Source organism: Sminthopsis crassicaudata, chromosome 3, assembly GCF_048593235.1.
Source record: "Sminthopsis crassicaudata isolate SCR6 chromosome 3, ASM4859323v1, whole genome shotgun sequence".
Lineage (NCBI taxonomy): Eukaryota > Metazoa > Chordata > Mammalia > Dasyuromorphia > Dasyuridae > Sminthopsis > Sminthopsis crassicaudata.
This window is the reverse complement of record NC_133619.1, coordinates 342903967-342976055: the sequence shown is the minus strand read 5'-3', so window position 1 is coordinate 342976055 and position 72089 is coordinate 342903967. Positions and strand designations below refer to the sequence as shown.

Genomic DNA, 72089 nt, shown 5'->3' with positions numbered 1-72089 from the left:
AGATTGATTTTGAAAACATCTGAAATAGAATATTAAAAAGATGATTAATTTCCAATCAGAAAAGGAAGCAATAATTACAAAGAACAAGGGACTTTGTTAAGAACAAGTCATGCCCAGCTAGGTGGTGCAGTGGATAGAGCACCAGCCCTGAATTCAGGAGGACCCGAGTTCAAATCTGGTCTCAGACACTTAACACTTCCTAGCTGTGTGAGCCTGGGCAAGTCGCTTAACTCCAGCCTCAAAAAAAAAAAAAAAAAAAAAAAAAAAAAAGAACAAGCCATGCCTTATTTTGGGGGGTGGGAGGAGGCACTTGACAAAGTTACTAACCTAGTAGATCAAGGAGATGCCATGGTTGTAGTTTGCTGAGACTTTATCAAGGTGTTTGATAAACTCTTTCAGACTACTCTTGGTGGGGGGGAGGGTAAATAAAGATCCATGATCTAATCAATAGTATCATATTCAAATAGAAATAGTTTCCTTTGGGCTGCAATGTTAACTTAGAAAACAAAAAAAAGTTTACATTGTACATATATTAATTTTTATTTATTTTGTTAATTATCTCCCAATTACATTTTAATCTGATTTCCTGCAAAGGAGTTTTCCAGATACTATGTTCCACACCCAGAAGTTCAACATCTCTGGGCTAGATGATAATTGGATCCAGTACTAGTTAAATGGATCCAGTACTAGTCAGATGTTTAAAGGTTTAACATCAATTTAGTAGATGCTCTTTAGTCAAAGAGTTTAGACTTTTTGTCCCAAGGCAAAAGGACCTAAGAATTTGCACTTTGGTCCTGGGCTCTTTAATATTATTTCATTGTCTTGGGTAACAGTATGCATGAAATGTTCATCAAATTTTCAAAAGCAGATAAAGAGCTAATACAGTGGAGGCACAATCCTGAAAGGTTAGAACAGAGGGCTAAATCAAATAAAATGAAATTGAATGGGAATAAATGTAAATGATTCAAAAAATCAATGTCACGCGTACAAAATGGGAATGGCAATTTTGGTGGCATTTTATCTGAAAAAAATATGGGAGTTTTAGGAAAAGGCAATCTCCATACAGATCAGCATTGTGATGTAACAATTCAGAAAGTTAATGTGAGCAGCCTTAAAAGAATCAAAGATGCCAAGAAAAAGTGATGTTCCCCTCTGCTCTGGTCAGCTCATACCTGGAGCATTGTACTCTATTGGGTACCATGGTTTAAGAAAAACAATGATGAAAATATCCAGAGAGCAAAAGAAGTTGTAGAGTCACAGATCAAGAGCTACAAGGAATCTCAGAGCTCATTCACTTTATAGATGAGGAAGACCCAAGGAAGTTAAGCAACTTGCCTAAGATCATACCAAAGTGGGATTTGAAACCAGGTCCTCTGACTTCAGGATCAGTGGTCTTTTCTCTATACTGCTTCCTCTCAAACTTTGAATCCTTATCACATGAGGATCAATTGAAAGAACTAAGATGTTTTTGGGGCCACACAATAGTAGTCCCATTAAAGAGAGATTTAACTTAATATTTTGTCCAGCTATGATGACCACTGCATTAAGAAGCAAAACTGCCAGAATGAGGAGGTGCCAAAAATTTAAATATGGGTGGAACAAGATAACTATTAAAACTCTTTCCAACTCTAAAAATCTATAATTCTGTGGGAAATGTATTAAATTTTCTCTTCAATTATCTGTGTGTATAGAAAGCTTGGCTATTTGGATCCAATAATCCAAAGTCACGGTTACAAGTAAATGCAGGAAAGTAGTATGGGGCAAAGCTCAGTGACTGGAGTCAAAACACCTGGATTCACTTTTAGACAAGTCACCCACCTCATTTGACATTTTGTTGTTTATAAAATTTGAGTCTCTCTGACCTCTAGTCCTCCAGCTCTAAATTTATTTCTTTCTGTCATTGTTGTTATTGTTATTATCCTATCATCAGTCACCACCTTCAATAAGTACATAATATCCTGGAGTAAAACTGACTCAGGATGCCCATGAATTATCTATCCTTTGGATAGCTATCTGTCCAGGCAGAGCTGGAAATGCTGTCCTGTTTTACATGGCACCAAAAGTCATTTCAGGCTGCCAACTCATTTTTTCAAAAACAACCCATCTGTATAAAAATATGTTAGGGAGCTCAAGGCTTTTATTTAATATCTGTCTTGTCACAGTCTAGTTTAGCTGAAAAGTTTCTTACAGAATAGTTACTAGGCATGAGTTCTTAAGAAAACTAATACCCGTGGAAACTTGCATGTGATGGCCATCTTTCTAAGTGTGTGTGTGTGTGTGTGTGTGTGTGTGTGTGTGTGTGTATTCTAACTCATGCCCAGGATCCTAAACAATAGCTAAATTTTGATGTCTTCAGAAAAACAAATTTTCTTTGGCAAGCATCTCTTCTGTGTACAAATGAAGAAACTGGGAGATGGATCCTGAATTGATGGAAATATTATGATGTCAGAGGCCAATGAAGATACCATTCTCAAGTTGGCCTTCCTCTAGGGTTTATATCTTAAATGTTAGAATTCTGAGGAAACCCTATTTACCCCTGATGGCTACAATCAAGCAGAAAAACAACATTATTCACAATGGTTAAATCTTGCAAACTTAAATATACACATTACTATAAATGCCTTACTTCCTCAGCTGACCAACACATAAAGGGGGGAAAGCAAACAAAATGCTAAAGAATGATTTAGACAAAGCTAAAGAAAAATCCTAAGTGAAAAATCCTAATCCTAAGTATTCTGTTGCTCTCTAAAAGCTCCTTATATGCAAGACTCTGGATTAAGAATGATGGAACGGAGAAACACCTTCTACCAATTAATTCCTGAAGTATAATGCATAGCCCGGACCCATCCTGGAAGATCCTAGGCTGTTAATGAACCATGACACGGCTTTAATTTCTCCTTTGCCCCAACACTTTATTAAAACTAAGAGTGGGTTCCATCAAATATCCCTTCAAGGGAAAACAGAGGAAAAGAAATAAAGCAACATTTGTCTCAATGAAATGTGAAAGATTAGAGTTTTCTGGATAAAGAAGGAAGGGGAAAATAAAATTCATCTGAAACATATACATGTATGATTTTATATTCACATATGTGATGATTATATGAACATATATGCATATACATGTATTATCTATAAAAATATAAAATTTCCCTTTTGAAATGACCTCCTTATGCCCCATCCATCAGCCTGGGGTTGGCTTATTCTAACTAGCAGAATCTTTTATTCTGTATAACAGGCCCATCAGACACAATCTGCATGCCAATTACTGGCACAGACCCCTTGATACCGAAAAATGGAAATTAGCTGTCAGAGAAAGGCTTCAGCAGGCTGGGTCTCTCTCTTTCTCTCTATTTCCAGCTCATATACATACGTACTCTGTTCAGTGCCTGCCTGACTCTGACAAGGGAGTCCCCAATGGAAAAAGTCATCTAAAAAATACAAACATATTTTATTGTTATTAGTATTAGTTGCTGACTTTTTCCAGCACAATATGAAATTCACCAGTGGGCAAAAGCTGCTTAGGGCAGAAATGGGTGAGAGAGGTTGATTTCTGATAATTGCATTTCAGTGGGAGCAGATCAAGGCAGCCAATGAAAGGACACTCAGAGAAATGTGAGGATAAGGGCAAATAAAACAGAAAAGGAAATGGTTCCCATAACTGGGATAATAACCAGAACTTTCCCACTTAAGAATGTGGCTATGCAAAGTGGAGGGGGCAGAGGTGAGAGATGAGCTGAGTGTACATGCCGAAATCAATGTTGTGCATTCTAACCAACTCCCACAAATCCCAGTGCTCTGTCCAAACTGGAGGGCAGAGTATGTGAAATTGCAATGTATCTTTACTTTATTTGTAGTGCTCCATACGCAAACTGTGATACTTCTTTTTCACTTGGCGCACTGTCCTACTGTCACCCAGCCTTAAGACTAGACTAATTTCATTAGATACCTTCCCTCTTATTCCTAAAAGAAAGAATTCACTTAAGGATTGGATCTCCCTTCCCCTGCAAGTTCAAGATTCACGGTTAATCTCATGTGTTGGGGCACAGAGATTGAAATACAAATACTAAGACATTTGCATAATGGAAGAATATTTAAGATCATCTGATCACAGATTTGGAGCAAAGGACCATAAAAGTCAAATCTCCAAAAAGACCAATCTCCCCCACCTTACAAACAAGGAAACTGAAGCCCAGAGAGGTTAACTAATAGCATCATAGATCATAGAATCATTGGATTATAGTTGATAAGATCCTGGATTTTGAGCTGAAAGGGACCTTAGAAATAATCTAGTCAAACTCTTCTTTATAGAGAAGATGGAACAAAAGTTCAGAGAAGATGGAACAAAAGTCCGGAGAAGTTAAATATCTTGCCCAACATTACATAGCTAGTAAGAGACAAACCCAGGGGCAGCGAAGTGGCACAGTGGATGGAGCCTCAACTCTTCCTAAATTCAAATTTACCAACTGAATGATCCTGAATAAATCACTTAATCCTGTTTCTTTATCTCTAAAATGAGCTGAAAAAGGAAATGCAAACTCTAGTGTCTTTGTGAAGAAATCCCCAAATGGGATCATGGAGAGTTGGACAACTAATCAAAAACCTCTGACCCCAGCTCCAGTACCCTTTCCACTATATCTTGAGAGATCATCCAGTCCATGCCCTTGCCACAACTAGTAGTGCATATAACTCAACCAACGGCTATTATTTGCCTCAGAATCTCCAAAGGAGATTCCATAATTTTCCTTGCTAACAGCTACAAGTTTTAGTTATATCAATTCCTTATGATTAAATACAAAAAAGACAAACTCTCCTATAGTACTTTATATGTGTATACAAAATTTGGGCTTCCCCGAACTGACTAGGTCTCTTCCTTCTTTAGGGGTAAAAGGCAAAATCAGTGATCAGTAAGAGCATTATTTTCATTTCTAAGCAAGAATACAAGAAAGAATAACCATTGACCAAGGGTACAATTAATAGCCATTTAATCTGAATCCACAAATTCTTATATCTTTCTACTTCCTGAATCTTGCAGAGGTTAGGGACACAGAGCATGGAAGAACACTTGAAATACAAAAATCTGTAAGCTGTGTGTTGTCCATGTTGGTGATGTATGCCCCATAAGTTTTCTTGAGACCTAGACACACTCATGCTAGATATGATCTGAAGACCTTAATACCTCTGAGGAGGTTTGTAATAGTCAGTGCAATAGCCACAAGGAGGAATAAGCAAACTTGGAAGCACTACAGGGCTGGGTGCTCAGAGGTCTTAGCTTCAGTATCTGAGACAGACACTAAACTAAAATTATATCTGTCTGCTCCAATAAATATTGTGGGTCTTGAAATATGAAAGGTTCAAAATAAAAGGCTGTGTTCCTTATCACTATTAAGGGGGAGCATTATCCCAAGTTTTATCTACAACTTTTAACTCCTTCCCACCAAATACTGGTTATACAAAGAATTGGGGGAAATGGCCTGTGAGTAGAACTTTGAGGGAAGTTGTAGATTCCAAGAATCAGAGATGAGGGTAAAAAAAAATATTCCAAGCTTTGGGGGATAGCTCCCTCCCCAAACCAGAAAAGTCATGGAGTTGTGAGACATAATGTCATTTACAGTTAAGTCTAGCTTGTAGTCCAGCTGGGCAAAGGTGTATTTCCAAAAGGGAATAATATGAAATTGTTCTAGTCTCTGGCTAGACCTAGTCTCTGGCTTCAAGTGCCAAAAAGAGGAATTTGTATTTTATCTGGAGATAGCAGGGAACTATTGAAGCTTCTTGAATTGAAAAGAGTCACTTGACTATAGACTTATGCTTAGGAATATCTATTTGGCAAGTATATGCAGAATGGATTGGAAAGGAGAAAGAATGTAGACAAGAATACTATTAGGAGATTATTATTAGAGTTCAGGTGAGAGATGAAGGGGGCTCATATTAGTGACCATGTGAATGGTAAATAGGGAATGTATGCAAGAGATATTCAATAAAAATGTTTGCCAGAATTTGTATACATAGAATATAGAATCTTGAGTGTCAATTTGCATGTTAAATTCTGTTGTGCTAAATGGAAATCATGCCCCCATTGTGCCAATTACCTGCATTGGAGAAAAAAAAATCTTTCCCTTCTGGAGGGTCTTTCCTTCCTCGCTATATCTTGAGTGTGGACCTCACTTATCTCCTTATTTATATGTATTCTTTCCTATTTGGCTCTAGAGAAAAATGCATCTTACATAAGGTGCTACACTAGAGATAAGTTACTTTATTAATGTTCCTTGAGCTTCCTTTGTCATGGTTATTATCATTTATACATGGTACGTACATCTTTTTTTATCTGTCCACATTATATTCTTGGTTAGAAATCAAAAAGAGAGGCCACAGGACATCGTTTCTCATTTTCAGAGAGGGAAAAAAATGAACAAATTTAGCATTTGCCAGGAGAGTTTACACAGGTTGTATCCCACTGAACAAACTTGATGGATAATCAAAATTGTTATGCTATTGTTGAGTTTTGATCAGAATGGAAGCTTTTTATTATTGTGCCCCAATTTTTTTTAAAGAAAAAACAGCTTTCTCACTCCTCTGAAACATCTCAAATGACAATGGAACTTATTAACAATCCAATAGAAGGTAATGATAGTCTTCCATTTTCCCAGCAGTTTTTGCTCTAAAAACTTATAGCTTTGGATTTATCAAATATTAAATTACTATGGTCACTTACTATAATATAATGTGTACCTAATGTTTACCATCTCAGGAAAAGGAGAGGAGAAGAAAGAATAAAATTTGGAACTCAAAATTAAAAAAAAAATGCTAAAATTTTGTTTTAACATGTAATAGGGACCATCCTAAAGATCAGTTTGGAATAGTGCTCAATAATCTATTTTAAAAACCCTTGATCCAGCAGTATCTCTACTTAGTCTGTATCCCAAAGAGATCATAAAAGAAGGAAAAGAATCTATATTTGAAAAAGTGTTTGTAATAGCCATTTTGTAATGGCAAAAAAACTAGAAACTGAGTGGATGCCCAACAATTGGAGAATGGCTAAATAAATTGTTGTGTATCAATGTAATGGTATATTGCTTTTCTGTAAGAAATGATGAGCAAGATGATTTCAGAAAAGCTGGAAAAATATGAACTGATGCTAAGTGAAGAGAGAAGAACCAAAAGAACATTGTACACAGCAACAACAAGATTATACAATTATCAACTATGTTGGACTTGGATCTTTTCAGCAATGAGATGATTCAAAACAATTCCAATAGATTTGTGATGGAAGTGCTATCCACATCCAGAAAAAAACTGATATGGAAACATTGTTTTGTTGTTCTTTGTTTGCTTGTATTTTTTTCCTGTTGATCTGATTTTTTTGGTGTAGCATGATGAATATGGAAATATGTTTAGAAGGATTACACATATTTATCTTGTATTGGATTGTCCGTTGTCTTGAGAAGGGGGAGGAGAAGGAAAGGGAGAAAAATTTGGAATGCTAGGTTTTGCAAATGTGAATGATGAAAACTATCTTTGCATTTTTGGAAAAATAAAATACTATTAAAATCAAAATATTTTAAAAAACATATAATGGGGGAAAATAAAATATTTTATGTAAAAAGGAAGGTAATGGGAGACTACCCAAAAGGAATAATTATAGGGTCAAGGCAGTCACAATCTCTTTCCCAAGTCTCACTGAAATCTCAGTTGGCAAGACCACATTGCTCATAGCTCTTCATTTGAGATACCCTCATTGACTTAATCAGACTCCAGATTGACTATTTGAGGGGGTAAATATTACTATTTTAAAGTATACAAACAAATCTGAAAGCAAGTAAAAAAATCTCTATAGTAGGGGAAAGGGGAGTTGTAATGGGAAGTAAGCTGAAAGGAAGAAGTAACATATTTCATATTCTCCTTAAAATAAGAAATGAAGTATACAGGTTATGGGAACCAAGGGACAATTGAAAGTTATGATCCCTAGGAGAATAACTATACCTATGCCTATATCCTGCATGAAACATGAACCAGCATAGGGGAAAACTCAAAGGAAATAATATTACTTGGAGTTTGCAAGTATACCCAAACTATACGTCCATGTACACTGTGACAGTCTTATTCAGATAAAGAGTCAATGTAAAAATCTGCCTGCTAAAATAATATTAAAATAATGGCTTTCCATTTCCCACTGCTACTTGGGCATTTTATATAAGAAGGGGAAATACTCTTGCCCAAAAATCTTCAATGGCACTCCTACTGCTTATGAAGTAAGATTCAAACTCTTTTACCAGGAACTCATATATTACTCTGCCTTTCTTATTTTATCTCACACTACTTCTCCCAATATAAACTATATTCTAAATTGTCCTCCCAAAAAACCGTCTGGCTTCACAACCTCATGACCTTTTCCCACAATTTCTTCTCTGCCTAAAATCATTTTCTCTCCTCTTCTTTGCCTATTGAATTTCTACCTGTCCTTTAATATGTTTCCATTGTTACTTCCTCCATGAAGACTTTCATAATAGCCACTATTGATAATAAACTTTTCATCTTTACTTCTAAAGTAGTTTTGTTTTGTTCTCCTATCTCTTGTATTCATCATGGGAAAGGGGGTAAGTTACCTTGTATGTCTCATCTTATTACTAACTATAAATTACATGAGGAATCAGGCCATGACTTTTCTTGGCTTTAAAACCTCCAACATCTAGCCCAGGTGCTCTACATACCCTAGGTAGAACTTAAAAAAAAAAAGTCATATGCTTGGGTCCTTCATCAATGGGAAACTATGGAAACTATTACAAAGGAAGATCATTTTGCTGAATGCAAATAAGAATTATTTTATTTATTCACTATAAATGTTCTATAAAAAAGTAAGTAGACAAGGTAAATGGTCACTTCAAAAACCTGGGGAACAAAAATACAAATGAACAAGTTAAGGAAATTACAATTGGGCTCATCTCTAACAACCAGAGACTAGTGTATGCACTGAAATGTAAATAAGCTGATACCTGAAGAATGAATGAGAAGGAGCTGACTCTTAATCAATCTAAATATGCTCACAGTAAACACTAAGGGAACTTACTCCCCAGTGGAAAAATTGGTCACACCAATTGCTCAATCAGAAAATCATTACTCTAGCAAAAGGATCTAGAGTTAGAGACAGATGAGATGAAATGGAAATAGCATTAAAGTCAAGAAATCTTGATTCTGGTCCTAGTTTTGACAGAAATTCACTATGTAATCTTGGGAAATTTTCTGAACCTTTTGAGTCCACAGTTTTCTATTCAGTAAAAGAAACCATCTGGCAAAAGTATATATTTTATAGTTTGACACTTGGGATGAGCTTCCCAAAACATGGTAGGGACAAGCAGGATGAAAAGTACTTTCAAATCAGCTTAAAGGATCTTAAGTGTTATTGATTCCCTCTAAATTTAAGAATCCTAAGCAAAACCCTAATTACTTACTTCTTGATTTGACTTTATGAGATGGTCATGTGATGACCTAGAAAGAGTTCCCTTTCATTTCTAATTTTTTTTTATTCTATCCATATGTGATGGCAGATGGGAGATTAACAAGTACTTACTTTATAGATAAATTTTCCTTTGTTTCACTATTATCATTCTATGTATATGTAATGAGCCTTACCTATCTTGGAGCTTGTCATTCAGAGAAAAAGAAGTTTGGACACAATCATGAACCCCAAAATTTAGGAAAGCAGATTTTTTTAACGTCAGAGACAGGATAAGAATTATCACATAATTAGAAATTCCATTTTCATGTCAAGCAAAACAATATTCAAATTTGAAAAGAAAGAAGAAACATTAAGAAAAAGAAACTAAAGCCCCAGAGAGAAGGAGCTTTTTCCATAAAGGGGCTCAAGTCTCCAATGCCAGATGAAAGCAAATTTGACTCTAATTGGATAGAAAGTTCTCAAAAATGCAACCACTATACAATCATCATTAATTGACATGATGATAAAAAAAAAGAAGAGGTATATTTCTTTCAAAAATCCAAAGTATTTGGATAAAAATGAGATCAGAAAAACATGAATATAAACCAGGAAAGATAAAAAAATGATACTGTTCCTAGAAGAATAGTGTCAGAAAAGTTGAATTTCAAAGCAAAGGCTTGCCCTCAAAAATGTTTTTTAAAAAACAACCAAAATATTTTATGTTAAAAGCAAAAGGAAAAACAAGGAAGGGATCTATTCTCTGCTTTATACAGATAAAGAGAAAAGAGGAAGAAAAATAAGAAGGGAAAGAAGAAGAGGAAGAGGAGGAAGAAAAAGAAGAAGAGGAAGAGGAGGAGGAGGAGAAACAGGTGAAGAACAAGAATTTATAAAGCACTTTAAGAATATTTTCTAATTTTGTCCTCACAACAACTTTGAAAGGTCCATTTTACAGATGAGGCAACTGAGGCACTCAGAAGTTAAGTGACATGCCCATGGTCACACAACTAATAAATTTATGAAGTCAAATTTGAACTCAGATATTTCCGACTCAAGTTCTAGCACTTTATCCATAGCACCACCATTAAGTAGATAGAAAAGAAAATAACAATTCCTAATTTGTTTCCAGTTTCATCATTCAAGAAAAAAAAATCTTTAACCTGAAAAATGTAGAAGAAACACTATAAAAAAGAATCTTAATTTCAAGAAATAAGAAGAAATAGTAAAAAAGTGTCTAACCCCTATAAATGTGTCCACCTATATTCCCAGATGAATTACATGTTAAGATGCTACAAGACCTTGGAGAGCCAATTATAGAAGCACTGTAGGTAATGTCTAAGATAATCTAGATGAGTGAATGTTGTTCCAGTTTTCAGAGTAGGAGAAAAATAAGTGGTTTCTAGGACCTGCTATAAGTTTTGAAGTACAACCCTCAAAAAATTCATCAGGGAACTTCAAGGTAATCATTTTATATATAAGGAAACCAAGGCCCCTAAGCATTATGGCTTGCCCAAAAACACATAGCTAATGAGTAGAAAAGACATGATTAAAATCCACTCTCCATCTGTAGATTCATCATTTTTCATGCTGTTCTAGGTTTTTTGTTTGAACAGATGAATTGTGTACCCTTTAAAAAGGAAGAACCAACATTGGTGCACTAAAAATAAATTATATGAAATTAACCTAGTTTACAGTATTATCTGATAGGATGCATGGTGTACCCAAGTCCCATGTCAGTACTTTCTGTTAAGCTTTGATATTCCAGCACAGCATTTAACACATTGTGTGCTCTCAAAGAGTACAAAAGGATGGTGTCACCACTAAAGCGGCAGGAAAAACAGAAATGAAACAGTGTAATAAGCAACTTAACCTTGATGAATGAAGCTTTCATTAAGGGAACACAAAACTATGAAGTAGGGCATGGCAATCTGAATAATTAATTGATTGATTAAATTCAGCAAAATGGCATCCTACCCATGATGCTTTTGCAATGCATGATAATGCCCAACATCTATAAACAGTGGCCAGAGAACTAGACTTGAAGTTAAGAAGATCTGAGGGTTCAAATTAAAAAACTGAAGCTGTGTGACTCTGTAACAAATCACTTAAATTCTCTTAGTCTCGGTTAGTTTGCTAATCTGTAAACTAAGAGAGTTGGCTTCAGTGACCTGATAAGGTCCCATTCAGTTCTGCATCTACAATCCTATGATTCTCTGAGTACTGGTTAATGTTCTCAACAAGAATCTGTAGTTCGAGAAATAGGTTTTCCCAAAATTTCTCCAACCATCTCCAAGCAACAAGTTGCCATGTGATCCACAAAGACTCTGCTGGTAAGAGAAGGAGCATTGCTCCCTCTCCCCAGAATACTATCATATCTATTAGAATCAGGAGGTCTTTTTTTGGGTACAGAAAAAAAGGAATCACTGAGTGGTTTTCCCCTTCTTTCCTTCCTCCCCTAACTTCTCAATTCTTTGCTTCCAATCATTTTGAATCAACTGCTATCCACTTTCTCATCCAAGAAGAATTAAGAAATGACTCTAATTCAGCTTATCTGTGCACCTGCTCTACTCTTGCCTTCTCCCCAATTCACATTGTCATCAGTTCCTTTCAACATGAATGATGTGCAAGGAACTATTCTCAACCCATCTACTGGATTAGGCACAAGTGGTATCATACACATACATGGTATCATACCATGAATTTTTAAAAGTTCTCTTCATTAAAAGTATACAGAGCCATACCTGGAAATTCTTTCACCTAGGGCAAAAATAGTTCAATGGAGCAAAAGAAATACAGCCTAAACAGTAATCTAAATACAGTTATTTTTCAGTTATGTCTGCTTTGGGGGGTTTTCTTGGTAAAGATATCAAAGTGGCTTATCATTTCTTTCTCCAACTCAAATTACTGGAAACTGAGGCAAATGGGATTAAATGATCTGCCCAAAGTCACACATCTAGTTGAGGTCATAAGAACACAGAGGTAAAGAGCATGCCTCCTGTTATAGTGCTGCGTATAAAGCCTTTAAAATAACTTCAGTAAGTTCCTGGAAGCATAAATATATATCCACATGTGAATTCACAAATACATATATGTATATATAGACATTCACATGTCTGTATAATTTTTAGTATGTTATATGCTAATACCTATACTTGTGCATGCCAACAAGGAAACCTTGAATAGAAAATAGAAAATTCTATACAGAGAGTAAAACCAGAAAGTTTTTAAGACAGGCCTTGTGTTGTTGATGCTTTGACTATCCTCACCAGTAACAGCTGCCATGGGTTTGAGATCTCAGGCTTCATTTTCTTTGTGGGAATCACTTTAAAACTCTCCTGAACATCTAATTCCTGGTCGTTGGTAAGATTACAACTTTTCTCACTGGGATTATCTCCCATTTACACTATATGTATCTCAAAGTTACCTCCCCCATAGATTATGAGCCCCTTGGAGGCAGGGACTGTCATTGCCTCTCTTTGTAATCCCAGGGTTTAGCACAGTGCTTGGCTCTTAATAAATGCTCGTTGTCTGACTGGCTTTCTGCCACCTGCCAGGAAAAGGGTGAGCCACAAAACTTGAAGAACTCCAGTTTCAAAGACTAGATACCAGGGCTCTCAAATCCAAATAATAACTGTCGTTTCAATAATAGCCTAAGGTTTACAAATTAATTAAAAAACATTTATCAAGTGTTATTTGAAATAAAACAGTGACTGGTAAACAGACCTTTTAAAAATTGTACATATATCATCTCATCTGACCTATTCACTAATTAAAGAGATGAAGGCTCCAATTCAGATAGTCTGAATAGATATTTCTTACATAGGTTTGACTTTTTTTGCCCAGCCTTCTATTCTTGATAAGGAAATTCTTCCACAAATTCACATAGGCAACTAAATTCTTTGCAATTTTCAGGGTATCCCGAGAATCTCTTGTGCAATTTTAAGCTTTAGTAGATCAGAAACATACAAAGATCTTTGGTGCACTCTGCTATAATGTTAGTTGTCTGGGTCAATTGAAAGATTAATTCAGGGTCACACTCTTATTATGTATAAGTATATTTGAACCCAGGTATTCCGGGCCATTAGGTCAACTCTTTTTCCATTATGTCATATTGATAGATTAGACTAGAAAAACAGATGAGAGAGACAGAGACAGAGACAGAGAGACAGAGAGAAACAGAGAGAAACAGAGAGAAGGGGGAAGAGAGAGGGAGAGAAGGGAGAGAGAGAAGGGGAGAGAGAGAGGAGGGAGAGAGAGAGAGAGAGAGGAGGGAGAGAGAGAGAGAGAGAGAGAGAGAGAGAGAGAGAGAGAGAGAGAGAGAGAGAGAGAGAGAGAGAGAGAGAGAGAGGAGACAGAGAGAGACAGAGAGAGACAGAGAGAGACAGAGAGAGACAGAGAGACAGAGAGAGAGAGAGGAGAGAGAGAGAGAAAGGCAAACAGAGACAGAGAGGGAGGGAGAAAAAGGGAGGGAGAGAGGGAAAGAAGGTGGGAGGAAAGGAGGGAGACAGGGATGAAGGGAGAAAGTGTGTGTTCCTGAAGGGAAGGGAGATGAAGAGAGGAAGGGAGGGAGGGAATGAAGAAGAGAGGGAGGAGGGAGAAAGATAGGAGATAGGAAAAAAATAGAAAGGCAAGAGATAGGGGCAGTGAGATATATTTTTATAGCATTGTAAGGTACACAAGGGATTTTCCCTATAAAAATCCCCTAATACTTAGGGGATACAAATATATTAACTTTGGCTTACATGTAAAGAAACTGAGGCTGAAAAAATTAAGTGATTACAACTGAGTTCAACAAAAATCCCCTCCCCCAAAAAAGGTATCTCTGACATCATTCTCTTCTTAGGAGCACTGTATTGAAATCCAAAATACTATATACAAGGAGTAATCTGTTTATACCAACTATAAGCCAAAGTTCCTGTTCTCTAGGTGAAATGATGTCAATCATACTCCTAACTTTTTCTCTCCATGACTACTTCACCCAATCATATTTTCCATCATCTCCATGTGAATATCTTCAAAATCTGGCTCCAACCTCAGCCCTGAACTCTAATATCATGCTTTCTATGCTCCTCATGCTCAAAATGGAATTTGCCATCTTGTCTTCCAACACCTCTGCCTCTTCTTATCTTCCCTATTTCTATGGATGGTACCCTAATTCTCTCAATCACCTATGACTGATAATTTAGACTCTGCTGACTCACTCCTTTCCCTTATTACCAAGGTACACTCCTGTCAATTCTATCTCTGTGATATCTTACAACCTTTCTCCTACTGCCACCAGAGTTCACGTCCCCATTATGTTGTTTGCCTCCTAACTTGGTTCTTTACCTTCATCCAGTCCTCCTCCTCTAATCAGCTCCTCCCATTTTTGTCAAAAAATTCCTATGATGCACTTTGGGGCATTCTTCTATTCAAAAGGTTCCACTGCCATCCAATTGCCTAATGGATAATTTATGCAGTCTGATTTCATCTTGCCTCTATACATTTGCACAGGCTGCCCCTTATGCTTGGAATGGATTCTTTTGATAGCATTTATTTAAATCCTTCTCTTTTTTTTTCAAGACAAACTCAGGAGTCACATGTGTCTTCTTCAAACTTCCAGCCAGCTTTATCCCCTCTGTCATATTTTCCATGTAATTCTGATCCCTCTATCACACATACTCATTTAAAATTTCCTGTTGTTTGTTATTATTAGTCATTTAGTCATGTCTGACTTCTTTATGAACCAGGGATCATTCTTCCATGCCAAGAAAAACCTTGGCAGACATTGGAGTGGTTTGCCATTTCCTTCTCCAATAAATTAAGGCAAACAGCTGTTGAGTGACTTGCTCAGGGTCCCACAGTTGATAAGTCTCTGAGGTAATATTTGAACTCTGGTCTTCCTGATGAGTCCAGCACTCTATCCACTGAGCCATCCAGCTGCCTCCGTTTTAAACATTGTAACTTATAATTACTTAATGCACATTGTTTTCTCTACTGTATTGTAACTTCCTTAGGGCTGGGAACTTTGAAGTTATACATTATTGTAGCCCCAGAACCTAACAGTGAACTTTATAAGAGAAACAAAATTGTTGAGTTAAATCAGGTTTCTCCCTACCACATGGGAAGTGAGATTTTGGGGGGGAAGGGGAGCAGAGGAAGCTGGCATATGAGTTAGTGCTTATCTGAGTGATTGACAAGAACAAGAAATGAGTAGATTTCCAGCCTCAGTCCCTGTGCCTCTGGAAGAAAGCACAGTTCATTGCTGCCAAGAACAAAATGAGGGCAAATGTCCCAGGTCTACAGTGGGCATTTCAAGCACACTCTGATCACCTCCTCTCTTTCCAGGTCTCCCTATTTGTGTTACAAAGAGATGGTTTCTCCTCCAGTAGGCTTCTCAATTCACACAGGAATTCACATCAACAGTACTTCCTGACAAGCATCACTTAGCCTACGTTACCTCTACATAATAATCTCATATATCAAACTAGAAGAGTGTACAGAATAGTTGCCATGAGGTACTCTGTTTAGACATTGAATATCATTATTAAAAGTCCCTTGGTCCCTTGGCCTGATATGCAAAAACTCTTGGCTCCCCAGAGTACTTTCTAGAGAAAATACCCTGTACAATGGACATTTGTTATATTCAGGAAGAGGATGCAAACACTTAGAGGGATGGAGGGGGCAGAAAGATGAAGGAATGAAAATTAGACCAGCAGTTTTTCTTAGGACAAGAAGAGCTAGACTGACACCCAGTGGCCTCTTTGAGAAGCACAGATCTCTATGTCTGGCTCTGCATCATATCAGATGCAAAGAAAATACATGCTGTGATTCCTCTGCAGATTTCCAATATCCCAGTGTTTGTCATCGTGGACTCCAGATAATCAACCAAATTTCATTCATTAATCTGTTTATTTATTCTTTCATTAATTTATTTTTGCTTGCTTTTCAGAGGTTTGAGGATATACTTAAACTTTAAATTTTATCATAAAATTGTGTCTGCCACTGCTATCATGCATAAAAATTTAAAAAACAAAATGCAAAGACTATACAAAAAGCAAAACCATCTAGGAAAAGGTAAAAATAGTAATTATCTTATACAAGTGAGGTTCAAAACAAGAATAGACAAAGAGACATTAGAGGGGAGAGGAGAGCTAGTAGTTCTGAAAACCTACTCACATTGAGAATGGGTTAAATAGGCAACACTACATATATACTATGAAAAATATAGTACCTTCCAAAATATATAAAGAAATAGGAGGAAGAAATGGTAAGAGGGAATAGAATAAGGCATCAAAGGATATTTAGATCTATAGTAGTGGGACTAGTTGTATAGATTAATAGGCAAAGGATAAAAAATAAGGTAGGGTACAAAAGGGTATATAGAGTAATCAGCATCGGGTTGGGTATATAGATTAATGGGAATGGGATAATAGAAAGAAGGAAAGGGTAAGAAGAAAAGATAAGCGAATAATCCACCAGTGAGGGGAGGTTAAGTATTAGCAGGGCAAGTTAAGGAGTACAATTAAAGAAGAAATATATACATTTCTAGAAGGATTAGGAATAGAATTTAGTAGGAAAAAAAAAAGTAGGTCTAGTAATCATTGATCATTGATAAGTCAAACCTAAAGATTCAATCAAGAAATTTGCATTATATATCAGTCGTACTAATATTATTTTAAGTGCATGTTTACATATGGATAAATGCATTTGTGTGTATGTATGTATGTATGTATATATATACACTATATGTGTGTGAATCTAATTATATGTAGGTATGTATGCATGTAGTTCTATACATGTGTGTATAACAGACATATGCTTTTGGGGGGTTATGGGTGGGTATAAATGTATATGTATAATGTATATGTATAAATACATGTATAGATGTATAGATAGATGGTTAGATAGATACAAATATAAATATATCTATGCTTAACTGTAGCCTGCTTGGGAGAGGGGAGGGGATGAAAGGATAAAAAAAAAAGAATCAAGTAAAAAAAAGTAAGCATCAAAGAACAAAAGAAAAACTTGCATGGAAGCAAAGAAAAGATGGACACTCATGATTATAATTTCTTCTATTATTATATATACCTTCTTGAAATGTAAACTTATTGTTATATATTTTATATCCTCCCTGATGTTTTATCGGGTACATATCAATGTCCTGTTCAGTTTTATGCTGTTTATTTTCCTTTTCTGTCTTTTTTCTTTATTCTTTTTTTCTCATATTTTGCATTTAGTGCAATCAATACATGTTTTTTAAAAAAATGTAGCCATTCTTTTTGTGGTGGAAAGGAAATGGAAATTAAGTGGATGCCTATCAGTTGGGGAATGGCTGAACAAATGTAATTGGAACATTATTTAAAAAATGAAGATTGCAGACTGATTTCAGAAAAGCCTGGAAAGACTTATATGAACTGATGCTGAGTGAAATGAGCAGAACCAGAAGAACACTGTTCATAGAAACCTCAAGATTTTGTCATGATTAATTCTTATAGAGTTATCTCTTCTCAGCAATACAGTTATCCATGGCAATTCCAATAGAATTTGGATGGAAAATGCTATCCCCATTGAGAGAGAAAACTATGGAAACTGAATGCAGATTGAAACATAGGATTTCACCTTTTTTTGTTTATTGTTTCTTTCTCATAGTTTTTTTTCACTTTTGTTCTGATGTTTCTCTCACAACATGAATAATATGAAATTATGTTTTAAATGATTGTATACGTATAACATGAGGTTGGAGTACAGTACCAAATGATAAGGTTTGGCACCAAATGATGGGGTCCAGTAGCAATTCAAATGTGAAGAATTCAGAATGGTTTTCTTGGTGCCAAAAAGTACACTTATTTATGAGCAGACATTGCAGAAAAAAAAGAAGAGGTAAAATAGACACCAGGAGTGATAAATATGAAATAGATTTGGAAGAGTAAATATTTAGCAAGGAAAGGGGATTTAACAATTAACAAAAGAAAAAAGGAGTTCCCTAATGAACTTGCAATTAACCAGGAAAAAGGGAATAGCCATGAGAAGCCATTGACTGACAGTAAATCCATAGAAGAGTTTAACATCCTAAAAGAATTAGTCAGCTACAAGGAGAAAGACACCAAGAGGCATAGGGGGAAGGGAGAGGGGAAAGACACCATGGGGCAGAACACCATGGCAGGCTAACCCCAAGTAGAGATTCAGCCACAATGGCACAGGTCCATAGGCAGATTTATAGGGGAAATTTAACCTCCAGGGTTTGACATCATAACTTGTCTTTCTGACTGAATACAATAAAGTGGGGTTCCCAAGATCTCCACAGGTGTGGGACTTTAAGATTGAACTGATCCCCATCAGTGCCCTTCCTGCTTGCTTCATGGAATATTATAATCTCATTCATACTTCAGACTTTCTCTGCCAAGCCCTCTTAGCTACACAGGACCTCATCATAACTTATATCAGATTGCTTGATGTCTTAGGGAAATCGGAGAAGTGGGAGTGAAGGAGAAAAAAAAATGGAACTCAAAATCTCACAAAAATAAATGTTGAAAGCTGTCTTTGCATGTAATCGGAAAAAAAAATACCACTAAGTTAAAAAATAATAATAATAAGGCCACTACAAGCCAACAACATAAGGGAAAAAAAAACTTCAGTTTGCTTCACTTTCCTTCTAAAGTTGTTGTGAAGATCAAATGAGATGACTTGTATAAAATGCTCAGTACAGTACTTTATGAATGCTAGCTATTATTAACTATCATCATTAAAAACTCAATTATCAAAGTGGTGTTCCTTAAACACTTCTCACCATGTCACCTATTCATTCAAATCCAAAGTCTATTACTTTTCTAATAGCATATGCTCATATCATGTTTTATGTCACATTTTAATGATTCTCATTATTTCTAACTTTTTCATTATTATTATATATTATTCATTATTTCACTTTTTTTTTTTTTGAGGCTAGGGTTAAGTGACTTGCCCAGGGTCACACAGCTAGGAAGTATTAAGTGTCTGAGACCAGATTTAAATTCGGGTCCTCCTGAATTCAAGGCTGGTGTTCTATCCACTGCACTACCTAGCTGCCCCTCATTATTTCATATATATTATTATATATTTCATTATTATATATTATGGTGAACTTTGGTGTGACTATTATAATTGATTGGGGAGATTATGAACAATGCTCACACAACAGAGAAACTAATTGATAAAATTTCTGTGTGTTCCGACTGTTGCACTGGACAGTACGTCCAGGTCTCTCTTCCTTTCCTCCTCCTTTCCTTTTTCCTTAGAAACCCAATAATAATTAAAATTATACCAATTTATAATCATACAATGGTCTTTAAGTATTCAAGTGAAAAGAGAGTTAATTAACAAAGCAAACTTCCTTCTTGCCTTATTTTTTAAAATTTCCATAAGCATTCCAACCTCCAGCAACCACCACCCTGCTCAGCAGCTATCAACATCAAGACAAGACCCTCCACCAAGTTTTGTTTAGATAAAGTATATATAAAGTATATACATATATATATATATACATATATATGTAAAGTTTATATAAAATATTGTTTAATGCAAGTATGTACTTTTTAGATAATAATACTATGGCACAATTAATAGATTACAAAATAGAATAAATATAACTTTTACATGCACTGGGTAATGAAAAAAATTTCATGTTTTATTAAGACCCTACAATCCAGGGTCTAGCCCCTCTGTGAAATTGTTGTTTGGAAGATCCTCAGTGGCCATACTAAATATTCTAATGCCTTTTATCTGTCTTTATTCTCTTTTTGAAGCATATGATACTTAATGCTTATCTTTTTTTAAAATTCTCTCTCCCTTTGGACCTTTGTGACACTAGAACTTTCCTGAAGTAAGGGATCAGTGAGCTAGATGTTTCAAAGAAATGAAAGGGAAAGGCCTACCTTACCGTTCAGCAAACTCCTGAACAATTTACCTGGCATCAGCTTCCAAGCCAAGAGGGGAAATTAGAGAAACCATAAGTACTGAGAAGCCTGAGGGAGTTCCTTCTTAAGGAGGGTGTTTATTTTAAATATCAATCAATAAGCATTTTTTAATTTATCCTAGGTACTAGGGAATTGTCTGAGATTTAACAACAAGGCAACTAGAAAGATGTTGGTGTCTTGGACAAAAATAGAAATATTAGAAAAAAGAGTGAATGGGTTGGAGGGAGAAAGAAGAGAGAATAATAAAAGAATCTAGCTGTCATTCTAATTTTTAAAAACTGAAATATTCCTCAGGCATAAACAATCTCACAAAAAGGAGATAAACACTTACTCTGAGGAAGAAACCTCAACAGATTTTAGAAGATGAGAGCAGTCCAATGAAAATGAGAGCAAATCCAGCTGCAAATGGTCACAACTAAGCCTAGCTGCCCAGAGGCAGCTTCAGATACAATGAACAGTATATCCCCAATAGTGTTTAACAGGTTACTAATCAGGGGACCATGAGTGGCGTTCCAACCAAGACACAGCCTGAGACATGAATAGTTCTAGGAGAGTTGTCTCTTCTATAGCACAGTTTAAGATACTAAGTTATATCCCTTTTCACACAGATATGGAGAAATTTTAAAATCTCTTATTTGCCTTTTTATTCTTTTTGTTCTGAATTAATGTGATTTGCAGCTTAATCTGGTAGAAGGAAAAATACTGTGGGGTCTCAGAATGGTGATTTGTAATGAACAGATATCCACAAGAACACCATGAATTAGAGCAGTATAACTGAGTAAAATCCCACATGGAGAAGGTCCTTAGGCTACAATGGTTTTCCTCCAACTTCTATTATTTCTTTCCTAACCACTTGACCTAAAATCATGGGCATTTTTCTAAGATTTAGTGTCCAACAATATCGCAGTTCCCAATTTCAGATTATAAACCTTACAAAATCTGCCAAGACTAATATGCTATCATAATAAATTATTTTTTTAATTTCTAATGTTCCTGTATGAGCAATGTCTACCTTCTTATGCCCTCTTCCAGACAGGCTAAATTTTACATTAAAAAAGAAAAAAAAGATTTAGTGTCCATACTTTTGTTTTTTTCTTTCTATTCTTATTTCCCTTATATAGGTCATTCATTCCCACAATTTCAGCTAGAACTTCTAGCTAATGATCTCTAAATATCTAACTACTCTGGGCCTATCTTTTCAGCTCTAGTTTATTATTTCCAGTTGTTTTTTGGACATTTCCATTTATATGTCATTATTTATGTCAAAACATTTAAATGTCAAAGTAGTTCTCCTGGCTCAAAATCACCCATGACTTCTTCCTTTAAAATCTCTCTTGCAACCATCCCTGCCTTACCATTTTTAGGATTATTTCTTTTATCAACCTGTACTTGTATTGCTAGATATTTCAAATTGATCTCTCTTCAATCTCTCTACTTCCAATCTCATCTCTTCTATGAAGATTTTTCTTTCTGCTTTAAAATTAATTCCTAAGTACTTATTGTCTAGTTCAGTAGTATCAAACTCAAACAGAAACAAGGACCACTAAACAATACATGAGAATCTTTATGGGCTAGATATTGATTTAGAACAACACATGTTAACATTAACCATATTCTATTGTATGTTTTATTATTTTTAAAAATATTTATTAATATTAATATTACATTATTTATTAATATTAAATATTTCCCATTTAATTTGGGTCATTCCCTGAATAATTTTGCCAGCTATAGATGTGGCCCTTGGACCTGCTTAACATTTCTGGTCTATGCCATACAATTTAGCACATGTGTAGACTTATGTTGTTTACTAATTGTGTCATTAGTGTTAGTCTTGCTAAATGTGGATCAAAGCATAGTATTTTCACTATTTTTTTTGTTTGTTGTTTGTTTGCCTGTTTTTTTTTTCCTTTTTTGTGTTTTTATCCTTTTGATCTGATTTTTTTTGTGCAGCATGAAAAATATTGAAATATGTTCAGAAAAATTGCTCATGCTTTAATCTATATGAGATTGCTTGCTGTCTTGAAGGGGGGAGTGGGGAGAAAAGAAAGAAAAATTTGAAACACAAAGTTTTGCAAAGGTGAATTTTGAAAACTATCTTTGCATGTATTTGGAAAATCAAAATATTATTAAAATTTAAGAAGTGAAAAAAAGAAAACTTTTTAAAAAATAAATGTTACTCTTGTCTCCTCCACTAATTTTTAATTCCCTTAAAGAGCTGCTTTATATTACTTGAGTATTCTCTGGTTCAGTGATGGAAAGAAAGATTCTTCTTTAGAGGCAATCCAGAGCTTGCTTATTCTGAGAATCTACTCCCAACCTTATAGAATTTGTTCATTTTACCTGAATTCCCAAAGATGAGTGAAGTTCTTTTTCTTAGGAAAACATAATCCAGAAAAATGAGTGAAATGCCCCTTTCTGCAGCTGAATTAAAGTCCCTTTCTTGGAGTCTTTTTATCCCTTATCACTTGTTGCCTTCTTGATTTACCAAAAAGTCAAATTCTACCTTGAATGCTTAGGAACCCACAGATTGCCCAATAGAACAGGAGCAGCTTTATTAAGAAATCTTTTCCATAACAGTGGACAGAAAGGCTATGGTAATGTGAGAAATAACTCCATTGGCCTTCGGAGGAATAAGGTTAAAATTCTTTAATTACACAACTGCAGAGACGGGTAGAAATGCTTAGAATCAATACTTGTCCTTCCTTATAGCAGAAAAGTAAATCTTTCCCCTGATGCCCCATTGACTGAGTACCAGAGACCACAAACTAACAGAAGTGTGTACCCCTACACACATGAGCATGAATGTCCTCCTTTGATCACATTATTTTATCTTCCCCACCACCACCATCACAAGCAAGTGGTTCTCCACTTCTAATTACAATTCACAATTATTTCTTATGCTAAATTTCCACCCTTAATTACATTCTTTTATTATTCTTTCATTTCCTCTTTTCTATTCTAGTATCCTAGCCTCCATTTCTTGGGTTTCAATTTTATTTTTCTAATGTAAATTTCATTTATCTGTATTTCTTTCATTCAATTTTCATAACTGTGTGGAAACTAAACCCCCATCCAATTCTCACAGTAAAAAATCAGGCAAGTTAAAAAACTTTGGCCTGAAGGAAAATATCTTAAAGAAAGACACATATTGGACCTTAAGGATAGACTATAATAACTCTCAAATATGAAAGATTAAATTAATCCATCTAAAGAATGCTTTGTATGTCTATAGGAGACAGAGGTATAAATTTTAATATACATATGAATATGTATATAGATATATATTTTTTTTTACTTTTTTAAATTATCAAGCATTATTTGTTCTTACTTCTATCACTTTCTGACTCCCACAAGTAGGAAAAATAATTTTTTAAAAAAAACATAACAAATTAGCACAGTCAAGTAAAATATATTCCCTTTCTGAACCATGTCCAAATATATGTCTTATTCTGCATATTAGTCTATCACCTTTCTGTCTGGAGATGGTTAGCATGACTCTTAATAGGTCATTTCATGGAATCATGAGTGATTATTGCATTGAATAGAGTTCTTAATTCTTTCAAAATAGTTCATTTTTTATAATATTGAGATTAGAGTATAAATTATTTTTCTAGTTCTGCTCACTTCACTGTGCCGCAATCCATCCAATTGAATGAAGTGAACTGTGAAAGCTGTCTCATAAGATGGAGGCACTATTCTAAAAATTGAGTGAAGGTCAGTTGTGCCCCAGGCCCAAGTTTCTTTCTCCAGAAATCAAAGAATAGGATCATATAGTCCTTTTCTTTGCCAGACTTTAGTCCCACCTTGGCATTAAAACTCCCATATAAGGTAATTTAGTAATTCTAAAGATGTGATTAGGTTAATTTTTCCTCATTTATAATTTAGAATGTGAAGTCATTTGTCCTGACTGATCAGGGCAAAGATCCAGCCTTTAGAGAATGTTACCCCAAACCTGTTTATAATCATTCTTTGATTCCTATACCTTGACTATCCTTGTCTGACTGATAGTTGGGAGGGAGATGCCCTTTCTTGTGAGATCATAATAAAATTCCTTTCTGCTTTTACCTTGAAAAATCTCCTTGATTTGTTTGAGCTATGGCCTTTGTCCAACAAATTTTATGGGGGGGGGTCTCATCCGGGATCATGTCACCTGTTGAGTGGGCAGGGTCTCCAATGTTAGCGGGACAGTACCCTGCCTCTTTTTAGGCAGCCTGCCAATGTCCAGGACCTTTCCCTGCTCTCCAAGGGGAGAGACTCAGAGCAAAATTAAAGTCAGTAAATCTGAGGCAAATCCTGACAGTTTTGGATTGGATGACAGTCAGGTACTTCTTCGCATGGCACTCAAAAGGTAAGCTAGATCTTGGAATCTGAAAGTACTAGATTCTTGGAGTATTAGAACCTTTTGGGTGACTAAGGTTTGGGGACGACCCTGACGAATTGGGTGTAGGAGACTGTGATCTACATGCATTTGATCCTGAAAAGTCTCATCAAATATTCAAAATGGGAAAAGCTCGGTCCAAGCCTCCCTCCACGGAAAAGAAAATAGAGATAGTGATAATCCCATGGGAAAATAAAAAACCAAAAAGAAAAATGATTAAATATTGTTTTATTTAATGAAGAGGATGCTCCCAGGGCTAATTATGTATGTCTGACTTAAAACTATGTAAAATAGATTTCTGTGTGTGTTTATGTGATTTCTATGTATATGTCTGCTTTGCATTCTGTGTTCTGTGTTAAAAGTGAGCAAGTTGTGAAAGGTAAAGATTCAGCCTCTTGGTTGCTGGTTTGGAAAAGATCAGGCTGAATTGTTGGAATTGTTGGAATTCAGAGTAGTAATTCTTTCAGAGTGGCTGAAGATAAGATCTTTAACTGAAGTCACTCTGGATGCATGACTATATTAGTTTTTGATCTTGGTAAGGTAATCTGGGAACTAATTTTGGGGTCCTTAGCCTAAGAAAAGAGAATCTTTTTTTCTCTTTCTCTCCTTCTGAGACTGGCTGACTGAAGCAGTTTGGCAGAAGAGGAAGAGAGAACAGAAAAATATATTTAATAAAGTGAAGATGGTAGAAAGCAAATAGAAGAAAGGAGAGCTATGTAAATAGAAAGGTTAGTGAGAAAGTTTAACTATGTATGAATGGGAAGAGCATAGGGATAGGCAAAGGAATTAGAGAGTTTGGGAACTTTGGGGAAAATGAAAAAGCAGGGTGTGACCACTTTAAAAACTCATGTAAGGAAGGGGTCTGTAACTTTGTTATCAAAACTCAGGCCGGTGGAATCCAGCTAGGAAGAATATCAAGGTAAAACCTATATGAAGCAGGATGACTGCTTAACTCTTTCCTGAATTACAAAAAGAAAAGGTTTGTGAGAATCAGGAAAACAACTAAAAGATAATTCTATTTGAATGAAACATCTAGGTAGAATTTAGGGAGTCTTACAAACTAAAGTACAGGTTAATTTCAAAACAACTTTAAATTGATATGTGTGTTAAAGTTGGAAATTTAATTGATTGTGATAGAGATTAGTTCTGTTCTATTTAAATTGATTTAGTAATGGATTCCTTCTAAGATTTTAGAACTTGGATTTGATTTGTTATGTTATACCTGTAGCCAGACACCTGGGTTCAAATTTCTCCTACCCTCTTTCCCCAGGGTCCCAGAGTCTACCAATTTCTTAAAGCCCTGTGGTCAAATTTGAAAGGGCAGATTTTTGCTACCTTAAGTTTTGGGGCTGTATGTGTTTAAACTGGAATTTGTAGGGGATAATTACTATTAATTCATGCATTCTAAAATTGTGAACTTGTTTATTCTGGTATAAAAGTTTAAAAATGTGTGCATTAATATTAAAATGTTGTTGCTAGAAATTTAAATCTGTATTTCATTTGATTTTAAGTCAAAATTTTTGGTTATCTGGTAACTTACTTAAAGAGGTCACATGTTTGTATCTCCTAATTAGAGGAAATATATTTAAGCTACTATGTTGCTTGCTAAATTGTATATTGGGTAATTTATAAAAATTGTATGAGCTATGCTTTAACATTTTGTCAGCCCAGCTGGATATGTGGCATAAATTTTGTGAAATTTGGTCCAAAGCTATTTAGAATACTAATCTTATGGTTTCTCTTGCTTTCTCCCTTTAATAAAGAAATGAAAGCAAGAAAATTTGCTGTACGTTAACTACATTGTATCTGAAAGGTGTGTTAAAGGTCTAAAGATAAATAAGAAGGTACTGAGAAAGTATCCTTCCACAGGAAGGGAACCTGGCTCCCAAATATTTTTAGATTAGGTTTTAATGAAATGATACCAGTGGGGAAACAGATATAGAAGATGGGTAGAAGCTTTCTCCTGAGTTTTGCTGCTTTAAGGGGTTAGTGGAGTAACATTGGAACAAATTGCACCTAAGTATGGATTGGTAGAGAGATTATTGATTCTGATAAAAGAACATATTTTACTTCTAAATTTTTATAAGAAATAATGAGGAAGAACTGCAAATTGAGTGGCAATTCCATACACCTGGGCATCTGCCTCATCCAGAAAAGTGGAAAGAATGAATCAGATTCTTAAGAAACTGATTGCTAAATTGATGTTAGAGACTAAATTGCCTTGGACCAAATGTTTACTTATTGCTTTGTTAAAGAACTAGAACTATTCCAGAAGTTCCCTGGGACTTTCTCCATAGGAGATTGGTTTATTTTATTTGGGAGGAGAAAGGGAGATTCTCTCTTTTGAAACAAAGGATAAGTTTTTTAAGCAATCATATATTGGCATGTCCTCATCCCTTTTTAGTCCTTAGGAAACAAGGATTGCTGATCCAGACAATATCTTTGGAATTTGGAGCAGGAGAATGGGTACTTACTAAGTCCTGAAAGAAGCAGAGTGGGGAAAGACCTTACCAGATGTTACAGATGATTGAGATTGCAATCTGGAAGCTGAGTATACCAGGCTTATCAGACCTATGGAGTAACTTCAAGAATGGACTGTTAAGGATAATTTATAACCTTTAAAATTGACTTTGCAATTAGGAATGTTTTGGTGGGAGATGGGAATGTTTGTGTTTAGAGGAATTTTAATAATATTAGTGTTGTACCTGTTATTTATATTTCCAAAAAAAGTTTATAGGGACTCTGAATTGGAGGAAGTTGAATTAACATTTTTTTAGGATGAAGAAATTATTACTGCTAATTCTGATAAGTTTCTTTTATATGAAATTAGGATATTCTATAGTCTGTGTGAGTTCTAATTGGTTGTATTGGGTCATCTTAAAGTTGTATCCATTATTTAAAGGGACTCTGAGAATAATAGTTTTTGCTTTTGTCTCTTTAAACATGTTTCTGCTATAGACAATATGCAATTTAGAATTTTTCTATGTATTGAACATTTTAAAAACAAAATGATTTTAGTGATGTTGAACTTAAAACCATCTATTTAGATATGAAAGATAAGCTGTGAATTTTCTAGGATAAATCTCTTACTGTTATCAATGTAAGATCATAGCCAATTCCTATTTAGGATATGTGATCCTTGAGAGCTAAATTTAACTGAAGCTATGATTAATAAGATTTGCTACTGTAGCTGATATTATTTGGAGTTTTAAATTCAGGTATGATAGTCTGATGGATTTGACATTCAATCAAGCCAGTGATCCACCATCTGAAAGGAATATGCCATAAGCTAGTCAGAAGAATGTGATCTTGAATTGTTACAGGTAGAAGTTAGTATCTGGGCAAGAGTTGTGAGGACAACTTTGGCCTCCACCTAAGGTGGGATCCTTCTGACTCAGTTTCCCAATGGTATTCTTTTGAATAAGAATCCACCTGATTATTCCTAAGTCTGGCTTAATATGGAATTATTACTACATGATTAATTGAAAACTGTGACAAATAACTGACGTAAAACTGAGTTAAGGATGCTTTATCCTACATCATATATGTGCTCTAAGGCTAAAGCCTAAAGGACTAGTTTTGAGGCTATTTTTAAATCAGGTCCCTGCATTTTTTTTCTCTTAAGTTTTTATAATCAGAGCAAATGGTCAGTAGAAGCCATGAGCACAATTCAAGTAATCTGGGGGGAAAAATTATGTTATCATTATATCCTAAAGTAGATAAGTGAGTACGCCTAGTCATCTATCTGTTGCTAGATTCACATCTCTATTTATTTTAACATTTCTGTTGTTGCTGATTTTTGTGGTAGGTGTCTTTATTGTGAAAGGAGATATCTGTGGAAGACTATCCTCATCTTATTTATCCTCACTTAGTGGAATCCTTCTATTCCCAATCTGTATTATTCAAGATGATTAGAATAAAGAGCAGGGAAAGGAGAAAACTGTCTGGGTGGTTTTCTAGTTAATATTCCCATGAGAAAAAACTAGGTTTCCAGGAGAAAATACTGACTATTGCCTTGAAAAAAGATATAACCAAAGACATCAGAAAATTAGTACATGTTCTAATTCAAACTTAGACCTAACCTTTTAATACCTATTGGGAGTCTTGGTTTAGAGGAGCCCATTGGAGACAAGCTTTATTGTTTCTTCTAGTAGCCCTCAATGGAGTTATGTCTCCTCTGTATGATGCAACTTATTACCAATATGGTTCAGAAAACTCTGTAGAAAATGATTAAGATAGTAGGTACAATCAGGGGATTAGCAAAGTTGATGTTGCTCAAGAGAGAAAGATGAGTAGCCTGGGAGGATAGGTCAGACCCCGAAGATAAAGTCAACTAGGAAGTTGAATAAATGTATAAACTTTGATATGAGAAGCTTTCAACTAATAAAAGAGAAGGGAAATTGAATGAAGTGAGCTGTGAAAACTGTCTCACAAGATAGATACTGTTCTAAAAACTGAGTGAAAGTTGATTGTGTTCCAGGTCCAAGTTTCTTTTTCCAGAAATCATATGGTTTAGAATGGATCATATAGCCCTTTTCTTTGTGAGACGTTAGTCTCACCTTGGCATTAAAACCCCCATATAAGGTAATTTAGTAATTCTAAATATATGATTGGATTAGAAGTTTTTCCACATTTATGACTTAGAATATGAGGTCATTTATCCTGACTAATCAGGGCAAAGGTATCTTGCCTCTCTTTGGCTGACTGCTTGTTGGGAGGGAGATGCCCTTTCTCTCAAGATTGTAATAAAATTCCTTTCTGCTTTTTCCTTGAGAAATCTCCTTGATTTGAGTCAGTGGTCTTTGTCCCACACACAAGTCTTCCTAAGTTTCTCTGAAATTATAAATGGATAATTTTCAAAAATCTAGGGACAGAGAGCACATTCTATCCTCAGATGAACAAATCAAAAGGTGTTTATCAAGTAGAAGTACTTAAAATATGTTGAGCTTAGAGCTGATAATTCAAATGCAAGCAAACATGATAGTTTCTACCTTCAAGGAGTTTACATTCAAAAAAGTGATAATAAATATAAGGGAGTGATATATTGGGAAGAGTGTTTGGGGCTAGAAAGTCACAAGGAATGGTGATTAGAATTACCAAAATGACTGATATGTTCTTTTTAAGAATGGTAATGTTCTAATTACTGTGCTTAGAGCTATAGATGGAAAGAGCTGAGAAGTAGGGAAGGGAAGTGAATGGGGAGGGCAGAGAGGGAAGAGGTGAAAGAGTGTTTTTGATGCAGCAGGAAAATGACTGGAATGGGCCAGAGACAGGGTGAAATAAGATGCAAGTTCATCTCTCAGGGCCCAGTGTCACTGGAATTGGAGCTTTGAGTTCTAATAAGAGATTAGCTGGAGTTGCATGCCTAGAAAGGACCCTGAAGTGGCAAGAAAATAGAAAAATGAAAACTGAGTGTGAATCTACATTCCTGTAGAAGTCCCAGAGCATAGTCACTTTTGAAGGAGTTCAGTGATGTGGTGACTAAGAGTGGATTAAAATTTTTTAACATAATAGTGTGGATTTTTTTTTTTGTTTTCAAAATACATGCAAAGATAGTTTTCAACATTCACCCTTGCAAAATTTTGCGTTCCAAATTTTTCTCCCTTCGTCCAATTCCTTCCACTAGACAAAAAGTAATCCAATAAATGTTAAACATGTGCAATTCTTCCACAGATATTTCCTTATTTATCATTCTGCACAAGAAATATCAATTCAAAAAGGAAGAATAATGAGAAAGAAAACCAATCAAACAACAACAAAAAAGGTGAAAATACTATGTTGTGATCCATATTCAGTCCCTATAGTCTTCTCTTTGGATGCAGATGGCTCTCTCCATCACAAATCTATTGGAATTAAGCCAGCCCTTTTGGGAAGTGATTTTAAAACCAAGAAATAGATCAATAAGGTACAGAAGATCAGCCTGGTTCCCTTCAAAGCATTTAGGGATCAGTTAAGAAGAAAAGCCCATATCTAGGCTTAAACTGAACAACTGAGTCTGTGAAAATATTGCATTCCAACTGAGAGACAGAAGGGAAATCATGCCTTTAAAAAAAGAATCTGGGAAAGAGGTACTGCCAAAATGAGGGTAAAGACTAGCCAAGAAGGAATAGATAGCTCTGTTAGCAATCAAGCATCTTCTACCCTCAATTACTGCTATGTTATGTCATAATGAAAAGATGACTAAACTTTCCTGGATCTCCTCATCTATAAAATGGAGAGGAAGATTGGACAATAATAGCCCAGTTTTAACAGCAAACAGAGACCTTCCCAGGACTGAGATTTTATTGGCCAATCCACCTGTTAAATGTAATTCTTACTGAAGAGAATTGAAAATGACGCTGCTTGGCTCAAATGCAATACTATAATGCAAAGTAAGAAAACTTCAAAGCACTATATAAATGTTAATTATTAAAAGGATCATGGCATTGTGAATAGAGAGCCAGAATTGAAGTCAAGAAGAGTTGGGTCTGAGAGTCTGTAGGACTCTAAACAAATCACTTAACCTGTTTATGACAGTGGGCAGATTTTTAAGGCTAGAATTTGCAAGAAATAGTATCATTTCTTTTTGTTAATTATTTACTATTTTTCCTGTATATATATCTTACTTAATATACATTTATTTGAATGTTTTCTATTCCATTAGACTGTTAGATCCTTGAGGGCAGAGACCACTATTTGCTTCCTTTGTATCCCTAGTGCTTAGTATAGAATCTATAACAGAAGTAGCACAGTAGCATGGTAGGTGCTTAATTAACGTTTATCAGTTAATTGATTTGATAAAGAAATGTCTTCTTCCAAGAGCACAATACACAGATAAAATCTCAGGCCCAGTAAAAATAAATTTAAAAAAAAATGATAGCCACCAGTTGATATAATTGAGTGTGGAAAGATAAGCTTTCCATCTTAACCCTTCTCTTGGTCTATTAATTAAAGAAAAACAACAAAGAAGTTTTTTAAAATGAATACTTCATTTCCTTTTTTTCTTTCTGTTTCTGTGGGACCTTTGTGGGACATAGTCAATGGTAACACTTAAGTGTTTGTTATAGAAGGATGCTTGTTTTTATTCCTTTGCTCAGTGACCTATGAAACATGACGAAAGGAGGCGAGGAACTAGGAACATGAAGAAAGAATAAAGTCAAGGAGAGAGGTCTGACGAAGTTGATGAATAAGAAATTTAGAGAGAATGAATAGAGTACAAAGTTTGTAGGCAATCACTCCAAGAAAACTGAGTTGTGATCTTCTTTCTCCCTTTAAAGGGATAAGGATATTGGAATACTGGGATAAGGATAAGGATAAGGAATTGGAAACTGAGGGGATACCCATCAATTGGAAAATACCTGACTAAATTATGGTACATGAATGTTAAAGAATATTGTTCTGTTAGGAACAATCAGCAGGATGATTTCAGAGAGGCCTGGAGAGACCTATATGAACTGATGCTGAGTGAAGTAAGGAGAACCAGGATAATACTATAAAGGGAAACAGCAAAATTATATTTATGATCTGATGGATGTTTTTCTTTTCAACAATGAGATGATCCAGGCCAGTTCCAATGGTCTTGTGATAAAAAGACCCAACTACCTGCACCCAGAGAGAGGTCTGTAGAAACTGTGAATCACAACATAATATTTTCATTTTTTTTGTTCTTTGCTTGTATTTTGCTTTCTTTATTTCTTTCTTTCCTTTTTGAGCTGACTTTTCTTGTACAGCATGGTAAATATGGAAATACGTGTAACAGAATTGCACATGTTCAACCTATATTGGATTGCTTGGCCATCTAGGAGAAGGAAAAGATGAGGAGGGGAAAAAAATTAGGACACAAGGTTTTGCAAGGGTGAATGTTGAAAACTATATCTGCATGTATTTTGAAAAATAAAAAAGCTATTATTATAAAAATAAACAAATTAAATAAAAGAAGGCCAAGGAAGTTTCAGAAAAAAATTCTATTACAAATAGGAAATTCTTCATAACTCACCACAAGGTGGTGCCAAACCCTTATTAACGATGCAGTACTTAATAGCCAAAGAACAATTTCAATGCTGAATAATAGGAGACAGTTATCATTTCTTGCAACTTCTAAGCTTAGAAAACTGCCTGGAGGCATTAAGAGGTTAAGTCTAAGAGCCTACAGCCACATCTAAATTCCACATCTTCTTGACTTCAATTCTGGGTTTTTATCTGTAATTCCACAGTGTCTCTAATAATTGGCATGTATGTAGTGCTTTGCACATGATACTGCATTTGAGCTGACAGGGTTATCCTCAATTAAGGAGATAAATTGGGTGGGGGGTGGGAGGGAAGAGGGGAGAAAGAGGAGGGAGAGAAAAGAGAATGAATGGAAACCTATCACTCCAAACCTCCACCCCAAACTTTAATGTCACCAGTACAAAAGCATAGAGCATTTTTTTTTTTACCATTTTTACCTAGTTTATTCCAAAAAGTTGGTTTGTTCCAAACTAGTTCAATAAAATGTTAAATAAATAAATTAACTTCCCATATTGAAGGATTCTCTATCAATATAAGTGCTTTGAAGACATTCACTGATGTAGAGGAAAAATTAATCTGGTCTTTTAAAATGTATCCTATTGGACAGACAACTTCCTGGTTATAATGCAATATGCTGAAAGGTTTCCAAGGGCAAAACTTGCATGGCATTAAGGAATGTTCTTCAAGGGAAAACATAGTTTGAAACATAGGCTTAAAAGATATCTTCAAAGCAAACAGCCACAAGACATGAAACCAAAACAAGTCATTGATTCAATAATTGTTTTATGCACATAATTCTAACTTATTCATCTATCCATTCAATATGTGCAAGCCCTTGGGGACAATAAAGTTTGACAATAAAGAGGGATAAATCTTGGTCTCTGCAATCTGGAAACTTACAAATTAGCAAGAGAATATTTCAGAAATGTAAATAATCATGCAATAAAATAAACTCCAAAAGGTATATAGGAGAAAGGCAAAGTGTTGTCACAATTGCAAAGAGAAAAAGACATCATAGAAAATAACAGAAACTATGTGCCAAAATGTTTGTGGCAGCTCTTTTCGTAGTGGAAAATGAACGGATGCCCATCAATCGGAGAATGGTTGGGTAAATTATGATATATGAATGTTATGAAATATTATTGTTCTGTAAGAAATGACCAGCAGGAGGAATACAGAGAGGCTTGGAGAGACTTATATCAACTGATGCTGAGTGAAATGAGCAGAACCAGAAGATCATTATATACTTCATCAACAATACTGTATGAAGATGTATTCTGATGGAAGTGGATATCTTCAACATAAAGAAGATCCAACTCACTTCCAGTTGATCAACGATGGACAGAAACAATTACACCCAGAGAAGGAACACTGGGAAGTGAATGTAAATTGTTAGCACTACCCTCTATCTACCCAGGTTACTTATACCTTCGGAATCCAATTCCTAATGTGCAACAAGAAAATTGGATTTTCACACATATATTGTATCTAGGTTATACTGGAACACATGTAAAATGTATGGGATAGCCTGTCGTCTAGGGGAGGGAGTAGAGAGAGGGAGAAGAAATTTTGGAAAAATGAATACAAGGGATAATGTTATTTAAAAAATTTACTCATGCATATGTACTGTCAAAAAAATTTTATAATTATAAAATTAATAAAAAATAGAAAGGAAGGAAGGAAGGAAGGAAGGAAGGAAGGAAGGAAGGAAGGAAGGAAGGAAGGAAGGAAGGAAGGAAGGAAGGAAGGAAGGAAGGAAGGAAGGAAGGAAGGAAGGAAGGAAGGAAGGAAGGAAGGAAGAAAGGAAGAAAGGAAGAAAGGAAGAAAGAAAGGAAGAAAGAAAGAAAGAAAGAAAGAAAGAAAGAAAGAAAGAAAGAAAGAAAGAAAGAAAGAAAGAAAGAAAGAAAGAAAGAAAGAAAGAAAGAAAGAAAGAAAGAAAGAAAGAAAGAAAGAAAGAAAGAAAGAAAGAAAATAACAGAAACCACCCTAACTCCTGAAAGAATCTACAATCAAACCCTACTTATTCCTACTGATTCCAGAGGGGAAAGGGAAGCATAAAAAATAGATGTTCATTCCCAGTGTCAGCTCTACAACTAACTGGGAAATAAGAAAAGAATGAGGTAGAACTAAGTGGTTTCTTATCTTTCCTTACCTCTCGCAAGACTCCAAGAAAGACCATTATCATTCTAAAACTATAACTCTTATTTCAGAGACGCCCTCCTGACAAGAATACCCTGAATACATTTGGAGGATTTATTTTGTTTCTGGCTTAATCATTTGTCTTAATTCAGATGCTATAGAAACTTCAGTATCTGACATTCTTCTAAGGGGAGTCAACAGATCCTTTTATTTAAGCACTTACATTTACAAGGCAAAACATGAAGAGATTTGTTCAGATTTCTTTATAATGTTCTTATTAGCTGTCTTTCACTGCTCTGCTACAACTCCAGTTAGTTCCTAAAAAGGGATAGTTGTCTCATTGCTAGCACTGTGCTTCTGAGGCTCTGCTTCCTACTGTTCTCCTTTATCAGTTCTTCATTTTCAGCTCCCTTCACTGTCCTCCATCTTTTGCTGGAATTTTCCTCCAGTAGGTAACACTCATCACTTTTTGCTTTCAATTGATTAGTTCTTCCTCTTCTCAGGATTTTCCACAATTTCACTCCTCCAACAGGTAGTTATTGCCCTCTTTCTTAAAGAAGAAGCTCTAAACTACTCTGTAAGGGGACAATTTTCCTAAACTTTTTTTCTGAGATCAAAAATAAAATAGATTTCCGTTATTCTTGCATTATTCTTATAATTCCAAAAACTCATATGGTTTTTATAGAACTATGGGAACCCACCTATCTTTTGACAAGAAAAACCTCTGTCTCCAATCCAATGTAAAATTATGGTAAGTCAGTATCATCTGTATCCTCTTATTCAATAATGGAATAATTCACCTGGTGCTTACATCAATACTTCTGGCTGGGTCTCAATTCTCAGGAGATTTAGAGTCAAGGAACCAGAGTATGTATATATATATATATATGGGTGTGGGTGGGTGGGGGTGGGGGTGGATGTGTGTGTGGATGTGTATATACCAATATATACATATATACACATAGAGATATGAGGGTGTGTGTGTGTGTGTGTGTGTGTGTGTATCACATTGTCAGTTTACTAGATAGAAAAGCACTAGAAAATATATTAATATCTATGTTAGAAATGTATGCAATTAATATGTTTTACAAAAACTTGTCAGTAGTGTTTATGGGACAGATGCAAATCTATAAAAGTAATACAGAGCTCTTATGGACAAATGTCAAGAGGCTATAAACAATCAATTCTCCAAATTACGAACAGTAAGCCAACATTTGAAATGTTCACTTTTACCAATAATTTTATAAATGCAAAGTAAAATAGGTATAAGAAACCACCTTATATAAATTGAACTAGAAAAATGAGTCAGGATGAGGATCAAATTTAATGCTCAGAGGAGTTAGAATAGAAAGTTTTCTGGATATGGTAAGGGAGGACTCCTGGTTTAGGTTTAAATCCTGACTGCCCTTTATTACCCATGTGACCTTGGACAAGCTCCTTTACTTCTTTAATTGAGAGGTTGTTCAAGATGAATTCTAAGATCCTTTCTAGCTTTAAATCTATGTCTTTATGATTCTATAAATGCATTGTGCAATGCAAAGTAGGACCATCTCTCTGGAAAACAATGTGCATATACCCAATAAGAGCTATAAGATAGTCATACCACTGACATGTTATTCTCAGTTTTGGAAAAATACCATGATGAAACAATTAAAAATAACCAAAAAAAAAAACATTTTTGCAAAAATCTGAATGGATGTGCTAGGTAAATAATAGAAAGAAAGAAAAAAACCTAGAAAACACTTCAGTATCCCTTTGACCAGATAGTTTAGTTTCTAAAGATCTGATGATGAGTACATGAATACATATGATAACATCATGTTATGCTATCATATAGGATGATAGATATGAAGAACACATAGAATTATGAAAAACACGTAGAAAATCATAGAAAGTAAAGAGAGTAAAACTATAAATGTACACATTAATTACAATTATATGAAAATATGCATGTATATATACATATTATTTAATAGTAAGTATAAAAGATGAAAAAGATAATTATTAATTACCACTGATACCTATATATTCGAATGCATTGAAAACAATTTATTAAACAATGAAGAAAATGTTACGTTGTTGGAGAAAATGTATAAACCAATAAACTATTGAGGGCAATCATATCATATCAGTATTCAAATTGAATCAGATTACAACCTTTATACAGTTAAGCAAAGAAGTCTACCAAAATCTTGTAAGACTCAAAGAGGTAGTGTTTACATACAAATAATTATCACCCAAGTCTTCCCAACTCCAAGTCCAGTAATTTTATCTTCTTTCTGCACAATGCTCTAGTCACTGTCTGTAGAGCAAATAGAGTAACAAAACACCTCAGAAATCACTGATTTTTCAGCTAAAACAATCAAGTTGTATTGTTTTTCTCATCTGATTCATTGTTTTAATCTTTTATTATGCAAAGTGTGAATTTTGTTTGACAATAAAAAATAGCATTGGGTCTGAATAACAAGTTCTGAAAGTGGTATCTTTAAATAGTTTGTTAAAATTATCCAGCAAACAAGTACAGACAAGAATTGATTCAGGAAATACCATCAGTATACGAGGTTTTAAAGAAAAACAAAACAAGAGAGTGATGACTCAGTTGGAGCATTATAAGTATATCCTCATCTGGTTTTCATTAAAGAAACAACACAAGACAGAAAGTGCTATCTATCATGGTTCCTTCATTAACTTGTCAAAGTTACTTTTACTAAAATACTTTTGTATAGAATAAAATTAATGGGCGCTTCAAATTTTGATATTATATTCAGCTCCTCACTCTTATTCACTTCACATATACAATCAATCACCAAATCTCATCTATAACTTGTCACATACATTCTCTCTTCTCTCAGTTACCATCTTAATTTAGACTCTTCAATAGTATCTCTTGCATTATTACAATTCTTTTCCCACTCCAATCCATTTTCTATACAACCACGAAAGTCTTGATACTGTCAGCACCCACTCAATTAGCTCCAGTGGCTCCCTATTATCTTTGGAAACAAATAAAATCTTCAGTTTGGCATTTAAAGTTCTTCACAACTGCCTCCTTCTCAGCCCTTCCTGCTCTTTCCTCCCCTTTTTTACATAGTTCTGCCCTCTGGGTTACCAGTTCCCATGCTCACCTACTCATTGCTTCAAAGGCACATTTCATCTCCTCTCCCAATTCTTTGTCTCCTATGCTCATCCATGCTTTTGAAATGATTGTCTCTCAAGCCTAGAATACTTTTCCTGCTCACTTCTGCTTCTTGGAATCCCTGTATTATTTGGCTCAAGTTGCACCTTCTACAGGAAATCTTTTCTGATCCCCCAGTTTCTAATGCCTTCCTCTCAAAATTATCATGTGTATGTACCTGTATTTATTTATTTTTATATACCTGTATTTATGTTTATTTATGAAGTTATATAAACATATAGATCTCATATAAGTATGTATATGTACACACTTATTGTATGTGTATATGTGTAGGTACCTACATGTATATACTATACTTTTATAACCTCATGTAAAGATGTGGTCTGGAATTGAACAGCATATGAAACAAAAATATCCTTCTTGCTCCTGGTCAGTCATAAGTGCTTACCCTCACTGAGCCATGCTGGGGATGAGGACACCCCTGGCTGCTCTGTCCATGACTGAATATTGAAGAAATTCAATGATTTCAAAAGATGAAGTAATCCCTTTATTGGACACTGACTTGATGCAATCAGACAAATGTCATTCACTAAACTCTCTAGGGAATCCCTCTTCTCCCCAGAGCCTATGTTGGGCAACCTCCACATTTGATAAGCATATCAATAGATTTTAATCAGAGGATAATCTAATTAAGCTATTTGTTTCTGCAAAAAGAAATTTGTTAAGATTTTAACAGTGATATGGGATGTATTTTTTTGAATGAGAATTTTTTTTTTTTTTTTGCTTTAATAGACACATTGGGGGCAGATAGGTGATACAATTCATAGAGTACAGGTCCGGTATCAAGACCCAAATTCAAATCTGGCCTTAGACACTTACTTGCTGGGTAACCCTGGGCAAGTCATTTAACCTTGTTCACCACAGTTTCCTCATCTGTAAAATGAACTGGAAAAAGGATTTTTAAATTATTACATTTTCTTTTCCAAGAAAACCCTAAATGGGATAATGAAAACTTGTATACAACTGAAAAAATAACTGACTTGAAACATACTAAGATTTGTATTCTCTATATTTTAGATGACTAGTTCTAAAAATGAAGTCTATACAATTATTTGTAAAAGCACACTTCTCTTTTTCTCATTTTCATCAAAAATATCCTTAATGTATGTATAAATTTTTCCCCGTGATTTTGAAGAGATGAGAAAATAGGCATATGCATTAATAATAATAAGAAACAGTATTTCTACAGTGTTTCTACAGCTGTAAAGCATTTAATAAATATCATATTAACTTGGTTACTTGGTGGTATTCTTATTCTCATTTTATAGATGAGTAAACTAAGGGGAAGCAGAATAAATAACTTATTTTCTTTGGAATCTTAAAATGTCATGGAAAGAAATAACCTTAAACTTTATCTAGTCTGGCTCCCAAGATTTCATTTCATTAATTCTAGTCTTATAGACACAAAATGAGCAGGTAGCAGAATTACACTCAGAATTTAAGTCTTCTGTTTCCTAGTCCAGTGATCTTTCGTGTATATGTCAAATGGATTGTAAGGATATGGTAAGTTTGCAAAACTTGACTTAAAAACTATAAATCGCTATGCCTATTTAAGATAGTAAATCAATTCAACAATTATCTATTGAACATTTTAAAGGTAGAAGGGTTAAATACAGGAAAGATCAAGGAATCAAAATCTGGGGTCAAATGCCATTCTGATGCTTACTAACTGTGTGACCTGGAAGGGATAATAAATAAATCACTTAATCTCTCAGAGCATTGGACAGCTCTCTAAAATCCTAAATTATACATTGCATTCTGCTTTGTTGGCAGGAAATCCCACACCCAGGAAATCGCAGATTAAAAGCTCAAAATAATAGAAGGGATGCTTCAAGGCCACCTATCATCATTAAATGAACTATGAGGATAATAACTAACTGCCATATAAATTCAGAGGAAGGCAAGCACTTCAGAATGGTGTGGTCAAGTAAAGCTTTGAGAAGAGCTTTAATCAGGGTCTCGAAGTATGGGTAGGATTGGAGGAAATGGAGGAAAGTTAGAGGACATTGAAGGTATTATATGCAAAATGGAAAAACACATGGGTTGGGGGGGATATGGCTATAAATGTTGAGGGGAGAGAGGATTACAGAGGGAATAAACTTGGTAGAAACTAAGAGATTTGATGTGAGTAACCAATAAGTGATAGAGGTTGGGGGATAGAGACTGAGGGCCTTAAATCAAAGGCTAAAGCTTGCATGTTGTCCTGTTGGCAATAGGCAGCAATTGAGGGTTTTTGAGCAGGGGAAATAACTCAAAATGGTACTTTAGGAAGATTCATTTAGCAATTTCAAATTAGGTCTTCCAAAATATTTTCTTCTTTTCTCAAACTCTCAAATATTCTCCTCCTACTTCCATCTCTCCACTAATGGCCTAGTCTTCAAATCTACTAAAATTGAGGTCATTTGATAGTGAGCATCTTCAAGTCCTTTCCTCCAGCACAGTAAATCTCTCCCTTTCCATCCCTTTTCTCCTTTTTCTTAGAAGATAAGGTAACCCTTGTCCTTGCCTATACTTACACTCTTCTTATCCCATCATTTCATCTTTGATACCTTACAGCATTCACCATGCACAGTAGACCCTTAATAAATGTTTTTTGTTTATTTTGTTTTTGCTCTTTTTTTAAAAAACATGGCACAGGTGTCTTAGCCATGTAATGATTTCAAAAATACAAGTAGAGTTCACTTTAAATTTTCTGCATCTAACACATGTTTTTTTCAACAAATACTCCCTATTCACTACCCAAAACAGTAATATCAATAGCAATATTACCCAATTAATGTAATGAAATGAATTTTTTTTTAAAAGTAGCAAGATAATTCAGAGTATTTTCACCATTCCTCTTGGACAGGGTGCTTCAGAGCCTAAATTTGCATTCAGAGTAATATTAGCAGAACTGCAATAAATTATATTTCAATAAATGTGAATAAGTGTTGGTTAAAACGAATTGATCTGAGTGCAACAAGTCAATAGCATTCTAGAGAGACAAAGATGAGAGACCTGTAAGGAAACTATTGCAGTGGTCCTGAGGAGTGAGTGAGAGATAGGTGAAGCTTTCTCAAGAAGTCTAAGAGACCAGGCCTAAGTCACATGATCCTTTCCCCAGAGGTCTGCAGATTCAGAAGGTCGGGCCTTGGGCCCAGGTTGCAGGAAGTCACATAATCCCTAGGTTTAGAGGTCTCTGAAGGCCAAAACCCTAAGGAAGTGCTATGTCCCACAGGAAGCAGACAACATTGGTGACCATTGGTCATTGATGGTTACTTCCTTTTAGTCTATCCAATGAACAGGGTTGGGTCTTTTCCTATTTAACTGGATATTCTTCCTGCTGGTCAGATGGAGCACATGGTGGGAGCTGGGATACCTCCTGGGTGTGTGTCTGGGCCTCTCTCTGCAGGGATTAATAAATGTTTTCTCTTTGTACTTGAAGATGTCCTTGATTAGTTAATCTGGGGAAGGGAATTTAGCACCCATCCCACATAGGAGTAAACACTCCATCCCAGAAGGCTCAAGAGGGATTTCCTAGAGTTGAGGACCAAGGCATGCCCTGGTTGCTCAAACCCAATGCTGGATAACTCTGGCTTTTTTTTTTTTTTTTTTTTTTGCCTTTACTTTTTTTATTCATCACAAGAGACTGGGCTCTGTAATGGAAGCTAAGAGAATCTTAGCAGAACAGATACAGAGTTAACTTATGTTCCTCCAACCAGGTGTGTGGGAATAAATTCAGACTATGCTCAACCATGTAGGAACTTGGACTGGCAGTGGAAAAAGGGAGTGATGGTGAGGGTTCTGTGGACTGAAGCACTTAGTGCCATACCTGACACAGAATAGGTGCTTAATAAATGCTTATTGGTTGGTTGATTGCACTGGAGACCACACAAACAGCGTGGGAGGCTGCACCAAATTTCAGGAAACCCAAAGAAACCCCTTTGAGGTATTTCCGTTGCTTGAGTAAGCACTTGTCAATGCAGTTAAACCACAACACCTGTGCTGGATCAACAAGAAGTGCTAAATTTTCAGAGGATGGCTATGTTCTTCTTTCTTACCATCACTCCCTAATGTGGAAAGGCATTATCCCTGGACACAGTATGAATTCACTGACTAATCAAATTGGAAGGGAACCTTCAGGGCCATCCAGTCCAACTCATACTTGAATAAGAATCCTGTCTACAGCATACCCTCCTATATATTACAAACTGCTTGGAGGAGAGAGTTCCCACACCCAGGAAATCATAACTCAGAGTAACAGAAGTGATCTCAAAAGATCTCTGTCTATCTAGGGGGTTTATTAAGCCATTCACAACTCATTGTTAAATTTTTGTTGTTAGGTCATTTCAATTGTACCTGAATCTTCATCACCCCGTTTGGGGTTTTCTTGGCAAAGATACTGCCATGGTTTGGCATTTCCTTCTCCATGTCATTTTACAGATGAGAAAACTGAAACAAATTAGGTTAAGTAACTTGCTCAAAGGAACTGGATACTGAGTGGATGCCTATCAGTTGGGAAATTGCTGGATAAGTTATGGTATATGAATATTATGGAATATTATTGTTCTATAAGAAATAATCAGCAGGATGATTTTAGAAAAGTCTGGAGAGACTTGAACTGATGCTAAGTAACTGAGCAGAACCAAGAGATCATTGTACACAGCAACAACAAGATTATGCAATGATCAATTCTGATGTACTTGGCTCTTTTCAGCAATGAGGTGATTTAGGCCAATTCCAATAGACTTGTGATGGAGAGCCATCTGCATCCAGAAAGAGGACAGAAATTTAATGTGGATCATAATATAACATGTTTACCTTTTTTTGTTATTTGCTTACTTTCTCTTTTTTTTCTCATTTTTTTTCTTTTTAATTTAATTTTCCTGTGCAACATAATAAATGTGGCAATATATATGTATGTATAATGTATGTATGTATGTATAATGTATGTATGTATGTATAAATATGTATATACTTATAAATATATATATATATATAGTACATATTTAACAAATGTTGGATTACTTGCCATCTAGGGGAGGGATGAAAGAAAGGGAGGGAGAAAAATTTGGAATACAAGATTTTGCAAGGGTGAATGTTGAAAATTATCCATGCATATATTGTGAAAATAAAAAGCCTTAATAATAAAAAAGAAAGAAAAAGAAAACTACCCTCCTAGTTCTTCCCTCTGGGACCAAACAAAAAGGATCCTAACCCTTCTTTCTGTCAATAAATATCCAATACTAAAAGACTGTTATGCAGCACTAAGCATCCCTCCCTTTATATCTCTTTTCCTCCAGGATGAATATTCTCAATTCCTTCAACTTAATGTCATTAATGTCAAGGCTCTTTATCATTTTAGCTGCCCTCTTCTAGACACTCTGACCTTGAGGACCTTACCTCAAGAGGTTTGAACCACTAACTATAATAAATAAAACTCACTTCTTACAATTTCATCTAAAATATTTTTTCTCTCTTTAAGAACAATCCTAAAATAACTTTAAAATTGTCATTTCATTTGTACAAATTTAATTCTAAATGTTTCTAACACTGCCTTTGATGTATGTTTTTCTCAGTAATAAAAATGGGACAGAGCTTGGACCTGTGATTTCATAAGAATAGGGAGCTCCCTCTTACCAATGAAGATTGTCATCTTCTCTGCAGTTTATAATCTTAAAGAGTTGCTGATGAAGTGGCATCCAGCTCAATTAGAAATGAATCATGAGTCACATTGTTTTAGAAAATTGTTCCACCTTGTCTTTCTCAGAATATATTATTTTCCATTTTAAAAATTATACAGATCCCTGATTTCACCAATATGTTTCTTCTTTCCAGTTATACAGATTTTAATCCTTCCACCCCTTCTCATTTTGTGTAATTTTTATCCATGTTTTTCCACAAATCCTTCTTTGGGGGAGTTCTACCCCATATAGAGTAGTCCTCTATCTATTTCTCTAATTATCTCTTGGATACCAACATGGTACTCAGGCTGTCAATACATTGGCTTTCATTCTGAATTTAAAGTCATCTTTTTGATTCTAGTCTTCAGTGATGAAGTTTATACTTCTTTTCACATACAAGCCCTGAACTATTGCTGATAATATGTTGCAACCTGCATACATCTACCTGCATATGTAACTAAGTGGGGGTTTTTCTTCATTACCTTCTGGGCTACTTTAAATGTCATTCTTTCACAGTTATGGTATTCTGTGAGCCTCAGCAACATAGCATCACCAGAAGAAAACTAATGTTAGAAGAGATGAGAGGTTTTGTGGTTGCAAGCAATTTGGTTTCCTTAGGAGAAAGTGCCACATAATTTCCCAACTGTGATCCAACCTAATCTCTGCCTCCTACTACAGTTACTGACAAGTTTTACAACTCAACATAGCAAAAACTCCCTAATTTCGGCAACATCAAATTATTTACAAATTGGTCTGCATAGCAGAGCGAGAAGTAAATAATTCAAGTAATTATTAAGTATCCAGGGTTTCAGAACTATTAAATGCAAGTTTGCTGGTGTGTTGGGGACTCTCCATGCTGAAGTGCTATGAAAAGGAAATAGATGAATAAAACTACCTAATATAAGAAGAAGAAAAGAATATAATGCAAGTAAACATTGAAAAGGGAAATAATTCAGATTTTCATCCATCTGAAAAACATTTATTAGGTGCATTCTGGATACACATGTTGAAAGATATAAAAATGTAAACAAGATGTGATTTCTCCTCTTGTTGAGCTTAGACTCTGGTCAGAAAGACACACTTGTGACTAAAATGGAAGAATAAGAATACAAGCTACCATTCTGAACTATTTGATCCTTTACTTTTCTTAAAGTCCATCCTTGCCAGGACCTATTCCAAGACCTCACTACATTTCATTTCAAAAAGGTCCTTCTCAAATAGTTCTTTCAATCTTTATGTATCTATAATAGTGGCAATCACCCTTCCCTTTTCAATGAAAAGACATTTTAAAAATAATACCAAATGACTGGAAATTAATAAATTGTGAACAATACATTTCAATACCTGAGAAGACCAAATGGATGTCAATATATCCATAGCTATCATTCAAGCAGCTTTTGTATTAGTGGAAGGTAGGAGATACAAACTCTCCAGGACTGATGGTAAGAGTATTTATGAAGGTAGGTAAGTAAAACAAAATTTTGCCAATTTTTGCTTGGCTAGCATGAATGTCAGCTAATACTATTAGTATATCAGAATTCTGCTTCATAAAATCCAATGGTCATATAGTCCAACTGCATCATTTTGTAATTTTATAGAAAAACTGAGGCCCAGAGAATGAAAATGACTTTCCCATATTAATATAGTTTTTTAGCAGCAGAACCAAGGCTAAAGCCCAGACTTTCCAGTGTCTAGTCCAATGAACCTTCCATGATACCAGGATATCACTGTTAAGAGTCTTTCTGAAGCAATTTCTGCCAAACAGCTAACTCTGGGCAAATAGATCACAAGTTATATCCTGAGTTCTCTGATTTCCTTTCCTGAGAGTGAAATTGTCCTCTCTGGCTGCTCCTGATGTCCCACTATGCACAAGGCAGCCAGAGTTTTCTATAAAGCTTCTTGTATCCATGAACGAAAGAGCTCTTCAGGGTACATCACCCGCACAACTGTGTCACAGGTTTCAATGTCTTCCTTTTTACAGCTTATTAACTTCTGAGGTGAATCTGTTATTTTCTGGAAGAGAAAATGTTTTATATGTTTAAAAGTATTGTACATGTATAATCTATTTCAATTTGCTTACTGTCTTGGAAGGGGGGAAGAGAGGGAGAGAAAAAATTTGGAATACAAAGTTTTATAAAATATGAATATTGAAATGAAAAATGAATCTTTACATGTATTTGAAAAAATAAAGTATTTGGGGGAAAAGGTTTTAAAGTGAATCATTATTTAGCAGTAATGAATTTTCTTTGCAGGATAACCATGTTATTATTGTAATCTTCAACCAGGGAAAGACTTTTTTTATAGCTTTTTATTTACAATATATATATATGAATAATTTTTTTCAGCATTGACCTTGCCAAACCTTTTGTTCCAATTTTTCCCCTCCTTCCCCCCACCCACCCCAGACCATACATGTTAAATATGTTAAATATATGCATACATATCCATACAGTTATTTTGCTGGATAAAAAGAATTGGATTTTGAAATAATATACAATTAACCTGTGAAGGAAATCAAATATGCAAGTGGACAAAAACAGAGGGATTGGAAATGCTATGTAGTGGTTCACACTATTTCCCAGAGTTTTTTTGCTGAGTATAGTTGGGTCTATTCATTATTAAACAAATGGAACTGATTTGGTTCATCTTATTGTTGAAGAGAGCCACATCCATCAGAATTGATCATCATATAGTGTGTTGTTCAAGTATATAATGATCTCCTGGTCCTGCTCATTGCACTCATCATTAGATCATATAAGTCTCTCCAGGTCTTTCTGAAATCCTCCTCGTGGTCATTTCTTACATAACATAATATTCCATAACATTCATATCCCACAATTTATTCAGCCATTCTCCAGTTGATCGGCATCCACTCAGTTTCCAGTTTCTGGCCACTACAAAGAGGCCTAACACAAACATTCTTGCACATACAGGTCCCTTTCCCTTCTTTAAAATCTCTTTGGGATATAAGCCTAGTAGTAACACTGTTGGATCAAAGAGTTTGCACAATTTGAAAACTTTTTGAATATAGTTCCAAATCACTCTCCAGAATGGCTGGAAGTATTCACAGTTCCACCAACAATGCATCAGTGCCCCAGTTTTCCCACACCCCCTCAACATTCCGCATTATCTTTCCCTGTCATTCTAGCCAATCTGACAGGTGTGTAGTGGTATCTCAGAGTTGTCTTAATTTGCATTTCTCTGATTAACAATGACTTGGAGCATCTTTTCATATGGCTAGAACTAGTTTCAATTTCTTCATCTGAAAATTGTCTGTTCATATCCTTTGACGATTTATCAGTTGGAGAACGGTTTGATTTCTTATAAATTAGAGTCAATTCTCTATATATTTTGGAAATGAGGCCTTTATCAGAACCTTTGACTATAAAAAATGTTTTCCCACTTTATTATTTCCCTTCTAATCTTGTCTGCAATTAGTTTTCTTTGTACAAAAGCTTTTCAATTTGATATAATCAAAATTTTCTATTTTGTGATCAATAATGATCTCTAGTTCTTCTTTAGTCACAAATTTCTTCCTCCTCCACAGGTCTGAGAGGTAAACTATCCTATATTCTTCTAATTTACTTATAATCTCATTGTTTATGCCTAAATCATGAACCCATTTTGACCTTATCTTGGTGTAGGGTGTTAAGTGTGAGTCAATGCCTAGTTTCTGCCAAACTAATTTCCAATTTTCCCAGCAGTTTTTGTCAAACAGTGAGTTCTTATCCCAAAATCTGGGGTCTTTGGGTTTGTCAAACACTAGATTATTAAAATTATTGACTATTTTGTCCTTTGGACCTAATCTATTTCACTGATCAACTAGTCTATTTTTTAGCCAATACCAAAATAGTTTTGGTGACGGCTGCTTCATAATATAGTTTTAGATCTGGTACAGCTAGGCCACCTTCATTTGATTTTTTTTCATTAGTTCCCTTGAAAGTCTTGATCTTTTGTTCTTCCAGATGAATTTTGTTGTTATTTTTTCTAGGTCATTAAAATAGTTTTTTGGAGTCTGATTGGTGGAGCACTAAAGAAATAGATTAGTTTAGAGAGTATTATCATCTTTATTATATTTGCATGACCTATGCAAGAACACAATATTTTTCCAGTTGGTTAGATCTGACTTTATTTGTATGGAAAGTTTTTTGTAGTTTTGCTCCTGTAGTTCCTGACTTTCCCTTGGCAGATAGGTTCCCAAATATTTTATACTATTGCAGTTACTTTATTTCCCTCCCCCCCCTTTGAGGCTGGGGTTAAGTGACTTGCCCAGGGTCACACAGCCAGGAAGTGTTAAGTGTCTGAGACCAGATTTGAACTCGGGTCCTCCTGAATTCAAGGTTGGTGCTCTATTCACTGCGCCACCTAGCGGCCCCTTGCAGTTACTTTAAATGTAATTTCTCTTTGTAACTTTGTAACTCTAATTGTTGGATTTTGTTAGTGAGAGAAGAATATTGATGACTTATGTGGGGTTATAATGTATCTAATAGCTTTTTAATAGAATATCTGGGGTTCTCTAAGTATACCATCATATCATCTGCAAAGAGTCATAATTTGGTTTCCTCATTACCTCCTCTAATTCCTTTAATCTCTTTCTTGACTCTTATTGCTGAGGCTAGCATTTCTAATGCAATATTGAATAGTAATGGTGATAGCGGGCAACCTTGTTTCACCAAGAGATCCATCTTGATCTGCTAATTAATCTTCATGGCTTACCTGGTTAATCTTTAAACTGCTTCCTGCCATCATGCTTCCTTCCTCACTTCAGTGACTTGGATTGCCACAATCACTCTCCCCCACCCATTCAACTGATTGATAATCATAAAACTGACACAATCCAAACTAGGCTCATGTGAAATCTGGACCCTAGATATCAGCTATAATCATTTTACACAAAAAAACTGAAATCCAGAAATGAGAAATGATTTGTCCAAGATCATTTTGCTAGGAAATAGCTAAGATGAGGATTGAACACAGGACTTCATTAGTTTAAGGCCAGAACTATTTCTACTATCATACAATGACTTCCTCATGCTAAGAGGTTCTTTCCCTCTCAATTAGGAAAAGTTTGGAGAAACCTGAACTAAATCATCCCAAATCTAAATTTTATCAATAACTTAGATATTCAGCATTCAGCATTCTTACCCAGATCCATCCCTCTGTGGACATGATGATGAGGAATCAAAAGTTAATTGTATTGCATGATGGCACATGTATAGTCTATATCAAATTGTTTGCTTTCTTAGTGAGGTGGAAGGGAAGGAGGGAGAAAAATTAGAACTCAAAATTTTTTACAAATCAATGTTAAAAGTTGTTTTTACATGTAACTGGAAAAAATAAAATATTTTATAATATATTATTTTCCCAATTATATGTAAAGACAATTTTTAGCATTCATTTTAATAAGATTTTGAGTTTTAGATTTTTCTGCTTTTCCTCTTTTCCCTCCCCTCATCCTAAAATGGTAAGCAATTTGATATAGACTGAATAAAATATTTTAAAGAGCTAATTGTACATTTATTTTAAAATATCTACTTTTCATACCTCAAAAACAAATTCATCAACCTACAAGTACACTGCTTCATTCTGTTTTGTAGTATTCCAGATAGTACTGAATAAAGAATAAAATGGACAATGCTCACTTGAAAAAAAAAAAAAAAACTTCATCCCTATTGTGTTTACCTTCCATTAATTATTATCAGAGGTAGGTAGGTAGTACACAGATAGAGGTACTAGATTTGCAAACAGGAACACCTGAGTTCAATTCCATTTCTGATACTAAGTGTAAGACCCTGGGTAAGTCTTTTACTGCTTGTTTGCCTCCATTGGCTCAATTATAAAAGAAAATAATGATAGTACCCACCTCCTGGATTGGATCAAGTGAGATAATATTTGTAAAGTGATTAGCATAGTAACTGACTCATAGTAGCCCCTTAAATACTTCTTCCCTCTGCCTCCTATTCTTTTTATTAGCTTTGGCATGGGCCAAGATTCAACTATTCCTTATATTCATAAAGTTAAACCATTTTTTTCTGCACACATTGGTGTTATCCAATCATGCTTTTGTACCTAGAGCATCAATTATACTCCAATTGGAGGAGTATCAGGAACTGAGTCAAATGTCATTGGTTCTGCTTAAATTGAAGTGTCAGTCAAATGAAACCAGATATTGATAAAGAGTGCTTCATACTGATTCACTCAAAATCAGTGAGTTGATCAATCAAAAACACTGATTAAGGACTTATTGTTTAACAAATACTGTTCTAAGCAAAAGGGATAGACAAAAAAGGCAAAATACATCCCCTACTCTTAAGAAGCTCATAGTCTAATGGGAGATAGCACATGCAAACAGCTATGCACAAACAAGATGGAGAAAGGGTAAAATGAAGACAAATTTCAGAAGGAAGATAATAGCATTAAGGGAGAATGACTTCTGATGAAGGGAAGCTTTTAGCTGGAATCTGAAAAAAAGTCAGAGAAGGCAGGAGATGGAGATGAAGAAGGAGAGCATTGGAGGCAAAGATGATAGCCAGTGAAAATAGGCAGTCAGGAGATGGCATTTTGTTGTAGCAGGGGCAGCAAGTGTCAAGAGAGCAGATTGCATAGTAAAGGAGGAGAAAGTTGGATAAGGTACTGGAAAGGTAAAAGGAAGAAAGAGTCAGATTAGGAATTTGCAAGATGTTACTACTAGATAGGAACTTAGAAAATGGCCAGTTCACCCTCCATTTTCCAAGTGAGGAAACTGAGACCCACAAAGATGAAGAAACATCCATAGAAAGTAAATGGAAGAGCTGGGATTTGAACTCAAGTCCTTTGGCTCCAATGAGGAACCTTTCTGTTACACCCATGTTCTCCCATTCCTTTTCATCAATGCAGGAAAGACCACTCAGGCAAATCTCTGTAACTTTAAAGACCTCAATTTCTTCATTTGTAAAATGAGAAGTTTTGAACTAGATGTTCTTCAAGCATTTTTCCAATCCCAACAATCCAAAATTTTAGTTTAGGGAGAGAATGGAATAAACCAAAAAGGAACTTCTTTATAAACTAGAATCTTTCATTCACCAAAATTCCAGGTAATTAGCAATCATTCAAACAAAACAAGGTAAGAGGAAATAATTTGGTGCCCACAGGCTCATCAGCCACAATCAAATGGAAGAAAATTATCATTAATAAACAAACAATTCTCCTTTATGTGAAAGAAAAGAAAGATTAATAGTACCACAGCATCATGTCATTATTTAACATCAGATAACATGGAGTCCCACAAATATATTTTTCCTTCCTATCTGTGCATGTGCTGACTGTCATAATGTATACAAGTACCCAAAGTGTATGTTTCAGATGAAATGTAGTCCCTGCCCCATTGAGTAAAATAAAATAAAACAAAATAATTACCAATGTATCTGGAAGGACAACAACAGGACAGCAAGAATACCGCAGCAACTGGCTCATTTTCCAAATGAATAGAGGCAGACCCACTATAAGCAGTATTAAACCCATAGAGGAAAACAGGACAAGAGCCAGCAGATGGGATTCATCTAGAAACAAAGAAACAAACAACTTTATCAAAGCTTACTGAAGACATTTCTTGTTCCATGCCTGGAATGATCCAAAATTTAAGCAGCAAAAATAGCAATTAAGACTGCTGGCGAAGATCATGGATGGGATGATAGTAGTTGAGATTCCTGGCCAAAGCCAACTTTATTCATATATGGGATAGACAATTAAGATGTTACCATCCCTGAAATTCCATAGGTAGGGGGAACAATGGATAGAAGGCCAAACTAAAATCAACTAATCAAAACTTTAAGTCAGGAAGACCCATCTTCCTGAGTTCAAATCCAGTCTCAAATACTACTAACTCGTGACTCTGGGCAAGTCACTTCACCTTGTTTTGCCTCAACTTCATCTTCAAATAAGCTGGGGAAGGAAACAGCACAATATTCCTGAATCTTTGCCAAGAAAACCCCAAAGGGGGTCACAAAGACTCAGACACAACTGAACAGCAACAAATAGTTCATAGAAAGTCTTATTAAAATGCAAAGAATGTCAGGGGAGAGATAACATAAGCCACTAATAATCATTAATATTTACATGTGAGTTAGTTTTTCATTTTAACAGACAGCCTGATATAATGGTAACACAGAATAGAAACTCCATTAGATGGGAAGGCTTTCTTTTCTGGGGGAAATTCAAATAATGGGGTAACACATACTAGGGAATATTTTTCAAGAATGGGTTGGATGGAATGGTTTCTTCTAACCCTCAAAATTTGTGAAAAGCACTAGAGACTTTGTAAGGTCATTCATTCATATTATAGAAAAATAAATCTCTGATTTCAGAGCAAATTAAAAAAAAAAATCTCTAGGAACCTTTCAAATCAATGCACTGCCAAGAACACAAATGGTCTAAGTGCCTTGAACTCTTTTCTGTTACTATTACTAACTAGCTTTTTATAGCTAGAGCTTGTTATTTCAACTTCAGGACTTCTATTTCCTCATATGGAAAATGGAGAGGCTGAATTATATGAGCTAGATCTAAGATAATAGCTTTAAAAGAGACAACTTGATGATGTGGTGGACACTAGCCCTATAATCAGGAAAAACTGAGTTCAAATCTGGCTTCAGCTACTTACTAGCTGTGTAACCCTGAGCTAGTCATTTAATCCCAATTGCCTCAAAAAACATTTTTTTTTTTTTGAGATAATAGATTTACAGCTAAGAGGTCTAAGTGGTAAGCTGGAGCTAGCTCAAAACCAGCTCTCAAAAGCCAATTGCTAAATTTTTCATGTTGGAATTTACATCTCAAAACTTGACAAATTACAAATCAGGGCTTGATTTATCGTTTTATTGATTGTCTAGATAGATTTGAGAAAGTGTTGGGAAAAATATTAATAATGCAGATTAAATGTAAAAGTATGTTGAATGCACTTTTTCTTAATTTTTTAAGAACCAATAAAATATTTACAAGCATATTCTGGGCTGGAAGAAATAAGAAATGTCATCTAATTCAATCCCCTAATTTTCCTGATGAAAAATCTGGGATTCATACATACATTTGACCAAAATCCCACAGGGAGCTAAATGACAAAGCTAAACTCTCTGACACCAACTCCAGGATTATTTCTATCATACCACATTGCCTCTGCTCCTTCCAGGTCTGAATTTTTGTGAAATAAACAAACATGGAGTGTCACCTTGTGGCTAAATATATCCAATCACTCTTTTCCTAGACTGATATTTGTCCAAAAGTTTGACCAATAAAGCTGGTGGTATCTACTTCCTTAAATGTCACAGAACTCTCTAGGATCTCTTTGAGAGATTGGGAGAAATTGCAAGAGAGATCCTTTCAGATAATGACCACCCAAATGCCAATTAGCAGACCTGGTTTTTAACCAGGACATCTCACTCACAAGGCTACATTAGACAAGCATGAAACTGGGCCAGTCACACAGAGTAGTCGTAGCCAACTGCTTAGGGTTGCCTCATCCTGAAAGTTCCACCCAATAATTTAACATGATGGGAAAATTACTCAGTCTTCCCTGGTTTTCTCAAATGAAAGTGTCCTTTTCTTCCTCAAAATTTCTAAGGACACTTTGTCAAAATGTCTCCTTTGCCTTCATCACAACCTACCTTGAATTATAATCATATGAACACATATCATAGCTTTTTGATTAGAATGTAACCTCCTTAAGGGCAAGAACTACTTTATTATTCTTTTTTTACTCTCCACATACCGAGTATCAAAACCAATGACTTGGACATAATTGGAACCTTAAAAATGGTGAATTTGAATTTGATCAGCAAAATTAGTCTGACCTTGGAGGTGGAAAGAGAAAAATAAATGTGGCTAGATTATTCCTGAAGCAGACATCCAAAAAAAGTAGCCACTCATCCAAGCAAGTGGTGACATTTTTTTTTTTTTTTTTTACCTTGTGCTCTGATACATTCAACTTGGTTAAAGGCACTGCTTCTCTCAATAACTTCCACGATAGTTTGGGCTTTCACACAGTACTCGGCTCCCGCCTCCATAGTCTCCAGATGTACTAGACTGCCACCTTCCCTCACAATCTTGTAGAGTTCCTTATGGAAATTCATAGTGAATACAGTTATATTCTGAGAATGATGGATAGGAAAAAAATTGTCTCATTTCTATTCCAGGAATATTGGGGAAAGGAAAAGATTTTGTTGCCTTGTTTTCAGAAAGCAGGCTTAGTCAAGAGACTTATTTTTAGTGGTTATAGAGCCATAAGAAGACATCTGTGCACTTTAGGCAATAAATTCTGCATATATTATGAAAAGTGCTGGGTTTGAAGTCAGAATACCTGCATTCAGGTTATGCAAGCATGAGTGACTCACATTGACTGGGTGAGCTCTAGTTTCCTAATATGTAAAGTGAGAGGTTTAACTAGATCAATTACAAGGTATCTAATTACTTCTAATATTCAGATTCTAACAACAATGTAAAGAAAAACAAACTTTGAAAGAAGTAAAAATTCTGATCAATGTAATAACCATTTACAATTCCAAAGAAGCAATGAGGCATGCTACTGTCATTCTGTCTCAAAGTGTAGAAAGAGACAGCACATAGTGTGAGAATTTGTTTTTCTCTACTATGTCTTACTTAATGGCTGTTCATTTCTTTTTCCTAGTGGGAAAAAGAGAGAATGACTAGGGATAAGGGTTCTAAAACAATAAGAAAACAAAAGAAAGCTAGACGGAATCACCAACAAATAAAACAACTTTGAAAATTACATCTTGAGTTTATTATGTACTTTGAAGGAAAAGCAATATATATATATAATATAAATTTATAGTTTCACATACATATATATGGGTATATATCTTATCATGGCTTGATTTATTGTTTTATTAATTGTCTAGATGCATAGACAACACACACACACACATATATATATATATATATATACATTTTAAAAAGTGTCTTTCATTTCCTGCCCACCTCCATTCCTGCCTTTTGTGGCCTTGGTCTTTGTGTACTTGACCTACCCTTGCCTCAACTCATATGGCTACCAGTAGGAAAGATACTAATGAAAGTTCCTACCTGAAGTCAACTGAAACTCCTTATATGGCTCTGATCCTTATAAAAAGGCAATTAAGTGGATAGGTGGTGGACTTGGAGTCAGGAAGATTTCAGGAGAATCTGACCTCAGGCATTTAACTAGTTCTGTGATTCTGGACAAGTCAATTAAACCTTGTATGCCTCAGTTTCCTCAACTATAAATATATAATATAAATATGATATCACCTCATAGGATTGTTCTAAGGATCAAATAAAACAGTATTTGTAAAGTGCTTTGTACAAAGACTGGCAAAAAGTAGGCCTTCAAGAAATATTTGATGTCTCCTCCCATCCCCTCCATTATCTTTTAAGATCTTAAGTTCTGTGAGAGTAAACACTATTTTTTGCTTTTTGTGAGTGTGTGTGCCCAGAGCTTAGCATAGTACCTGACATATAGTAAGCACTTAATAAAGTAGTTCATATGAAAAAGAGAGCAAATGATTTCAGAAAAGCCTAGAAGGACTTATATGAACTGATGCTGAGTGAAGTGAGTAGAACCAGAAGAACATTATACACAGTGAGATTGTACAATGATCAACTATGATAGACTCAGCTCTACTTAGCAATACAATGATGCAGGACAATTCCAATAGACCTGAAGAACTATGGAGACTAAATGCGAATTGAAGCACATTGTTTTTACTTTTTTGTCTGCTTTTTTTTTCTTGTGGTTTTCCCCTTTTGTTCTGATTTTTCTTTCAAGACATGACTAATATGAAATGTTTAAAATGTTTGTACATGTATAACCTATCAGATTTCTTGCTGTTATGAGAGGTAAGGGAGGGTAGATGAAACTTAAAATTTTACAAAAATAAATAAATGTTGAAAATTATGTTTACACATAATTTTTTAAAAAAGAAAATACTATTAAGGGGAGAAAAAAAAGAGAGACAAGAAAAGGAAGGTGATTGAAAGGATGTTAGATTTCAAAATGAAAGAGACCTTAGAGGTCATCTGGTACAATCTCTCATTTTACAGAGAAGCTATGAGTTTTTCCATGAGTCATATAGATAGTACGTCTCTGAGACAGGATTGAAACATAAACCTCTACTTATACATTAGGAATCTAATACTTAATGTGCAACAAGAAAATGGTATTTACACACATATATTATATCTAGGTTATATTGTAACATATGTAAAATGTATGGGATTGCCTGTCATCGGGGGGAGGGAGTAGAGGGAGGGAGGGGATAATTTAGAAAAATGAATACAAGGGTTAATATTATAAAAAAAATTACTCATGCATATATACTGTGAAAAAAATTATAAATAAAAAAATTTTTAAAAAAAGAAACATAAACCTCCTTGACTTAGAATCCAAATGTTCTATCTACTATACTAGACTGAGGAATAAAAAGTTATGGGATATCTCATCCAGGAAGAGCTCTATTCCAAAGAAATATAGATTGGTTGAATATGTTCTTATTACAGATTTCTTGGAACATAATTCACATTATCAATACCTTCATAGAGTTCTTACCAATATTATATTACTCATTCATGCACCACATTTTAACAGTAAATACTTAGGACTATTTGCTTTCAGCAAGCTGGGTTTTCTTTTGGTTTTGACTCCATCCCTCCTACAAGGGCTTCTCCTGGACTGGTGTAGTTCTGCCAGTCATTGTCTGACCGTCCCAAGTCAGAACCTGCCTCAACACACACACTTAAGATTTATTTCAGCGTTGGCAATCTGTAACCCAATTTTAGCACTCCAGTAGACAGCCAAATTGCAATGCCAAACTTCTCTCCCTTCAGAATCTTAATTATCATAATAAGATCTGTTTTTCAAAGGCCTGCTCCTTTACCCACCCTCTTCCCCAGCATACGCCCTATACCAATTTTCACCTATGGGTACAGATGCCCCACCTCCAGGTGCACATGGAGCAGATAGAGGCATTTATAAGCCAATTTCAACAAGATGAAAAAGATTAGGAAATGTTTTGCCATGTACACAACTTGTTAGGGCACAATAACTGCAAAGTAAAACTAATGAATAATAGAAAACTAGATCAAGAAATAGCAGAGTTCAATAGTAGCAGTCATTCCTTCTCTTTTCACAATCCCTTCCCAAGAGATTTATGCCTCCTCTGTTGATCTAAAATGGATTCCTAATTGAAAGTTTAGACCATTCCAGGAATAAATGCTATTACTTCCATTCCACAAATATTAATTTCATTCATGTTTCTGCCTTTTTTTTTTTTTTTGCAAGGCATACTACCAGATAGGCAAAGGGGGCCTCCAAAAATATACCTTATGCAGAGGGTCAGCCAAAGGGCCTGGCAAACCAAGCAATAGAGAAGACCAAGGTACACTCTGCCAAGGAGTGCCAGTAATATCCTTCCTTAAAGAAATCATAGTCCTCAAATATTCACTGTGCTGGCCAATGACCAACCCTACCAGCTTGCCTTTCACATAGTAATGGATTTCAGTCTTTCAGTATAAAGGTTCATTCAGTCTCTGTGCCAACATACTCTCTTGTCCTGAGCTTTGCATTTCCCTTTATATCATTTTGAATGATTTGACATTTCACCAGTTTGGTTTTCTCTACATCTTCCTATCCTCCATAAACTCTATCCATGTTTTACTATGAATGATCAGTAAGAGCTACTTAGCATACTAAAAGTTTGAAGTTTGTTGTTTGTTATTGTTACTGGGTTGGGTTGAAGATTACCATTTTAAGATCATCTATCAGAGTCTACCTTATTATGTTGCAATAACATCATCCCTAGCCCACTGTACATGATGGTGGTGGTGGTGATACTAAAAATAATAGCATTTTTAAAGTCACTGAAGTTTGCTTGCAAAGCATTTATGCCATTTTATCTTCAAAACAAATCTGAGAGGGAGGTGCTTTTATTAGGGAAATTAGAACAGTGGACATAGTGCTAGACCTGAAGTCAGGAAAACTCACCTTCCTGAGTTCAAATTTGGACTCAGCTACTTACTGTGTTGCTTTGTCCCTAAGCAAGCCAGTTAATGCTATTTGCCTCCAGTTTCCTCATCTATCAAGTGAGCTGGAAAAGGAAATGGCAAACCATTCCAGTATCTTTGTCAAGAAAACCCACAGACTGGGGGCAGCTAGGTGGCGCACCAGCCCTGAATTCAGGAGGACACGAGTTCAAATCTAGTCTCAGACACTTAACACTTCCTAGCTGTGTGACCCTGGGAAAGCCACTTAACCCCAGCCTCAGAAAAAAAAAAAAAAAAGAAAAAGAAAAAGAAAGAAAACCCACAGAGTGTTGGACATGACTATACAAGAAGTGTTGTTACTATTCCCATTTTACAGATGAGGAAAACTGAAGCACAGGTTAAGTGACTTATTATCCTAGTTCACACAACTAGTAAGTGTCTAAGGTTATATCTTGAACTCAGATCTGAGTGATTGCACAGACTTTTAGGACTCCAAATCCAGAAAACTATTTACTCTCCTAGTGAGCTGCATGAATAGGTCTGCTCTACTCCAAACAGGACCAATTTCTCTAAATATTGGTAGGATCAGAAAATGTCAAAGTGAGCAGAACTACAAAAGCCTTCTTTATCAAATATAGGAAGTCTTACCTGAGAATTGGGGCTCTTTTTCCAATAAGTAACATTGAATTCAAAATACGGTCCCATATCCTCAAATTCCACTATTAAATGATAGCCATCCTTGCTAATTTTCATTCTGGGAGAGGTGAGGACAGCTGTGAAAAGATAAAATAGAATGAGTGACAGTTTCCCTTCCTACAGGAAAAATCTTTAGGTCTTTGGAAGGGTGGAAGAACAGAAACACATCCCAACAAGTTTAATTTCCCAGGAAAATCAGTGTACAATGTTCTTAATGGTAATAGTGAGGATAACATATAGAGCATGTACCTGGAAGAATAGTCTTCATACCTCTGATATCTTAACAAAATTAGTTCTTAGTAAAATATAAATTCATAAAATACAATGTAGACTCCTTGACCCTTTAATATTATATTAATAATGATTGATTACTTGATTGACAGCTGATTGAAATAATTGGATTATATGCACTTTGTTTTGCCTGAGTACCCATGTTTATTATGAGTTTTGTTTGTCTCTTATTTTAAGTTGAAGAAAAGGGGAGAGGAGAGAAAATAAATGCATGTTAATTGAAAAAAAACATTTAAGATAGAAGAGAAACAGATGGAGAGAATTAGAGCTGGTAGAGATGCAAAGAAGACAGAAGCTACTTATAGAGCTGGTGGCCAAGCTCTTTGGAGAGGAAGCCTGTGCATATCCATTAGCAGAAACAGACTAACAGAGAAGTTCCTAGCCCAGTAATAAATTTTTAGGGCAACAGAAGAATTCCTAGATCAAGCTTGCTAGACATCACAGGAGCTACAACCAAGGAGCACCAAGGGACAGATCTATGATGAAGAAGAACCAAGCTAGACTTTGCCTTTTACAGATCTTAGGAGTTAAATGAATTATGCATGTCCACATTGACCCAAGTATCTATTAACTCCAAGAAACCACAAGGTGGGTACCTAGTGATGCGGGCGGTTGCCCCTTTAAGATTCCTTTATGATCCCCAACTCCCAAGACTAACCTTAGTCAGCACCCTTTTGTATTCCAAAGGGAGATATCCGGATCTGAGATAACTAATGATCTGCTCAGGTTTCCCAACCCCCACCTGGCAGGTTCTGGCCCTCCCTAAAGAACCAACTTGGGACTCCACCCATACACCCCTTTTACCAAATAAAAGAGCCAAGCTGGAATCATCTCTGCAGAGGGTCGAAACATGCTAGCAACATGCTTTGCATCATAGATTCTCTGTCCATCGGACCTCCTGGTGTATTTCTCTCTTTATCTAACTCCTTTTACTAACCAGACTTTAACCTTACTTCCAAACCCTAAAATAAACCTTTATTTATTTATTTATCTATCTATTTATTTATTTATTTATTACTATTTTTTTTTTTTTTATCAATCTAGGTTTTCGGGTCTGTAAATTCCTTTACAGGGGACTCTTGCGCCATTACAAGATCTCATTTAACTTTGTATCCTTGCGCTGAATCCAAAGGGGTTGCAGGGGAGCTCCATTTGACTCCCTGTACCCTGAATCTGCCACTAGACCTCAATTAAACCTAATTTCATTTAGTATATACTTTATCTAGACCTCATCACCTAGAGCAGGTGGAGGCCTACCAGAAGGGAAAGGGGATGGCTAGAAGACAGTTTATGAACTTGGATGTGAATACTCACTCAATAGTCTTTATCCTAAATACCTTCTTTTTACCTTCTTATTTAAAAAATATATATATATTTCTTTTTAAAGTTCTCACAGAGGGCAGGAGTTTTTAATGACTATAATTTTGAGGCATACAAAAAAAGATTTAGTGCAGCTTTCTTACATTGCCTCTTGGCTTTTCGTTAGTTTTTCTTTCCAGACTGAATAACCTACATTCTTTAGAACTTTATAATGATTCAGCATTTTTGTATCTGTTGCTCAATTCGGGTCACTGTGTCTGGCTCACCTTCTTGAAATCTCTATTCCCTTTCTCCACTCCATCCCTCTCTGGCTGAGAAAGCAGTGAGGGAAAAACTCCTTGCATAAAGTCTGAAAATAAAATTAGTTTTCGAGATTTTCAATCTATAGAGGAGGTCCCATTTCTAAAGGCCTTACTCTCTCCAAAAAAAAAAAAAAACAACAAACAAACAAACAAAAACCCTTTAAAATACAAATAGGATTCATACAATTCTTCAAGCCCTTCCAGGGGTTCTCAAACTACAGCCTGCAGGCCACTTTTATGCTGCCCGCCAGGTTATGGCAAATGGGCTGAGGGGCGGAGACAGAGTGTGAGGTTTTGTTTTTACTATTGTCCAGCCCTCCCACAATCTGAGGGACAGGGAACTGGCCCCCTATTTTAAAAGTTTGAGGACCACTGTCGTTAAACTGATGACTGTCAAGCCTGAATGTTGATTCCTTAAGTTAAATTTAGCAATCAAACATACATGGATTTTCCTTCTCTTACACATTTTCTTTAGCAAAATATAATTAAAGCTTTTATCTCACCTTTGCATTAAAAAAGAAAGAACAAGTAGGCAAAACTTTAAATGTAAAAACAACTCTTGGTAAATAATCTTTTCATTAATTGTTCTGTATAATAAAACAGTAGAGAGAAAGGAGAACAGAGTAGATTCACAAAGAAACAACTGGGACAGTAGTTAGTTGTTTCTCCAAGAAGTTTCTTCAAGAGTCAGTCACTTCGCTGGATTCTCTAAATAAATTTATCTCTAAACAAGGGTATGCTAGTAGATGTTTAACAATGGCTTTCCAAGGGGTTGGGGGAGGTGGGGAGAAGTTCAAGAGGCTTAGATTTTAATAGGAGACAACCCCAATAAGGGAGCAGTGGGAAGGGAAGGGTTTGTTGGCTCAGAAGTGCCACAGAGATAAAAGAGAGAAGGGGGGCTAGCAAAAGCCAGTGAAAATATGGAGAGGGGAAAGAAAGATACAGTGAAATATAGCTGGACATACTTAACTAGGTGAGGCACTCCAAGCAGGACTGCATGGGATTTAGGGCAGAATTTAACGATATAAAAAACATATATAAAGAAATTTTTCTTTTACTATACCCAAACTTTGCAAGCTATGATTAGAGAACATTGTAGACACCATTCCTGAAGCTCTAAGGTTGGATTAAATAGATCAAACATAGGTAGATAATAATGATGAAGACTGATAGCAGAAAGATAAGTAGATGAAAGATGTGATAAATGAATAAAAAGGATTTACTTACTGGAGTTGCGATTGAAAAGCTCTTTCAAAGTGCTCCAGGCTGAACTTTGAGTGCCCAATATTGCCTTGACCCGAAAGTTATAAGCCACAGTGGCTGTAATGTCATCTGTAACATTGCATTCTGGAATGCTAATGGAAGAACACCAACTACTGGGGATCCAGATGGAGCTAGTATAACATCTTTCATATTCTCTGAGTAAAAGACAAGAAAGCATGCAATAAGACTTCTTAATAAGACACATTATCTGAATTCAGGAGAGGGAGGGAGTAGGATCTTCAGAATCCATGATTTTCACTATTGCTCCTTTGCAATTTTATTGAGACCTGACTTTCTCAGTCTTCCCAGATGCTAATGCCTTTTACCTTTTCTGATTATTTTCCAGCTATACTTTAGATCTCTTATCATAGTTCCTGGTACATAATAGGTACTGTGTAAATGCTAGTTATTATTATCATTATTATTACTAATTATTCTCTTTGTGATTGCATTTTGTTTCCCACATAAGCTCCTTAATGGAGACTTCTGTGCTTTGTCTTTCATTGTATCTCGAGCACTTAACACAGTATTTGGCACATTGTAAATATAAACATTTATTAAATGTTTGTTGATTGACTGAAATACCCATAATTAACTAGGAAAACTCTCTCCTACTTAGTCATTTTTACTTTCTCCTTTGATATCCATGTCACTATACCAAGAGAGGGAGAGTTTAGGTGACCCAGGAAATAGAGAGCCATCCTTGAAGTCAAGACCTGGATTCAAATCCACCCTCAGATATTTACCATGTGACCTTGCCCAAGATCAAGTCACTTAACCTTGTTTGCTTCAGTTCCCCATCTATAAAATGAGCTGGAGAAGAAAATGGCAACCATTCCAGTATCTTTGCCAAGAAACCTCTAGGGGGATCTCAAAGAGTTGGACTCAACTGAAAAATGCCTGAACAAAAAATACTAAGAGAACATTCATAAATCAACCAATCACTGATAGTCTGGTACACACCTAAAACTTCCCCAAAGGCAAAGATTGTAGCAAAAAGCTAAGCAGAGATAAGATTTATCTCTATCTTTTATCAGGCTACCCAAGTGCCTTTAAACTAAGGAGTTTTCAGCCAATGTGCACAAACTAAATCTAAAAATTCATATTTACACAGAGTAGATTTATCATCCTTACCCTCTCTTTGTTGATGTCATTCTGGCTATGTTCAAAAACTCCAGGTATAAGGTTAACCATCTGAATTAAGACTATATAACAAGAGAGACTGCAAACAAATCTAAAATCCCAAGGGACTTTGTTGTCCTTGTTCAGTCGTGTTTAACTCTTCATGACCCATTTGGGGTTTTCTTTCTTTCTTTCTTTCTTTCTTTCTTTCTTTCTTTCTTTCTTTCTTTCTTTCTTTCTTTCTTTCTTTCTTTCTTTCTTTCTTTCTTTCTTTCTTTCTTTCTTTCTTTCTTTCTTTCTTTCTTTCTTTTTCTTTCTTTTTAAATAGCTTTTTATTTACAAGATATATGCATGGGTAATTTTTCAGCATCAACAATTGCAAAACCTTTTGTTCCAAATTTTCCCTTCTTTCCCCCTACCCTTTCCCCATTTGGGGTTTTCTTGACAGAGATACTAAAATGGTTTGGCATTTCCTTCTCCAGCTCATTTTACAAATTAGAAAACTGAGGCAAACAAGGTTAAGTGACTTGCCCAGGATCACACACCTAGGAAGTGTCTGAGGCTTCTCAGGAAGAACTAAGTTAAGTGATTTGCACAAGTAGTGAGTTACAGAAGCAAAAATAAAATCTACATCTTCTAAGTGTAAATTCAATGGTTTGGGGAAGTTTACCTCACTATGTCAAGATGCTTCCAAAACTTTATGACAACCTGTGGCATATGCTGTGTTGCAAGGAACTGGATGGACAGAAAGATATTATCTAAGTGAATTTTAAAGGAAAAACAATAGAAGAAAGAAAGAGAGAGAGAGAGAGAGAGAGAGAGAGAGAGAGAGAGAGAGAGAGAGAGAGAGAGAGAGAGAGAGAGAGAAGGAGGGAAGGAAAGAGGAGGGAGGGAGGGAGGGAGAAAAGAAAAAAAAGAAAAAACTTACCCCTGGTACTCAACTGAATAATTTACTGTTTCTCCAGGGACAATCACTGGACTCCAAGTCAAGATATGCTTCATGTTAGTAGAATGTACAGAAAGGTCTGGAGGGGCTGGCAGAATGACAGCTTCATCTAAGATTGGCAGATAGACAGAGATATGTCACCAGATTGAATGTCAGTTGACCTGGATTTCAGTTCTGGCTTTGCTCCTTGCTATCTATATGACTTTGGATGACCCATTTTTAGCCTCAGTTTTCATACTTATAAAATGAAAGGTTTGGGTTAGATCATCTTAAAGGAGTCCTTGAGATCTCTAAGATTTAGTTAAATACCAAGGATTCAAAGTATGTCTAACATAGAGTCAGGAACTCTCTAGGCCAGAAGTAGCCTCGAAAGCCATTTAAATCATCCCCCTATTTTGTTTTTGCTGTTCAGTCATGTCTCATTCTTCATGACCCCATATTGGGGTTTTCTTGGCAAAGAAACTGGAGGGGTTTGCTGTTTCCTTCTCCAAGTCATTTTACAGATGGAAAACCTGAAGCAGATTTGGGAAAGGGACTTGCCTAGTCACACAGCTAGGAAGAGTCTGAGGGCAGATCTGAACTCAGGAAAATGAATCTCCTATGTTAACTATCTGATTCTTAAAGAAAAGAACATAGCTTGAAGTCTTGGCTGTAATGGAATAAACTCCACAGAGATGGTATAACATTAATGATTCTTTTTCTCCTCCTCTTTAACAACGGCAACACTGAATAGAGCACTGGGATCAAAAAGACCTGAGTTCACCTGCAATTATTGATTGTGTGAGGCTAGGCAATTTTCTTAACCTGTCTCTGCCTCAATTTTATCAACTGTGAAAAGGAGATTATAACAGCACCTACCTCCCAGCATTATTGGGAAGATTAAATGAGATACTATTTGTAACCACACTTAACTCAGGATCTGGTATACAATAGGTATGTTTAAATGCTTTTTTTCTTTCCTGTTCTCTTTACTTCCTTCTTCATTATTCCTCCAAAATAAACTCATTTTTTTTCCTGTTGATCTAAAACTGATGATAAATTACTTAATTTCTTGGATTTAGGATCCCAGATTTAGAAATGGAAAGGGAATTTAGGAATCATCAAGTTCAACCTCTTCATTTTTCACATGGAAAAAAACCAGTCTGGGGTGTAGAGTGATATCCACTGTCACATGTGTAGGCCCTAAAATGATGAAACTAAGTCCTCCAATTCCAAGTCACAGAACAATCCTACCTCCCTTTGATTATTTAAAATGCATGCTTAGTCATTCATTATGATTGAATTGATAATAAAATTCCCTAAGAGATAATTCCTTGCTTCTATATTCAGTGAAAAAATTCTATCCACAAATTTTCCTCAGAGGAAATATTGGATTGGTAGGTGTCTCCCCACCCCCTTTTTTCCTCTCTTCTTCACTCTTTCAACTTCTTCTCATTAGACTTCTTTATACTTTTTTTTTGGTGAGACAATCAGGCATAAGTGACTTGCTCAGGGTCACACCCTAGTAAGCATGAAGTATCTGAGGTCAGATTTGAACTCAGGTTCTCCTGACTACAGAACTGGTTTGCTATCCACTGTGCAATTTAGCTGCTCCTCTATTTATCTTTCAAGACAAATATGAGCAATTTCATTCTCCATGAACTTCACCAAAGCCAAAAAGATAGTTTTTAGAGCTCTGTCTCTTTACACTTTCCAAAGTCTGCTTCTATTATTGCTACTCCTGAAGTTCTTCTTTTTCCACAAAGTTCTTCAAATCCCTGGTATGAACCACATTCCTGCTCTTTCTCTCCTCCCTCCTGATCCTGATCCTCCCTCAATGATAACCACATTGACATCTCAGAATAATCACACACTCACACATTTAAAGATTATCTATTGTGTATTACATTAACCCACATTGAGAGAGAACCAACCATCTCCCAGGTAATGAACTTACTTTGGTCTTTAAAAAAATAAAACCCATGGTTATTTCACTATTATGCAAACCTGCTATTTAATCCTAAAAAAGGCAATTTTAAAAATAATCCACATATACATAGCGTTTTATCTAAATTTTAAAAATTCTTTCACTAAGATAAACAGTTTAATCTATATTTACTATGCTCTTTGATAATGAATACTATGGCAATTTAGTGTTAGCAGAAGCTTTGAAATCATTAGAGAACAGATACAAAAACATATAACCACAGCATCAGTGATTCTCCTCAGCCATAACATCCTTTCCTATCTCATAACATCTGTGTAGATGACATTTCAGAAGCAGACAGATCAGGAAAGATCTTGAAAGCAAAAATTTTGTTCATATTTCATAATTGTTCATAAGTTGTAGGCGTTTCAATGGGCTAAAGGAAATGGACCAACGAGAATGTAATGAATTTCTTGGAAAAGCTAATTATAATGGCAATGGGCAGCTGACAATATGAGTGACTGAACCACCGGATGTGATGATAACATTAAGTTGCAATGCTGCATACAATCTCTAATGTCAGACAAAATAATTTGTTAATGTTTGTAAAGGACTAAATATTATGGGGCATATAAAGAAATGGAAAATAGATCATTCGCTTCAAGGAATCTGTACTTTATTTGGGAAGAGTTGAATGAAGTGATGTTTCTCAGAACAGAATGCAGATATAGATGATAAACATTACAAAGTTTTATCCTTGCCAGAAAACATGGTATCAAAGAAAAAGTGCTGAAGTCCTAAAACTTGAGCTCTGACCAATTTCTGCTGTTAATTAGCCACATGACCTTGGGAAACCATTTCCTAAAGTTAAAAAATGGGGGAGTGGACTAATTCCTTTCTCAAATATATTGTCATTCTTTAAATGAAGTTTATTACAGTTTCACAAATTAGAAACTTTCTACCTGAATAAGTTGAGAGGGATACACATACACATAGGCATACATATTATATGTATATATGTATTTATACTGAATTTCTGACACTAATGCCATATTTCTTGATTCCTCCTTCACAAAATCAGCCACCCAAGAAGTATGTATTGAACATATATCCTGTAAAAGATACCAAAGAAGCAAGGGTGTTCTCAGAAGGAATTTATAATCTGGGTAGACAGATATATAAAACATTGTCTGTAATATACTAAACTTGCTTGGAATCAGGAAACTAAAATTTGAATCCTCACTCAAGCACTTATTAATGTATGATCCTGGACTACTTACCTTTTCCCTCTCTGAGTCTCTGGAGTAGAATTAATTTTATTGTACTATCTGCCTCAGACAGTTGTGAGTAAAGCACAATATACTTTAAAATGTTATACAAATATTATGCATTATTAATACTAAGTTAGCATTCAATAAGGAGGCAACTATGTGGCTCTGAGACTGGAGTCAGGAAGAGCTGAGTTTAAAACTTAGTAACTATGTGAATCTGGGCATTGTCAATGAACCAGTGTTTTCCTTAATCCATTGGGGAAGAAAAATGACAACCAGTATCTCTAACAAAAAGAGTTGAATATGAATGGACATGAAAATGTAATTTATATTATATTGCTATGTTTTTAATTCGAATGTTTATGAATTAACCATTCATACAGATAAAAAGTACTATTGAAGTTTAGGAGAAAGAATTTGTGAAGACTAAAACAGTCAGAAAAAGCTTCACGGAAAAGAAGGTATATGAACTAGGCAATGGAGGATCCAGAGAGTAAAAAGGAAATAAGGAAAATATTCTATTCAATGAATGACAAAAGCAGAGATAAGAAGGGGAAATGGTACACCACGTGCTCAGGACTGTGAGGAGTCCAGAGTTTGAAGTTTCATTTGAAGAAATAAGGTTGTAAGAAATAGGAATGGGCCAGATTGTGAATGGTCCTGGAGAGTTTAGACTGAAGGTCATAGTCAACAAAGAATAACTGTCCATTTTGAGCAAGGATGTAGCAGGATAAAATAGTTAAATTCTTAAGGAAAAAAAAAAAAAAAAGCATCGTCTAAAGGTTACAAATGGTACCATTTCTGAAGTGCTGTCCCACATAAGCCCTGAGATTGTCCTTATTTCAAAGGAAATAAACACGTTCTGTTACAGGTTCAAGTCAACACTGAAAAGGCAGATTTAAAGAAAGAAACCCCTCTTAGGCAAGTTATGACATGAAAACTAATCTAAGACAATTGAGGCTAGGATTTTGGAATGATGAAACAAGCTGAAACAAGCAAACCAGAGCATGTCAAGAAAGTCTGTAGAAAGCTCTGTTGCTGAGAAAATTCCTTCCAACTAAAATTATTTATTTTTAAATATTACATTTCTTCCCCATTGCTTTTTATGTGATGATCAGAATTTGTGAGAGAAATCATTTCTTAGATGGTTTGGAACTAGTTTCATGCTAATTAGTTGTTCCTCCCTATATACGGTTATCTTGAAGTGAAAATTTATAAAACCCATAGCATGTTCTCCTTGAAGCACACATGTTCTCTGGAGTGAAGCCTCCAGAGCATATACATTTTAAGATTTAGAAACTGGAAAGCAAGAAAGAAAAAAAAGCAAAATTTGGTAGGATTCCTTCAACCTTTAGAACTCCTGATTTATGCCATAAGCATTTTCTCTTTTAATCAATTTTACCTTTCTAGCTTGCCACCTGGAAATTAGAAAATGGACAGAATTTGGAAATAAACTTCTTTTTACCTTCTGAGAGTATTTTGTATTATTATTATTTTTAAAACATAGACACAAGACTTTTTTGGTTATGTCCATGTCAAGCATTCAAACCCAGGGAAAGGTATCTTGCTTTGTTTCTCCTCCCACATTCTCAGACCCCAAATAACCACTAGGTTACCTGTGAGCAAAGTTGGAATCAAGGTACAGAGAAGCCACACAACCAGGTAAGCTGATGCTTCTTTCAGAACCATTCTGTGGGTCCAGTCTTAGCTTGGCTCTGAATGGTCTTTTTTCAGATCGAGCGTCTTTTCTTGCTTAGCCATTTTTGGTGCAGTGTACAGATTTCTGAAGGAAAGGAATTTTGGAGGTGTCCGAATTGTTCTGTTAAGAAAGATCAGACTGGTGTAACAAGACCAAGTACTACACCTCCCACTTCTTAGTCATGCAGTCATATTTCATTAAGGGGAGTGGCTAGGAGTTCCAGACCAACTCAGCTCAAGCCTGTTTGGTGAATTCCACACTTGCAGTTCAGCCAGAGACTCCCCAAGTTGTACCCTTTTTATATAAAAGGTTTCTTTTAATATATATTATGAATTGATAGAGAATAATTTCCAACCCTATATTTAGCATTCTTTTTCCTTTCCAGTTGCAGGCAATGGAAATACATCATACTTTCTTATTTATTCTAATAATCACAATCAACAAGATTTACAGTCAAAGAACACAGTTCAAATCCCAAGTTTGCCACTTACAAACTATGTGACCGTGACTTAACCACTCTGGCTCAGTCTGTTAGGTGAGCTTCTAAAGTCACTTCTAGCTCTAAATCTATAATCTAAGAAAGTATGGTCCTTCCCAATGCCACCTTGAATGCATTTCAGTCAAGGAAGGACACTGAAAAAAGAAAATGGAAGAGGGTAAACATTAGAAATCAGAAGGAAAAAAATTCATGCTTTACATACTATCCCTCTGTACTATTAACTCCTTGAATTACATAAACTCTTAGAATACTGCAAATCAAAAATATCTAATCTGAATACCTCATTTTATAGAAAGAGAAATTGAAGCTGAGAAAGTTCAAAAGGAAATTGATAAGGCAAGGGAATAAGCATTTATATGGTACCTATTGTGTCCCAGGTATTGTACAAAGCATTTTACAAATATTTTCTAAATTGATCCATATAACCAACTTGTGAAGTAGATACTATAATTGTCTCTGTTTATAACTGAGGAAACTGAGGCAGAAAGAGGAAAAGGGATTTGTCTAGGATCATATAATTGCTAAGTGATTGAGGCTGAATTAGAACTCAGATCCTTCTATCTCTAGGTTTAGCCTTTTCTCACCTACCTGCTAATTAATTGGTAATATGATTTGAACCCAAATCACATTTAGTGACAGAGCTGGACTAGATCCCAATCTCCTGATTCCCACTACATTCAAATATACTCCTTTAAAAATGTCATTTTTCATTTCTCCTGTCTCTAATGAAAATAAGAAATCAATCAATTAAATCAATACTGCAAATGCACATTTAAAGTGTTTATTATATATATACATTGATCATCAGTGATGTTTAAGATACTGTATAAATGATTAGAGAAATACAAATTAAGACAATTCTGAGGTACCATTTCTTACCTCTCAGATTGGCTAAAATGACAGGAAAAGAAAATGTGATGATCATTGTGATGGACTTGGCTCTTTTTAATAGTGAGGTGATTCAAGGAAATTGCAATAGATGTGATGGAAAGTACCATACATGGCCAGAGAGAGAACTAAGTAAATTGAATGAATTTCCTCCCCAAGACAGCAAGTAATCTGATATTGGTTAAATATCAATTTAATTGGAGTTCAGCAGCAGTCTACTGTCACATAGACCCAAAACCAGTTCAAAAATTTACAGAAGTAAAACAATGAAATGTTACATTGGATCAGATCATTTTGGGAGCACTGAAAATTTGTAATTTCCCAACCTGTCCCTGAAATCCTGGATTTCTCAAGAAAGCACCAATAGGACCACCCCAAATCTTCCCTCTCTGTGGCAGAGCTCAGCTCTAACATCGTTTGAAGTAGGCTGGAAGAATGGTCAGAGCAGGGATTCTCAAGGGCCAAACCAAGAAGAAGAAAGAGTCTCCAAAATATCTATAAGCAATGACTCAGAGAAAAAAGGAAAGGAAAGGAAGGAAGGAAGGAAGGAAGGAAGGAAGGAAGGAAGGAAGGAAGGAAGGAAGGAAGGAAGGAAGGAAGGAAGGAAGGAAGGAAGGAAGGAAGGAAGGAAGGAAGGAAGGAAGGAAGGAAGGAAGGAAGGAAGGAAGGAAGGGAGTGGGAGGGGGAAGGAAGGGAGGAAAGAGGGATGTAAGAAGGAAGAAAGAAAAAGAAAGAAGAAAGAACTAGCATATTTCAGTCTTCATTCAAACAATAACAGTTCTTTCTCTGGAGGTGGCTAGAATGCTTCATCATGACCCCTTTGGGATTCTCTTGGATGATTATTTTGCTGAAAACAGCTGTTATGCATTGTACAATATTGCTATTACTGTGTTCAACAATAACTTTTTAAGGCCACTAAAGACATGACTGCTTTTCAGCCCTAGAAGTTCCCTGAGTGCCATCCTTTGCTATGATCCAATAATCAGTGGTTTGAATTCCATCAGTAATCGAAGAACCTTTCATATTTTGTTTTGCTAGCAACTTGATATTCCGTTTTTATTGGTTTTTTCCTAGAAAAATTTCTCAGTTTCTCTTTGATGTTTGTTTGTTTTACTTCCCATACACTAGCTATGTGACTCTGAACTAATCACTTAACCCTTGTTTAAATTTCCTTAATGAAATAAAAATATAATTATAACAGCACCTACCTTTCAAGATTATGTGAGGATCAAATGAGATAACATTTGTAAAAAGTGCTAATCATTTAATAAATGCTTATTTTATTCTTTTCTTCGAAAGCATGTCTCTTAATTGATACTTCACTGGTCTCTGTGAACTGATTTTAAGTATCCAATTTTTAAGAGGAGAGGGATGGAATATTACTACTTATTTTTCCAGGATGTCATTGCTGCTCACGTTGGCAAGTTATTTTTTTCCATTAAATTTTTGAAGTTATTTTGGTTTTCAAATGTTTGGGTTTTTACCTTCAAATAAAATGCTTACACTTACTGGAAATTGATTCAAGAACAGACACACACATTTCTCCCCTCCTTTAAATATACTCTATTCAATTTGGAACTATATGCAAAGGACTATCAAATTGTGCTTATCTTTTGAACCAGCAGTATTTCTACTGAGTCTGTATCCCAAAGAGATTATAAAAAGGGGGAAAGGACCCAGATGTGCAAAAATGTTTGTGGCAGCCCTTTTTGTAGTGGCAAGGAACTGAAAGCTGAGTAGATGCCTATCAGCTGGAGGATGGCTGAATAAGTTAGTGTATATGAATGTTATGGAATATTATTATTCCGTAAGAAATGACCAGCAGGATGATTACAATGATTCCTGGAGAGACTTACATGAACTGATGCTAAGTGAAATGAACAGAACCAGGAGATCATTGTACACAACAACATCAATATTACACAATGATCAATTCTGACGATACATAGCTCTCTTCAACAATGAGATGACTCAAACAAGTTCCAATGATTTTGTGATGATGTGAGCCATCACACAGAGAGAAAACTGGGACCTGAGTATAGCTTACAACATAACATTCTCACTCTTTTTGTTGTTTGCATTTTATTTTCTTTCTCTTTTTTTTCGGTTTGATTTGATTTTGATTTTTCTTGGGCAGCAAGATAATGCATATATTGGAT

At 35.4% G+C, this 72089-nt stretch overlaps 1 protein-coding gene across 1 annotated transcript; it reads right to left on the bottom strand.

The window, feature by feature from the left end:
• Window positions 1-44680: 44680 nt before the first annotated feature.
• Window positions 44681-68691, bottom strand: IL20RB (interleukin 20 receptor subunit beta). Its single transcript, XM_074301617.1, has 7 exons — window positions 68461-68691; window positions 63650-63776; window positions 61564-61754; window positions 58376-58500; window positions 53661-53811; window positions 51125-51267; window positions 44681-45742 (listed from the first exon to the last, which is right to left on the bottom strand). Exons 1-7 carry the CDS (start codon window positions 68531-68533, stop codon window positions 45617-45619), a joined length of 936 nt encoding a protein of 311 aa, XP_074157718.1. The 5' UTR covers window positions 68534-68691; the 3' UTR covers window positions 44681-45616.
• Window positions 68692-72089: the final 3398 nt, after the last annotated feature.

Bases quoted from the DNA above. Each gene is read 5' to 3' on its own strand.
- IL20RB (XM_074301617.1), bottom strand. From the start codon at position 68,533: ATGGTTCTGAAAGAAGCATCAGCTTACCTGGTTGTGTGGCTTCTCTGT. The intron at 63,777-68,460 runs GTAACCTAGTGG...TGCCAATCTTAG, and splicing joins GATTCCAACTTTGCTCACAG to ATGAAGCTGTCATTCTGCCA. The intron at 51,268-53,660 runs GTAAAAAAAAAA...CTTTGTTTCTAG, and splicing joins TGAATGTATCAGAGCACAAG to ATGAATCCCATCTGCTGGCT.